General features: G+C 40.4%; 2 protein-coding genes across 2 annotated transcripts; both read right to left on the reverse strand.

The window, feature by feature from the left end:
* Positions 1-428: 428 nt before the first annotated feature.
* Positions 429-2,171, reverse strand: LOC306884683 (uncharacterized protein). Its single transcript, XM_079440783.1, has 3 exons — positions 2,048-2,171; positions 1,096-1,194; positions 429-649 (listed from the first exon to the last, which is right to left on the reverse strand). The coding sequence occupies exons 1-3, from the start codon at positions 2,091-2,093 to the stop codon at positions 564-566; spliced, it is 231 nt and encodes a 76-aa protein (XP_079296909.1). The 5' UTR covers positions 2,094-2,171; the 3' UTR covers positions 429-563.
* An 11,025-nt stretch (positions 2,172-13,196) lies between these two features.
* On the reverse strand, positions 13,197-18,767 carry LOC306884281 (zinc-binding protein A33-like). Its single transcript, XM_079440019.1, has 6 exons — positions 18,198-18,767; positions 16,995-17,090; positions 16,665-16,895; positions 16,509-16,531; positions 15,928-16,049; positions 13,197-15,627 (listed from the first exon to the last, which is right to left on the reverse strand). Exons 1-6 carry the CDS (start codon positions 18,645-18,647, stop codon positions 15,059-15,061), a joined length of 1,491 nt encoding a protein of 496 aa, XP_079296145.1. The 5' UTR covers positions 18,648-18,767; the 3' UTR covers positions 13,197-15,058.
* Between the last annotated feature and the right edge of the window lie 53,322 nt (positions 18,768-72,089).

The raw sequence follows: 72,089 nt of genomic DNA on the forward strand, positions 1-72,089 counted from the left end.
GAATGACTGTCAGTGAAAAAAGAAGAAAGTTGCTTTTTTCTGCCAGATGGTACAGTCATGAACTAGTGCTATGTACTAGCAGGGGCTAATGGAGTCATGCCAGTCAAACCTTGACCCTTCAGACTTGGTGCATCTGTAAACTCTGAAGGTTGCACCAGTAAACAAGCTAAATTGCAGAGCTTGAATGATGTTTATGTTCTTTATTGATTTCAACCGTCTGTGTTAGAAAGGTTATATTGTGGTGAAACCGACAGAGCGACACTGAGAGAGAGAGAGACGCTTCCTGACTCAGCAAAACTGCCTGTTCTCTGCTGTTCAAATAAATAACCGGTCAGACTAAAGATTTTTCTTCTTGGTTTATGTGTGTAACTTGCTATCTGATGAACCTTGGGCAACATGGCCAAGTGAAAGCACAAATCACAGGCTGATTGCTGAAAATTGCTTTTTTTATTTTAAGATATCGGTGTCACAATATAAAATTGCATTGGTGTCAGAGTATAAAATGAAAACAAAGATGACTGAGGCATGAATGAAGCTGGCTGTTAGAAGATTCTGTGTGAGGATCAAGCGTTGCACCGGTTTTCATGACAACATTTCCAGCCTTTCCTTTGACAGAATACCTCGCTGACACAGCCTTTCTCTCCAGTTGCTGTTGAAGAAATATCAGATATCAGATCAGTTATCACCACCTTAATATGTAAGATGTGTTCAAATCTCCTGCAGTATAGGACTTTAGTACATCTTTGTATGTAATTTCATAACCGCTGAATGTACTGACAGTCATTTGTGGTAAACTACAATATACTTTGCTTTTTAAAAATTATTAATAATTACACATTTGTAATGATGAAGTTATAATTTAATACATTAAAAATATAGTATATTTTCAATATCTGTTATTACATTATATAATTTAGTTATGCTACCCATATCAGCTAACAGGATACTAAGGTAAGGTACTTCAAGGTGTTTTTATCTTAGTTCATCCATTACTTTTACCATTCCACCATGACTTTGTGTTAGTACTGCTGGTATGTGTAAGATGACAGGAGTTGATACAAAAATGTTACAATGCCCTGATCGCAATGCCCTTACCTCTGGTGTAGCAGGCCTGAGGAACTTTACTCCTGCACTGCAGAACCATGTTCCTCACCATCAGAAAGTCTTCACCATAGCACTCAATGTAATGATCCGCTGAACACACAAACACACAAAAGGACCTTTAGTTTGTTCAGTTTGGGGTCAAAAGACGTACAATGGTGTTATGAAGGATTTCAGAAAATTGCATGTTAATGCAACAGAATAGCAAAATAAATAGGGTACACAAATTTATCAATTGTTAAACATATAAGTTGCAATACTGTTAAAAGGTTTGGGGTTGGTAAGATTTATTATTTGTGAAGAAATGTATATTTTAATTCAGCTACTTGAATTTAGACATTGCTTTTTTATTACTTTTCATTGTATTATTTTATTGTAGTAACCTCCATCCACTCTTCGCACTGCTTGTCCCTAAGTAGTGTCTAAATTGTCCATAGGAATATTAGGAATATGGGAGTATTCCAGCACATTTCGGACACCCTGGATGGATGGCCAGTCCATCACAGGGGCAACACACACACACACACACACACTTACACTCACACTCATTCACTCACTCCTATGGGCAATTTAGTGTCTCTAATTCACCTGACCTTCATGTCTATGGATTGTGGGGAAAACCGGAGCACCCGGAGGAACCCCACGCCAACAGGGGGAGAGCATGCAAACTCCCAGGTCAGCATGGACCTCAACTGAGACACCGTACTCCCCTGTTGCAGTAGTATTTGATTACAATTTTTTCAAATTTTGTGAATACAATTGCAATTTTTAATTAAAATCGCCGTATAGAAAATTGGCAAAATCCTCTTCTTTGAAAGTAAAAAGAAAAATATGTAAGTATTGTAGAAATTGACAACACTTCAGCTGTTCTCAGCAAGGATTCACCACTTACGATTTTAAAGTAAAAACCTCCAACAGTGATAGCAAACAATGTGAAATGACTTACCCATGCAGAGAGGCAGCAGCAGGAACAGAACGAACCAGGCCTTCATCTCGGATCTGTGTTTTTTTTTTTTTATGTAGTTTCAGTGCTGTCTGGCTGCTCTGAAATGCCTGCTGGAATCTGAGCTTTTGCTCTTTTATAGCGATGTGGTGACGCAGGATCACATGTGTCAAACACACACATAGACGCAGTGTGCAAAGCGTAAACAGTCTAATCTCCACGAACACTTCTAGAAACAAATAATGTAAGAGTGTTCTATGAATGGATGAGGTCAGCATTATAAACAACGATAAATCCTGTTTTACTGGATATTGTAGTGTTTGAATTACACAGTGTACTTTTTAAAAGTGTACTAAAGTGTGCTAAGAAAAGTGTCTCCCTTTATGTATACTTTGTGGCCTTTTATTTCATAATATTCATGTTTTTGCAAGTACAGTCTTTTTTATACTAAATACAGTATATAAAATATACTTAAGATATGAAGTATGATTGGAAATGTAATAGTATATGACATATATTGCTCTTCATAAAGAGAACAATTGCCATAAAAGTTACCTATAAGATGAAATATAATTTAAACATATGTACATTCTCTTAATACATTTAATTTACAGAATCCCCAAATTTCTATACATACACATTTTAATAATATATATATTATTATAAAAAAAAGATATACACCTTTACCTTTTACTTATAACTTTATATAACTTTGATGATTGAATTTAGATAACTGCAAGAGTTAAACTTTTTCACCTTATGTCAGTGGTGTGAAATTCAGTTCCTGGAAAGCCACAGCCCTGCAGAGTTTAGATTTAACCCTGATTAGACGCACATAATCCTGCTAATCAAGTTTTTCAGGCTTACTTGAAAACTACACACTATGTGTTGGACCGGAGATGGAACTGAACTCTGAACTGAGTTTGACACCCCTGATCTATGCTCTCCCACTGCTGACACTTTCCTGATGCGTGAAGCCAAACTGCAGAACGAAGACAGACAGCTGCTGTTCACTGTCTCTGTCACTCTTCATTTGCCACCAGTTCACATTCCTGACATCAACAACACTACATCTGAGAAGATTATGTTTTCTGTGTTTAACCTAAACAGAACTCTTTGATGCTGTGTCATTTGGGAACGTTTCTGATGTGGGACATCCTGTGCCGTAGGTGTTATATCGGAGCATATGTGAATCCAGTACATCATCACCAGATTATGAGCTGGTTGTAACTGAAAGTTAGAAAGGTTATGATGTGGTTGCTGTGCTTGATATACAGACAGGTAACACTTCATAAGAACACCAGTGCTTTATGAATCACATACATTTCCCTGTATGTTCTGTGGACGTTGGTTGTGAAATAATCATTAGAGAACATTCTATATAAGCTATATGTTTAGCTTATTTAAAAATAACCACCATGCAGCATTCTAGGAACGTTATTTTATGTTTGCAAAATGACCTATGCTAACTTTAAGGGAATGTTCAGAGTTTGCTGGGATTAAGGTTTAAGGGGGGGGGGTTTGTGCATTCAGAGTTATTTACACTGTTAAAGAGTTGGACGGTGAGGTGGTAACTCACGCAGTGGCCAGGCTTAAGTTAGACTGGCCACAGAAGCAAGAGAACGGTGTGGTCTCCACTTCCGTGAAACAGGAACAAGCTCATTTGTTGACACAGGCATTCCAAGCTCTGCAGGACAAAGGAGCCATAGAACGTTTTCTGCTGCCAGACAGAGATTCAAGCTATTACAGTTGGTATTTTCTGGTTCGCAAGAAAGATTGGGGGGTTGCATTCAATTTTAGATTTTTGCAGGTTGAACTGCTACCTCAGAAAGTACAAATTCAAAATTCTGGCAATTAATATGATTGTGTCTCAGATCCAATCGGGGGATTGGTTTGTGGCAATCGATCTCAAGGACTCATACTTTCACATAAAAATCATGCCACAACACAGTTCCTGTCAGTCGAAGTTCATGAGGTTTACTTTCAGGGGCGAAGTTCACCAGTATCAAACTAGGCCAGAAAGTTACTGTTCATTACTTTCAAAGCCCTGCAAACAAGCCTGCGGTGGTGCTTTACAGGCCCACTTATGGCTAGCCTAAGGGTCCTCAGCTGGCTGTCAGTGCAGGGCCTCATTGGAATTTGCTCATTGGCAAAACTTGGCCCTTTGGAGCTGGCCCTCCACGGGCAGCCCTCACTTAGCTCCCAGGAAGCCCTCACTATGCCTACACATATTAATCTACACCAATAAATCTGTTTCACTATGAATACTTTTTAGCTACTATAAATTAAGTCTTTGGGGAAATTATTACATATCTGAAACAGTTATTATATATCTGAAATGGATGCAGTCACCACATAACTAATGTCTGTATTGTCAAAAATGTACAGTAGTCAGAGGGATTTCAAAACAATGTATTTATTAAATACAAAATAGAAAACATTCAATTCATGTTAATACAGCTAATTTAACACTCTGAAAGGGACTACATATTTTCTATACAAATATAATAATACTACAAATTAATCTTAAAATAAAAAAATACCAAATTATTACTTTGACCTTTGCTGAGAATATGTTTTAATGTGCTAAAGTGTTCATTGGCAAAGCTCAATCTTCCCCAGAGGTCTCAACTATTCAACAGATGGTGGTAGTGCTCCTTTTGTCCACCCGCTCTGCCTCTTCAATACCGCAACCACACCTTTATTTCTCTCTCAACTTCAGAATCAGGAAGATTTAGCTGAAAGCGGCATTTTCAAACAGACTCTGAAAAGCATATCAGCCTATATCAGGGATCCTCAAATCTGGCTCATTAAACTTACTTTCCTACAGAGTTTAGCTCCAACTTTGATCAATCTCGCCCACCTGTGATTTTATAATGATCCTGACGACTCTGATTAGCATGCTCAGGTGTGTTTAATTAGGGTTAGAGCTAAACTCTGCAGGAAAGTGGATCTTGTAAGCCAGATTTGAGGATCCCTGGCCTATATGAAACAGCAGGTTCTGAAAAGGTGTCTTTTGGTTTGAAAAAAAGCCAGCATGAGCCTCGCAGGAGCATGTTTGCAGCTGCATCCACGGTGATACCTTTGGGCCTCCTGCACATGAGACCGTTTTGGTTGTGGCTCAGAGCCAGGGGATTTCATCCAAGGGCCAATCCCCAGATTCAAATAAGGGTTACACATCACGGGCTTCGTACCCTCTCTATGTGGTTCAGCCCCCGGTTTCTAACTTTGGGTCCCACTCTAGGCACATGTTGTCGTTGCAAGATGCTAATGACAGATGCTTCCCTCTCGGGCTGGGGTGCAGTCTTAGGTGGTCATAGAGCCCAAGGGATCTGGAGAGGCCATCTTCTCGACTGGCACATCAATTGCCTCGAAATGACGAATCTATTTCGGGCCCTGAAAAACTTCCTCCAGCAGTTAAGAGGCTTCCATGTCCTAGTGGTGGTGGACAACACGGTCATTGTCTCTTACCTTAATCGCCAAGGCGGACTGCATTTGTGCCACCTGAACAGCTGAATAGGCTAAAGCAGCAGGTTATTCTTTGGGCACAGGACAAGTTCCTGTACCTTAGGGCGATTTACATCCCACGACATATGAATGTGGAGACTTGCTGTCCAGACAAGCTGTGATACATGGGAAATGGAAACTCCACCCCGAGGTAGTCAGGCCAGAGTATGGTTCTCAGATCAAATATCCCTCCTCTTCGGCTCGCTATGGGCGATACCGGTCAGGAGAAATATCCTATCTCAAGCGCAGGGGACAGTATTTCATCCCCGGCCCGAGCTCTGGAACATTCATGTCTGGCTCCTGAGTGGGACCAACTAAGAGATGCTGAATTTCCAGCCAATGTAGTACAGACCATTCTAAGTGATATGTCTCCCTCCACTAGAAAAAAAGTTATACCCTCAGATAGCATGTTTTCGAACGTTGGTGTATGGCACACCATGCAGACCCAGTTCACTGCCAAGTTGTATCAGTGCTGGAGTTTCTGCAAGAGAAACTGTCCTCAGGCACATGTCCTTGTACGATGTGGCTACCATTTTGGCTTGCCATGCTTTGATTGATGGGGTCTCTGTGGGAAAGCACCCTAGAGTTGCCCACTTCATTCATGGAGCTAAGCGGTTGAGGCCACTCACTACAGTGACAGTACCTTTGTGGGACTTAGCCATAGTGCCTGAGAGTTTAACTGGGACCGCTTTCAAACCACCAGAGTCAGCGCCTGTCAGGTTTCTGACTCTAAATATGTTTTTTTGTCTAATGGTTATTGGGGATTTGCAGGCTCCGTCAGTCTTGCCATCCTGCTTAGACTTTGCCCCTGGGCTGGTCAAAGCTATTTTATATCCTCACACTAATTATCTTTCTAAAGTTCCATTCTCGACTATACATCCAGTCGTTCTTGAAGCCTTCTGCCCTCCGCTGTTCATGACACTGGAGCAAGAAAGATTTCCCTTACTGTGTGCAGTATGTACTCTTCAGATCTACAACCACTGCACTACCCAGTGGCGTAAGTCAGAGCAGCTTTTCATATGCTATGGGGGCTGCAACTGGGGAGCGGCTACCACTAAGCAAACAATGTCACATTGGGTGAGGAATGATATTGCCCTAGCTTACGAGAGTTTAATGGGGCCTCTAGGAGTTAGGCCCCATTAAACCAGGGGGGTTTCAGCCGCTACGGCTTTGGCAAGAGGTGTCCCCTTGCAGCAAGCGTGTGATGCAGCAGGCTTGTCCTCTCCGCACACATTTATCAGATTCTATAGTTTGGATGTCCATGCTACTCCGAGAGTAGCATTTTGAAAGGGAACGTCTTGGGTTACTTGACTGCAAACCTGTTTCCTTAAAAAAACAGGAACGAGATGCTGTGCCTCAATGCCGAACTGTAGGCATGTCTGGGCATCTCTTCAGACAAGGGTTTAACCTGAAGGTCTGTCTGTTTCACGTGTATTTATAACCTTGCAGGTGTACGTAATCAAATGACCCACTGAGGTTATTTAAGCCAATTCTTGGTGTGTTTGGCACACATGCTTCATAACTCGTCGAACAAAGAATGTTCTCACTATTGAAACACAGCATCTCGTTCCCGCTTTTTCAGGGAACAGGGTTACAGTCAAGTAAATCGAGACGTTAGTATCTTTTTTTAATTTTAGGACAGGGGTGTCAAACTCAATTCCTGGAAGGGAACAGCCCTGCAGAGTTTAGATCCAACCCTAATTAAACACACCTGATCCAGCTAATCAATTCTTAGGAGTATTTTAAATTTTTTAGGAGTAACAACTCATTACTTTTGTAAAATGTTTTTACTCTGACAAAAACAGCATAACCATGTGTAACTGGTTATTCATGAAACCAGTTAAAAGATAGGAAGTCACAGTTTTGTGTGGATACTATATTGAATTGGACAGTCAGACTCAGGGCAGCAGGCATTTGCTTATCCAGATCTTTTATTCTGACTCCTGATACAACATATGCAGCGTTCTTGGATAAATTTGACATAATAAATTGCCTTTCTCCCATGGAAAAAGGGCAAAAATAGCCAAGTTGAGCTGAGAAAAATCACATTAAACATCAGAAAACATTCCTGATATAACACAGAAAACAAGCAGCCTCTATGAATAAATGGCCCTAAACTGCCTGTATAAAATAAATATAATGCACACAGATTACCATGTGCTTTCATTATAGAGAGTACCGTGATGCATGTGTGTGTATTCTTCTTCGCATGCATTGTGGTATTCTCGATAATGGCGGAGTATGGTGATGCAGAAGAGAAGAATTGTTATCCTATAATAAAAAAAATCCACCCAGTGTTTGTTTTTTTTAAATCCCTATTTTAAAATCCCCTTTCTCAAATCAGGCTGTTCTGAAATTCCTGTCAGAGTGACGTAGTTCTGCACAGGCCGCTGCCATAATAGTTGACTGACAAGGCCGTCTTACCTTAGACCCACCCTGAGTGAGCGGTCATCCATCCGCCATTGTGTTGACTCCGGTGCAGGGGAAGACAAGAATGTCTCAGATTAAGCGATTGAGGTGTTTTGTTGCTGGATGTAATAATGAACATAGCAGTTGTCATTAACTCCCAACATCTGAGCCGCTGAAGACACAGAGGATTAACATTACTTTCGTTTTGAAGGGAATGCGCCAATCCTGATCTGCCTAAATACGTCTATGTTTGCGTGAATCATTCGTGATCCAGCTTCATCTACAGAAGAAGTGAGTATAAGGGTTTTTTTTATGAATCTTTGTAAATCGCCTGTGCTAATAACATGCTAGTTAGCCAGTTTTACGGCCAAAGTAAACAGTACTGCTCATCACCCACCGGAAGAGAGGGGCAGGGCGAGCAGACCTCATTAGCATTTACAGCAGCATGGACTAGAATAGACTTTGCACTTTTGACTGAATTGCCTAGCAACTTTTATGATGGCTGTTTTTGTTGTTTATTAAACATTATTAGTCAATACATAATCATTTATATACATAATAGTATTTAGTAATGGGAAACAGTGTGTGTGTTCGTGATAGTGATTTTAGTGTTCCACCATTAGATGGAGACGAGTCACAGTTTTACGAGACCAGAACACAATGGTATTCCTGCAAAATCCAAGATGGCCGCACATGTGTAGCAGTGTTTGTTTGTCTAAAAGTTTGATTAATGTTTGCTGAGTTCGACGTTTTTTTTTTAGACTAAATATATTATAACTTGAATCAACCAAGAAGTGGAATTTTTATATTTTTATATTTTAATGCCTCAACTTCCTGGCTAATTGCTGCCCGTTGCCTACACCATCTCACCTGCTAAGTTTTGCTGGATTTGTCTGCTGTTGCTGCCTGCCTGCGCTGACCTGGCTAATTAATTAACCCTCTCTGCATGCTGCTCTTGCTGTTTGGCCTGCATCTCCTTGCTGTGCTGCTGCCCATGTCTCCCCACCGCATGGTCTTCTACAGGCTTCCTGCTTGGCCTTACTGGTAATCTATGGTATGCTTATTGCTGCTTTACCTGGCTTCGACTGGTAAGACTTCTCCTTTGCCTGCACCTGTGCTTGTTTGTTGAGTCACCAAACTCTCCAGTCTTCTCTCTGCCTGCACACGCAGTCATCTGCCAAGCAAATTGCATTTCAATTTAAGCTGCAGCTCTACAGTGCCGAAAATTACATTTCTTCTGCTGAGTTTTGTCTTGCTCTGGGGACACGGGCATATGAATATCTCTGATGAAACCTCTTTAGTGAAGGCTTGGGGTCCCTCATTTGTTCCCAGTATGACTTGCTCCAGGCCAGAGCTACCTGTGCAAAAACTACAGCCTCTCTATAGTGTTCCTTCTGAATCCCTTCTTCGCTCTTTATGCCTTGCTGTTCTGAAAAGCTTCACTGTTTTATCTGATAATGATCTTATGTTGTTTTTTAACACACTACATACTAAAAATGCTGTGAGCCTTGGTGCAACTATGAAACAGAGATGCTTGATTATTATGTTGTTAATTATCTGTGGTGATGTGCAGCCAAATCCTGGCCCAGTTGATATTGACTCTAAGATCTGCAATACTCCGGCTGATTTTAAAAACAGGTCTGGGTTGGGTATTATTCATTTGAATATGCAAAGTATGCTCCCTAAGATTGATTCTTTACGTATTTGGGCAAAATCCACCGATGCAGATATTATAATTCTTTCAGAAACATGGCTCTCTAAATTAGTCACAGACAAAGACATTGCTGTCAGTGGATACAATGTCTTTAGAACTGACCGGCCTAAGGCTGGGGGCGTGGCCATATATGTAAAGAGAAAGTTCATTGCCAATGTAGTTTTGTCCATATCTGTGAGTAAACAACTTGAATTTTTGGCCCTAAATGTTGAGGTGTACAAAGGCATGACTGTCACTGTTGTTGGAAGCTACAGACCACCCTCTGCTGTAGCTGACACCCTTCAGACGCTGTCACAGCTTTTATCACAGCTGCAGTACAGTGAGATTGTCTTGGCAGGCGACATGGGACTGCATTACATCCTGCAACACCTCGACAAACCTGGGAATTATGCAAGGATCTTATTTGTGGACTTCAGCTCGGCCTTCAATACCATCATACCTGACCTTCTCTCAGACAAACTGAGACAGCTCTCTGTGCCCTCCTCCATCTGTCAGTGGATCACCAGCTTCCTGACAGACAGGCAGCAGCTAGTGAGGCTGGGCAAACTCACATCCAGGACTCTCACCATCAGCACTGGCGCCCCTCAGGGTTGCGTTCTCTCCCCACTGCTCTTCTCCCTCTACACGAATGACTGCACATCAAAGGACCCCTCTGTCAAGCTCCTGAAGTTTGCGGACGACACTACAGTCATAGGCCTCATCAAGGACGGTGACGAGTCTGCTTACAGACAGGAGGTTAAGGAGCTGGCTGTCTGGTGCAGTCTTAACAACCTGGAGCTGAACACGCTCAAAACTGTGGAGATGATAGTGGACTTCAGGAGAAACCCCCCTGCTCTCCCCCCACTCACCATCATGAACAGCACTGTGACTTCAGTAGAGTCATTCAGATTCCTGGGCACCACCATCTCCCAGGACCTGAAGTGGGACAATCACATTGACTCTATTGCGAAAAAGGCCCAGCAGAGGCTGTATTTCCTCCGCCAGCTAAGGAAGTTCAACCTGCCTCAGGAGCTGCTGAAACAGTTCTACTCTGCAATCACCGAGTCTGTCCTATGTTCTTCTATAACTGTTTGGTTTGGTTCAGCTACCAAAACAGACATCAGAAGACTACAACGGACAGTTAGGACTGCTGAGAGAATTATCGGTGCCCCTCTGCCCAGCCTCCAAGAACTTTACACCTCCAGAGTGAGGAAAAGGGCTAAGAAAGTCACTCTGGACCCCTCACACCCAGCTCACTCTCTCTTTGTACTGTTGCCCTCTGGCCGGCGCTACAGATCACTGAGCACCAGAACAGCCAGACACAAGAACAGTTTTTTCCCCCAGGCCGTATCCCACCTGAACAACACATAACACACCCCGGTACTGTGCATCTGTAAATAACCCATCAAACCTTCATCTGTACATAGGACACATGCACATTCACAGTTCTGTCTATGGTCATGTCTCTTTTCTGTATATTTTTATTTTTATTACTATTGTTATCCTTAATTATTGTATATTCTCTCATTAGTGTTCTTTATCACCTTAATTATATGTTGTCTGCACTATGTTTGTACTTTCTGTACTGGAAGCTCATAACACCAAGACAAATTCCTTGTGTGTGCAAACACACTTGGCAATAAAGCTCTTTCTTTTCTTTCTGATATGAACTGGGACTGGTTCAAACCTGCTTCAGACGGATTGAAGGGTCTTTGCAGTGAATTAAATCTTACACAATTAATTGAGTCTCCTACTCGCCCAAATCCAAAACACCCAGAGAAATCTACTTTAGTTGATTTGCTATTGACAAATGCTCCCCATAAATTTTCTGAAATTGGTGTGTTTGCTAATGACATTAGTGATCATTGCACGATTGCTGCAGTTAGAAATGCCAAAATTCCAAAATCCAGGCCTCGATGCATTGAAAAACGTGATATGAAACATTTCTCCTTACAAGGTTTTATACATGATTTATTTTATTTTAACTGGGACAGCATTAGGCTTATTGATGATGTTGAAATAGCCTGGAAATACTTTCATGATGGATTTTTGCAACTTATTAATAAACATGCTCCCTTGCGTAAGTTTAGAGTCAAGGGACGAGATAACCCTTGGTTTTCGACGGAGCTTAGCAAACTTCTTCATGAGAGGGATGTGGCTTGGGCAAAGGCTAGAAAATCAGGGGTGGAGGCCGATAGGATTAATTTCAGACGACTACGAAACCAGTTCACAGCAGCTGTCCGACATGCCAAATCTGAATACTATCTAGCGGCTACTACAGACAATTTAAATAACCTAGGACTTTTTGGAAGTCTATCAAGTCAATTTCTTTAACTAAATCTCATAATGAACTGCCTCCCCATATCATCAGGGACAATATTACTATCTCGGACAGATCGGCGATGCTAGAATGTTTTAATGAACATTTTGTTGCATCTGGTTCTTTGTTTGACCAATCTCTTGGTTCAAATGTCCACAATGGCCTGTTTCATTTTTATGCTGATGATACAATCATTTACACCTGTGGAGAAACCCTTCACCAGACCTTTCAGTACCTGCAGGATGCCTTTGACACTGTACAATCTTGGCTGTTTGACTTGAAGCTTGTTGAATGCAAATAAAACCAAGACGGTCCTGTTCTCAAATAATAGGAACTCTACAGCTAGCCCTCCAAACATTGTTACCCTGCAGGGAAATTTAATAGAGCGTGTGGCTGAGTATAAGTACTTAGGGCTTTTACTTGACGACCATTTGACTTTTAAGGCTCATATCCAAAATTTAGCCCGGAAACTTAAGTTAAAGCTAGGGTTCTATTTTAGGAATAGGGCCTGCTTTTCTCTTGCAACAAGGAAGAAACTGGTCGAGGCTACTTTCCTGTCTCTTATGGACTATGGTGATTTTTTTTATATATGCACGCCCCTAATAAATATTTGCACCGACTGGATTCAGTTTACCATGGTGCACTGAGATTTATTACAGGGTGCAAACCTTTTACACATTGTTGCACTTTGTATAAGCTAGTCCAGTGGCCCTCCCTCGCTCAGCGCAGGCTAACCCGTTGGCGATTGTTTATATATAAATCCATCATTGGGACATTGCCCCCTTATTTATGTAGGCTTATGTCCTTCAAGGCCAGCACCCGCTCTCTGCGGTCTAATGATAATCTCCACCTGGTTGTGCCTAGGGCTCGCACAGAGTTAGGGAAGCAAGCATTTAGAATTTCTGCCCCATCAGGGTGGAACCTGTTACTGAATGACTTAAAACTTGATAACTTGGTCTCCTTTGGTCAATTTAAGAGGCTAGTAAAGTACCGGGAAGCAGGCACAATGGGCACTTGTCCCTGCTTCCCAAATTAGGATAAGTCTATGGTGACAATGGGGGATGTCATGATGAATTTTTTCATTGTACTGTGAATTTTTTCATTGTAAACGTATTCTATGTGGAACTTTTATTGCGGCTTTCTTGGCCAGGGCTCCTTCGCAAAAGAGACTTGTTCTCAAAGGATTTCCCTGGTTAAATAAGGGTTAAATAAAAAAAACGAGTCAGCAGAAAAGACTTTTATTTTGGAAAAGAAAAATAAAGGCAATTTTAAACAAAAAGTTATTTTTAACACCTTGTACTCAGCCAACAATACAATGACAATCATCCTTAACAGTATAGTACAACAAAAAGAGAGCATCGCTTTCCTCAGCGGACATTAAAACTAATGTTTTATTGTGAAAATGAGATGAGCTGAAAAATCAACGCTGTATCAGATGCAGGTAATCACACTCGCTCAGTCCATCTCTCTTATAATACTCTACTCCACCTAATACACTTCCTTTAACACAGTAATACAATAAGCTTTCAATGAAGCAACTCAACATTCCTTTTTTACTAGTTCTAAAGTGACGTTTTCAAATTAGTAACCGAGGCTTTGACTCCACTGTTAAACTGCCCACTTTAGATTTGAATCCGTGGCAGAAGGAAGCAGTTCTGCACAAAAGATGGTTTTTAAAGACACTCCATTGTTGTTTCTTATGTATTTACACACTGGTGCCGTCAAACTGTTGTATAAATGCAATATCACACTTGTAACCGTGAAATATCAGCTGTATATCGTCCTGCTGAGATTACCTACGGCATGCGGCCTACGGTCGAATCACAGCCGTGCCGAAATACAGCCATAAATCATGGCTACAAGTGTGATTTTTTTTCATATAAGCAACAAAAATAGTGGTGTAGTATACAAACATATCAAACTTTTTTTTTCTCCATGAAGTTACAAAAAGGTACAAAAGCTCTCACTGAGACAGTAGGCTACCCTTTACAAAAGTGTACCTTTTAAGTACTAAAATGTACCATTTAGGTAATAATAGGCGCTTTCACACCGGAGGAACATTTTCATAGTTCCTAGAACTATTGGTGGAAGTTCCCACTTTTTGTAGTGTTCGCACTGGAGGGATTAGGAACGTATTTAGCTCTAGGAACTCCATTTGGGGGAACTAATTTAGCTCCTCTCACATGGAAAGAACCTATATGAGGATATATGCGCATATATGAAACATATATGCGTATATATGCCACATATAGGCAAAATTTAGGTGCATATATGTGCATATAAAGGCCATATAGGTCTCCTGTATTGCTTCTTTATATCCACATATAAGCCCTATATGTACATGTAAATGTAAATTTCGACATTTTGGGCTTTTATTTATGTTGTCTAGCAGCTATGGATTTTAATAATTTTACTAATATATAGGTAAACATATAGGTGCATATATGCACACATATATATACATGCATATATGTACCTATATAGGTACATGTATGCACGTATATGTGTACATATATGTATGCATATATGTGTACATATGTGTACATATATGTGCATATATGTACATATATTATAGGAAAACGGCCAATTTTATATATGTCACATATATTAAAAACATATATCAAAACCTATATTAAAACATATGTTTATATTGGTTATTTCCGTGTGGGCTACTTCAGAACAGGGTCTAAAAGAGTTCTATGGGAACTACCATTGACGTATGTGTGCACTGACTGGCCAAACGCATATGAAACACATGAAAAAACACATACGAAACCCACAACGCACAACGAAAACAGCTCTGAACACAGCATACTCCATTCACCCATTATCGATGTTTGTAAATGCTGCAAATAAAGACGTTGCTGTCATCTGTTTCAGGGTTCCTGCTACTGGTGCGAATCCAACCAGGAAAAAGGCCCTATGGAGAAATCGGTACTCTAGAAACCGCTGGCTAGTTCCTAAAGCTATGAAGTGCGAAAGCACCTAATGTGTACTAGGGATGAATAAGATAGAAAGCGGTACCGTTTGAAAAGGTACCACCCAGTGACAACTTTTGTACTTTTATCTGAGAGTGTGGCTATGTTCAGTCAGCCAATTCTGGAGTGATGGTTACTGCCACCTTCACTGGCACAATTCTCAATGGCTCAGTATTACTGCCCTTGTCACTCACACATGGAGAGAAGAAAGGAATGATCTTTTTGGTGGGCAGATGTGAAAAGGTGTAGATGTGCGTCATATCAAGTGGGTCGTAAAAGGAGATTTCCTTATCACTGTTGTTAACACAGATGCGGATCCTGTGTGGTTTTCTTTTCACATAGACCCTAGTCCAGGGTTTTGTGCTGGCACTGTATTGGCCACCTTCTCTTAAAGCCAGAGCCCAAAATCCAGATTCGGAGTTGACGTTCAGAATTCCGTGGGGGCTCACAGACTCCCTCACAACACCCAAGTCCCATTTAGTCTTATTCCCCACCTCAACCTCCCAGCAGTGTACACCTGCGCCAAGAGTTTTGTTACCCAGAACGCAAACACAGAGGTCAAAGCGCTCGGGGTTATCTGGGATATCTGACTGTAAGTCTCTGTAATGTACGCTGGTCAAGTCTTCAGACAGCTTTAGCCATTTTGCTGCAGTGTTTGGATCCATTATTATGGGACCTGAAAGAGATATTACAATCAAAAGTGCAACAGTGTAAATCCACGACAAGTTTGAAAAAGCATTTTGTCCTTTTGTGATACCATGTCCTGTTTTTGAATAATTTGTATGTCTTTAGGTCCATGTTGCATTTATATTTCAGTAGAATCGGACCAGACTCCCTGTTTGGTGTGCACAAAGGTTCAAATGGCAGCATTCACACTTTATTCAAATGAACCAAACTAACAAAGGTATCGCACCAGAGCTTGTTTTAATCAAACCTGTCAAGTGTAAAAAACACACCAAGTGATTCTAATACTTACTGTACTGCACTTGTCCCAACATCTTTTCCCACACTTTAAACTTCAGGTTTCCCACGTGTTTAGCAACATCTATAAGAGAATCCGGTGCTAAAACATTGGAGTCTTGAAGACTGTAAGGAACACTGCAACAGCAATTTGATCACATACTTTACATTGATGATATACAATAACATATTCATTACTGAACAGAACATACTGTAAATAACATGGATGAACATATGTGTGAAACTTACAAAGAAAATAGAACATATTGAAACAATGCATATTGTGAAAAGCGCTACGCAAATAAATTCAATCTTACTTGACCTTACTTTATTTTATTTATTTGTATTAATGTTTATAATCAAAATGCAAATGTAAATTTATTGGTAGTGTTTTATCTTTGAGATTATTTCAAAATATGTTGTATACAAAAAAATGAAATGATAACATCTGAACATTACACTCAAAAGGATTTAAATGACATGAAAATAATTTTTGTTTACTGTTTCTTTTTGATTTTGTGCTAAAATATGAAGTTGTTTTTTATGAGATGTTTATTTTTTTTTTAAATTTTTTTTTAAGATTCACCCTCATTTTACCTGTCAGTGTAGCTTTTATAAACCTAAAAGGAATTGAGAAAAAAAAAATAATTACAACAAATATTACAAATTTAGGATAGTATAAATTACAAAATAAGTTTTAGAGGTGTCCACAGAAAGCACTATGGTTTGTTTTCTGCGTTTTTGGTTGGTTACCTTGAGGAACTGGATATGTTCTTTTTCTAGATCTGATTCTTTGTTTTGGATGGTGTTGGAGAGGTTCACTATTTTATTGCTGAGATCTTCTAATTTTTCCTGCATGATTTCATTTTTCATCTCTGCTTCATCTTCCAGCATTGAGATCCGTGTCGCTTCCTCCAGCCGCAGGAAGTGATGCAACTGCTCAAAATCCCTTTTGACCAAATCCATAGTGAGTCTTGTTTGTTCCTGGGGAAAATGCTTCAGTCAGTGTATCTCATTTAATGTGATATATAGATGAAGTTACACTATGGCTCTCGTGATTGTATCCAGTCTGGAGTACAGTACCTTGATAAACTGTGTTGTCCTGAGACACTCATCCTTTTGTGTCTCGAAGGTCATTAGATTCTCCTTAAGTGCACTTAATGAGAGCCTCACCTTTCCCTGAAAGAATTAAGGTTCTAGTGTCAGAATCATCAACCCACAAGGTGGACAATTGTAATGTCAGATCAAAAAGGCTAGGTTTTCTCTCTTTCTCATTTGTGTTTATTTTTGTTTACAGATATCTTTTTATGTTTCTGTTTTGTGGATCACTTGACCTCATTTACTTCACCTGTGTCTCATTTCTCTCTCTATTTACATCCTTCTTCTTCTCCTGTTCTCTACCAGAGTCTGTTACACTATTTGTGGTGTCATTTCTGCTGTATCCTGTTTGTTAAGTCTCATCCAATTTGTTTGGTCTTGGATTACATTGCTTTTCAGTTGGATTGTGAGTTTCTGCCTGCCAATTTATAGTACGTCTGTCTGTGTGATGTTTGCTTTCCTGGTTTATAACCCCTGGTTTCTGGCCCTGCCTGTGATTGTCTGTTAGCTGGAGAAACTGCCTTTTTGACCTTGGTTTGACCTGCCTTTCTGTTTGCAACTTTTATTCCCCCTTTTGAAGCTTTGCGTTACAGTCTTTACAATGAACAACTGAAAAAAAGTAACCCTTTACAATACGGTGCCATTTGTTAACACTAGTTAACTAAATTAGGCAACATGAACTTGCAGTGAAAAATACTTCTAAAGCATTTATTAATTTAAGTTAAATGTTCATTTTAACATTGACTACATTACTAAAACAATGTTGTATTTGTTAATATTATTTGATACTAAATACTAATGAATAGTATTTTTATTATCTAACATAATAAATGTGTATGTGGATGTACATTGTACAATAAATGACAGGTCCGCTCTGTTTTATTGATCACAGATTTATCAGTGCAGAGGAGCAGTGCTAAGGAGCAACCTAAAAAAACCCCCCAAAAACTGCAAGTTTGCGTTTTTATGTTTCAAACAGAGATGGCGATAGAGAGGCAAAAGTTATGTACTGCAGCTTATTGTAAAGTGTTACAAAAAAAGGTTCCTCGTGATTTGACCCGTAAAACAGTTTTGAAGAAGCAAAATACACAAATACACTTGTTTTAATGCAGTACAGTTTCAGCTTGATTTATTGTACTTTCAATAATAAAGTATGAAATATGCATGAAATTACATGTTTTACAAGACCTTAAGTTCCTGGGCAGCTTCCTCCAGTGGAATAATCTGATGGTCCTTGTGCCTCCTAGATCGCTGACAAACCGTACACAAAGCCTCCTGGTCATCCTCACAGAAGAATAAGAATCTCTTTCCATGGCCACTACAGCGCTCCTCTGGAGTCTGTTTTGATTCACTTCCTTGCCTCTCTTCCCTGCATTGCTCTGTCTCTTCTAGACTGGACTTTTGCCTGGCTCGAAAATGATCCACTATGTTCCTCACAACCAAATTGGCTGGAGGCCTTTCACTGAGACACAGCGTCCTACAAACAGGGCATGTTCTTCTGAACTGACCGCTCCAGCAGCTGTTAATGCATGTCTGGCAGAAACTATGGCTGCATTCCAGAATCACAGGGTTGGTGAAGAGCTCAAAGCACACAGGACAGTTCAAATCTTCTTCTGAAAATAAAGCCTGGTTAGCCATTTCTCAGTATCTTTTTTTTTTTTTTTCAAAATTTGTCCAAGTTTGGTCGAGGTCTCTGGTGTAAGTGTCAGAGTAATGCTACTTTCAGTCTCTCCCAAGTAGATGAAACCTCAGTGGTTTAAGAATGCTGTTCAGCAGGTACAACTAAATAAACAGGTAGATCCTATAAAAGAAATAACCTAAATAACAATGACTGTTTTAAACGTTTACTTTTTCTTTTTTTTGTTCTGAACATGGTGTTTTATAAACATAAATGTGCAATTGATTTCAGCCTGGTATGTTCATTTGAAGGTAAACGAAACCTTGAAAAGTAATTGGATGAACCAAGCATTTGAATAGGAGAGGACAATATCCTTGTTTGTTTGTGGTGGTTATATGGCCCTTCCTATATTCTCATATGTGATTATTCTTAACTGGAGTTAGAGTCTGAAAAACCATATACAGACAGCTTAGTGTAAACTGACCACAGATTAGCATTTAGAATCAGTCTGAATCTTTATTATTTTGTCTTCAACGCATGAAGGTCATTTCATTTACTACCACTAGAGAGAGCACATACCACAAAAGTGGACGAGTGAACCCCTTTCACAAAGTGCACTTTTGCCATATATTTGCACCCCTGCAATCACGTTTTTGTCAAGATATTATACTATATTATACTTCTGGAAGAGTGTTTTAGAGATTGCTTTTAAAAAATATCAACGTTTATCATATGCCATAACTGATAAATTTATATCAACATATGTGTTATCAATATATCCCTAAGCAGAATATTTATTTTTACATGCTATTAATCATTTTAATGTTAGTTAGAAACAGAAACTTTTTTTTTTTTTTCAGTTTGGGGGCAGTTTTGTCAATTTTATTCTGAAACATTTTAATGTAACATAAAGATAGATAATACTTTATTCATCCCTTAATTTCATGTAGGGCCTAATATAGATAAATATAAATATAAACACACTATGATGTAAAGTATGTGTTCACAGCAGCCATAATCTGCAGAAAATGTAATATTTGCCATTGGAAAAACTTTTCCTTCCAGAAATTCTATTATACAATAATTTATGTGCCCCCGGATTCATATAACATGTTATTTGTCATTTTCATTGTTTTGTTTTGTTCAAATACTAAAGACGAAAACAAATTCTCAATCTACATACAGTATGTTATAACCAACATATATATATTTAAATATAAATGTATATTTTATGCAATAATATGTATGGGATAATAGTGCTATAAATACTGTTGTATGCTATTAATAATGTTAATGATAATTAGAAAAAAAAAAACTACATTTCTATTTTGGTGCCTTTTTGTCTTTGCCGTAAGCACCTGTTAATTCATTTTCTAGAGAAGCAGTACTGTCCATTTAATAGGTGCTGTTAATCGTGGTGTCAAACATTCAACCCTCAAATTTTTGAAGATACATCTTCAAACACACACACACACACACAAAAATACAAAATTAGTTATGAAAATTAATAGAAATTGGTTAGTCTTTCAATATAATTTGTTTAGTTATTCACTTTAGAAATATCTCTACAATAATCTGCCGTTTTATTAATCATTTTGCAGCCTCAAAATAGTAAACCAGCGGTTTCATAGTTAATACTAGATGATTATCGCCGAGTCTGGCCTGAGAGTATAAAAATAGGCCACGTTCTGACAGTGGAGTTAAGGTCATTCCTGTCATCTGTTCAATTTCATCTGAAAAGCTGAATCCATCCTGCTCTACTTTCCACTGTGTGTGCACCCATGTGTGTGTCAGGATTTCTGATAGCCAGCAAATATTTGAGTGATGATTGTGTACTAGGAGACGTCTGATTATAAGAATGTTGCAATCAGTAAAATGCTGCAGAAGTACTGTAGTCCAGCTCCTTTCACAGAGGGAACCAAACAAGTGTGTGCTTCAGTGTGTAGAGCCGCCTGTCAATCATGTATGAGTGTCGATGCAGTCTTTCACTCCTCAGCAGGATGAAGGACAGATTAAGTGTGCCCAATGCATACTGACACCATGTGCGCACACCTCCATTACCACTATAAAAAAAATATCTGGCACCACGCAATTGCAGCTAGCATTCAACCCAAACAATTTCTGCAAAATACCAATTCAAATATTAATATCAGCTGCTATTCACAAAGAGACGCCATGCCCAGACAGCGCATTAAAAGAAAGCTAGCTCTTTTTTATGAAAGTATATTACAAAAAAATCAAAGAAGCAAATTCTTTTAAATCATTTTTTTTGTGGAATTGCTCTTCAGAGCTGTTTTCTATAGGTTATAATTCATTTAGGCAGTGAGCCTGTTAATGGGATGTTATGCCTCATTGAACAAACTCAAGCTCAGTTCAATCCTTTTGATGATTATGGCTGACACTATGGCTGATTCTTTCAGAAAAACAAGGTATTCTTATTTTGTGATTTAGTCCCATGTTTTCACACTCACTAGGCCCATTACAATGTCTGTAAACAATATGACGCGTCACCCCTGTACCCTTACAAAGAGGGTTTCAATTCAAGCAAAGCAGAACTAGGGAATTTGAAAATAAAGCTAATGGCTTTTCGTCATGCTTTTCCAGTTATATGACTCAGAGAGATTTAATGGCTGGGATTCATTTGAATGAAGCTCTTCTGCTCCCCACAGGGGAGATATTTGCAATACTTTTGAGTCCAGGCAATACAATTATCTTGGAACCGAGAAACCGCCATCCTCCCACAAATCTTAAAGACTGCTTGTCTGATCAAAAGCTATTTTCTTTGAAAGTTGACTCTTTTTGACAAAGGCTCAGAGATTGATTTTTATGAAAACACATTACAACTTTTACCATTTTGCTTACAATAAAACATTACAAAAGAGTAGGTGTTTTACTTTCTTTTATATGTACATTTTATTTTTCTACCAGAGACCCAGAACTTCAATTAAAAAAAAATGTTGTCATGAAATCAAAATTGTAAAAACAGTTATAGCAAGTATGGACCTGCTAATGCCAATAGATACTGTATCTTGCATGCTGCTGTGAGCATGTAAGATACGCTGCTGCTGCATGAATAGAATAAATACAAATCCTGTAGCTGATCTAGACAGGTGGAGCTGGGGGAGGTGGAGGGTTTGAGAGGAACTGATAGCGAAATTCAGGACTGAACTAGACAATTTAAATGTTGAGCAAGAAATCTGATTGACTGCAGAATCAGCAGTGGACAACCATCCTGTAGCAAATTATGTGATTGCTAGCGGACTGCATATAAATGACCTATCAGCCTGTGCCATCCAGAGTTTCATCACTAAACTAGATATAAAATGCTAACTATGAAAATATTCACTTTGATGAAAGAAATGCCATTTCCAATGCACGATGTGATCTAACAAAATATGTTTACGATGTGGTGACAACAATATTGTGGACAATGTTGAGCGAAGTTTCCTGCAATATAATGGACTTGCACAACTAAATAAACTGGTGAAATTGTGAAGCTTTTCATTTCTAAAAATCCAGAAGTGCTCAGAGTAGAAATGGCCAGTTACGCAAAATCTCGATAATGCAGTGTGTGGGCGATATAAAATGTTACCTGTGTGGCATTTCTAAGAGGCCTTGCAGTGAAAATATTGAGATTATAGAGTGTATTATCATAGGAAATGTTGTGTTTCTCTCCCCTTAGCTCAAATAAAATAGAACTGAGTGGTATGAGAAAACATACCACAGAGAAAGAGAGGAGTGAGTCAGTCAGAAAGGCAACAATCTGAGCCAAGCAATACTCTTGATTTCATAAAATCTTGTGAATAACTTCTTATTTCACCTTTCAAAGGAATACATTTTGGACTGGTTCTTGGATTTTATTTTAGGTGCTGCAAAGGTCAGATGTGTAATTTATAAAAGTGAAATGGAAACCTTCTCGAATCTCCAGAGTTCTATTCATGAATGAAGTCTATGATAAGGCCCAGTGAAGAGAGCTATCCCTTCATCTCAATGGCAGTTTCCTGGCCTGATGAATAGCTGAATGGCAATAGCTTCTCTGCAGGAGTTATTGTTATTGTACTAGACTTTAATGGAAAGTCTTTACATTTTCTTTTTGGTAAACCATGGACTGACCCACCGGCGGCCACACCAATCCGAAAACAAAAAAAGTCAATTTAGCCTAACACTTCCAATTTTCAGAGTTTGATATTTTCGACACTGAAACAGGGACATTTTATTTTTTTCGTAATCATGCATCCTGCCAACAAACTGAGTTTGCATGATCATCTGCAAAATGACTGTCTGCATGAGAGATGAAAACATCAAAAGTATGAAAACTCAAAGTGCTTGGCCAAATTAACTTTGCGGTCTTCTTCCCACTTCTTCCCAGGCAGCAGCATTTTACTGGAAAACGAGACAATGATTAGGCAGTGTACCAGTTCTCTCATTCTTTAAATTTCTCTGTCTCTTCCTTAGAGTGGAGTTTGTCAGTTGAATGATTAAGAAAGATTAGTAGAGACAGGCTGCTGCTGGTCACTGGGCAGGTGCACGAGGAAGATCTTGACTCGTCAGCGGAGTGGATTTGCATTTAGATCGAACATTCACAGAGTCCTATAAACACATGCATATGGAGGCCTTTTTTTCCGTGTCAGCTGCTTGTGTTATTGATCAGTTCAGGCTTTGGATCAAAAACTTTCTGTGACAAGGCAAGACAGGTTAAAGCTAGAGGACACAAGAGTAACTTTATCCCTTCATCCGTGAGAATGAAAATGAAAAGAAATGCATTATAAGTGGACAGATTTTTTTTTTTTTTAACTAGAGAAACAACAACAAAAAAAAAAAAAACTGTTGACTGAATAACTGAAATGGAACTGAAAAAAAACAAAAACAATGGCAAATAACTGAAATTTCACAAGTTCCCACTTACATATATTTAGCACGAGTAAGGTAATGCATATTTGGCGAGCATAGTAATGCATAGTTGGCGTGCTGTCCTGGGGAAGGGCTCCGGGCTCAGGAATGGCCCAAACCCAGAGTACCCCCCCATAGTGTGGTGAGAACTCTAGTGATACCTCTTGAGAGGAGAAGGGGTGGTGGAGGGTTGCTGATTATCCGTCAAATGAATAGAGGTATGTCAGCTGTATTTATATCCATGCTTTGATTAACTTGAGTGTGAACGTCCTGTGTTAATTAGGCTAAGTATCCGACATGCTCCTCCCGAACTTTGTTAATAAAACATTATTTCACGAGTTCACCCTTACATATATTTAGCACGAGTAAGGTAATGCGTATTTGGCGAGTATAGTAATGCGTAGTTGGCGTGCTGTCCTGGGGAAGGGCTCTGGGCTCAGGAATGGCCCAAACCCAGAGGACCCCCAAAAAGGCAATTGAGTTGGACAGCCGCCAGACTAAGAACCCCCCAAATACGCACTGAGATCTGGCGGGAGCTGGTTTTGGGAAGTCGCTTGGTAGGCCTAAGCTTGCGTGCTCCGTGGGAGCGGCTTGGCATAGGATGGGTAGGCCCGACCGGCCGCTGGTGGAATGCGTGGTTGGGCGCCCGGTCGGGAGGGCTCGAACCAATGCTCAACAGTGTGCTCACTGCGTTGGAACGAGTGAGCCCTACCGGCCGATGCAGGAGGAGCAGCGTAATTGTGGCCCCGACCAGGGGGGCCCGAGTTGCCTTGAGTGGAGCAGCTCACGGAGTCAGCGTTCGGGCTCTGCTGGCCATTAACCCCTGTTAATCAGAGGACAGAGGGCGGGTAGCTGACCGAGAGGGCCCATGAAGCCTCTGACTGGAGATCAATACTCCAGACGTCGGACGAGTGGGTCCTATCGGCTTGACAGGTAAAAAGAGTTTGGGACGCCCGACAAGGAGGACTCTCGTGACATCCGACGGGAGATCAAGACTCACGCCATCGGATGGATAAGCCTCGCTTGCGGGCGGCAAGTATAGGAGCCCAGCCGGGAGAACTCTCGCCGACATCTGACGTGAGATCAAGACTCATTGCACCAGCCGGGTAAGTCTCACCGGGCGGGTAGGGAGAAAATGAAAACCGGACTGGGAGGGCTCTCGCAGCATCCGATGGGAGATCAAGACTCAGGACATCGAACGGGTAAGCCTCGCCAGGTGGGGGATAAAAAAGATGTGAGGTTTGGCTGAGAGGTTTCAGAGAGCGTTCAGGAGACCCATGGCGTCAAACGGATGGAAGGTAAGGTTGGGTGGCCGGGAGACTCTCGTCGACGTCCGACGGGAGATCAAGACTCGCTGTGTCGGATGGGTAAGTCTCGCCGACCGTAAAATGGATAGGGTAGTTTAGTCTGGCTGGGAGGCTCTCGCCGGCGTCCGATGGGAGATCAAGACTCACGGCATCGGACAGGTAAGACAGAAGGGTAAAGATGAGTGGTCGAGAGGCTCTCGCCGACATCCGACTGGAGATTGATGCTCACAACGCGAGCGGCTAAGAATCACCGGTAGTTGAAAGAGAAACGTATTCTGAAGTCTCTTGTCGCATTCGACGGGAGATCAAGACTCGCGGCGTCGGTCGGGAATGCATCGTCGAGCGAAGGGCAAAGTTATGTGGTTGGGAGGCTCTCGTGGCATCCGATGGGAGATCAATACTTGCTGCATCGGATGGTTAAGCCTCGCCGGTAGGCAGACTGAAAAGACAAGATTGCTTGACCGGATGGCTGTTGAAGCATTCGACAGGGGTTCGATACTCGCGGCGCCGGACAGGTTTGCTCGACCGGGAGGCTCTCGCCAGTATCCGACGGGAGGTCAATACTCACGGTGTCGGACAGGTAAGCCTCGCCGGTCGTTGAAAGAAAACCCTTTTTCGAAAGGTTCTTGACTCGTTCAACAGGAGTTCAATACTTGCGGCATCGGATGGATAAGCTTAGCTGGTGGTCGGCTGGAGAAGCAAGGTTGCTCGACTGGGAGGCTCTCGCCGGCATTCGACGGGAGATCAATACTCGCGGCGTTGGATGGGCAAGCCTCGCCGAACGCAAAACGGAAGGGTAAAGTTTTGTGGTCGGGAGGCTCTCGCCGACGTCCGACTGGAGGTCAGTACTCACAGTACTCACGGCATCGGAGGGGTAAGCCTCGCCGACCGTGGGATGGAAAATGTTGGGGTTGTCTGGCCAGGAGGTTCTTGCGGCATCCGACGGGAGATCAATACTCACTGCGTCGGATGGTTGAGCCTCGCCGGTAGACGGACTGAAAGGCCAAGATTGCTTGACCGGAAGGTTCAGAGCGGTGGGGGTGGGGCAGAGCGGAGTGACTATGAGAAGCCTTCAGAGACACGGGCTGTGTGCGCGGTCTTCTGAATTAGCGAACATGCATTATAAACTTATTTCAAATTAATCTGTTGGGGAGATAAAATGTGTAAGATAACGTTCATGTAATAAAAACATCTAAAAATGTATCTTTTATTCTCCAGTACTGAAAGCAGAACCGATAAGGGAGCTCTTGATATGCTCTTGCAAATGACCTTTTCTGTTCGTTGTCTGTCATTTCGAATCTGAAGTTACATACGCTTTTTCTTTAGTTTTAATTTGCCTAACTTTCGATCTGACCCTTTCGATCTGAGCGTTTACTCAGTTGGCTAGAGCAGTGCTGATTGGGGAGAACAGAGGTGCGCTCACTCTATTGCTTAGTTGGTAAATACTATTTTGGTTAGTAAGACTGTCACTCAAGGCTGGCAGTCGTGCATATGCTCTGGATCAGAGTAATATTGCGTCCACATCGCAGGCTTTGTGATTAGCAAATCGCGATTGTGATTCAATTTCGATTAATCGCACAGCCCTAAGTTTATTCAGTTTGTTCAACGGAACCATAAGTTATTTACTTTTGATACTTCATTTGAAACGATTATTATGGCCTATTGTGGCCTGCAATGCATCTGTTACCCAATTGCACGTTAGTGATGGCCTTGGATGAGGGGTCTTTGCCTGCACCTGCCGGGATCCATGCTCGGATGTTGTAAGCCACTAGCGGTGGCTCCGAGGCAACAGCATTTGGTGGGACGGGCAGTGATGTTGGTGTTATATCAGCCTCTGGGGCTTGAGGTGGGAAACTGATGGAATCAAAAGAGAAAAGGGAGTAAAAGAAAGATGTGTGGGTCTGTTGCGAGCGGAGGCCTCGCGCTTGCTTCGCCTGCCGTAGCTGTAGGCCACAGAAAGAGAGTCCTGAATAATTTGAGAGGCCTGCTCTGCTAGCGGAAGTAGCCTCGCGCTAGTCTCTGCTATGGGAGCTGGAGGCCACTCAAAAAGAAAAAAGGGAGTTATTAGTAGCGGGAGAAAAAAAAGACTGAGATGTGTGGGCTTGTGTTGCAAGCGGAGGCAGCCTCGTGCTTGCTTCTGCTGCTGTAGCTGTAGGCCACAGGAAAATGGTTTGTGACTTAACAGGACGTGCTGAAATGTCCAGGTAGCCTGCAGTGTTGTCGACTTAGCCATTTTGCTGCTACATTAGCCACTTCTCGGACTACCCTAGCAACTTGATTTTCAAGCAACGAATGTACCGGCCTTTTTTTTTTTTTCGAGCAGAGAGCAGCGGCCGCGGCAAAGCACTGGAGCTCGGCGGCCGTGTCTGGCAGAGAAAGACCGATCATGGGGCCGGCAGATTGGCCGGAGGATCCGACAAATCCTCAGTATAGGTCTCGTTGTTTGGACGGGACACGTTGAGTCTGTGATGTAATGGTAAAAGGTGCAAACCGAATGCTGATTATCCGTCAAATGAATAGAGGTATGTCAGCTGTATTTATATCCGTGCATTGATTAACTTGAGTGCGAACCTCCTGTGTTAATTAGGCTAAGTATCTGACACGCTCCTCCCGAACTTTAGTAAAACATCATACGTTTACGCTGAAATACTAAAATTACTGAATGGAAATAAAACTGAAATAAAAACATGCCCCTATAACTAACAAAAAGAAAACAGAACACAAAAATTAAATATAAATTTTAAATATTAACAAATATTATAAAATATAAAAATATATAAATAAATATTATAATAGTATATAAATAACATTTTTACTAAAATAGCAGATGTGTACAATAGTTGGTTGAATATTAAATGATAATGTAACTGACTGGAGTTTGCTATTAATTATGAACTCAAATTTTACTGTAATCAAGAGTACGTCAGAGCCCACTCTGGAGCAGGGAAACGCGGAGGCGAGGAACTTCACACACTTCAGAACTTTATTGATAACACTGGGATCACAGGAGATATGGCGATGACGATTCGAGATGACGATAATACCGGACACAGGGGTAGGGAAACACAGGGCTTAAGAACACAAGGAAGTCACAGAGGAAGAACAGAAACAGGTGCGGAGAAATTAAACAGGGCTAGGGACTAATTAACTACTGATCACAGGAACGAGGAAGGTCAAATAGAGACATGAGAGGAGGGGAAAACAAGACACAGGACTGACAAGTAGAATATTTATTACAAATTAAATATTTATTTATTATAAATATTTACAAACTTTGTGATTATTGCATTCTTGCCTGCTATAATGTTTACAAAAATAATACAAATTAACAGCGATATACTATAGACAGATTCTAAGACACCTTATATATTTGATATATATATTATATATTTGTAATTGAAATATATTTTAATTGATATATATTATATATTTGAAGTGGCATTTGAACATAAATGTAAATGCATTATTTATTAATTTATTTTAATTCTGACAGCTCTGATGAGTAAGACATGTTTCTGTTTGTAAAGTCTAAAATATTTGGGGTCAGAGGCAATAATTTCATTTCTGTCACAACACCTGGTGATTTCCTCTTAGAAATCCCTTTACTTTCTTTTAAATATTCCTAAACTTTCAAAGAAGCTGTCAGTTATTTTCAAAGAAAAGAAAAGCTTTTCATCAAAGGTCCATTTAGACCTTGATCAGGTCACAGACCTTATGCTGAGCATGAAGTGTAAAGTGCAGTACTTGCGACGAAAGTACCTGAGAAATTAATTTTATGACACCTGAAAGCACATGGCAATTATCACCACAGAGCGTAATTGGCGATGCAGTTTTTCACACTTCACAGAGGTACCCTGACTTTGAACTAAGAAAATGACATTTACAGAAAGCTGAGCTACTGTATTTGGCTCATGACTTTACCTTTGGAATGCCCAGTCTGTACTCCTTTTTCATTTTTATTGATCCGCTACAGTTTGGTGACTTCAGATCAATCATATTTGACATCTCCCATACATTAAAGAAGTAGTTCTGTCATTATTTACTTTACTTCATGTGGTTCCAAACCTATACTTTTTTTATTATTTAGTTTTCAAAAGCAGAAAATACCTGTCTTGGTTGACTACTGTTAAGGTTAGGGTTTAGGGTTAAAGCTTATTGACTTTAACTAACTTGTGTAGCAAGATTTTGTTTCAAACTGCTGCTCCGTCATTATGATAGTTAACCTGGAAGAGAAAACTGGTCATGAAGGAAGATTTATGTCAAAGCACTTCTTGCGCAATTAAGAGAATGCAACAAATACAGTTTTGAACAATTTTTGAAGTAGATTGCCTCAATTCAAAATGCAACAACACACCAAATCAGCCTTGTGTAGCAAATGTTTCAGTCCTTATAAGACATACAACAGAGACATTTTAATACATGTGTTCCCTGGGAATCAAACCCATGACTTTGGTGTTTTTACTGGTTGAGCTACAGGAACACACTGTGGGTAATCAATGTTGTTTTGAATGGCAGAGGCCCATGAGAGTACTCACGCTGAGTTGATGTGATGACTGCTGGGCTGCTGGCTCAGCAACATGCACTCAGCATGAAGAAAACTGAGAAATTAAGTCTCAAACCCACTGGAATGAGACAGCTCCAAAAAGCCTATAATCACACATTCATCTGCTTTCTGAAAAAATAGCCTGACTGCTCAAACGCACGCACGCACCCACACACACACACACACACACACACACACACACACACATATATATATATATATATATATACACAGACAGACAGACAGACACAGATAATTACAATTCACAACTGGGCCATGACACTAAGCAAGGTAATCTTAATAGAATTGTCCTAGAGGGAGCTGAATATGTTAGCAGTAAGCAATGGCCCTGTAAAGTAAAGAACCCTGAAAAGAAAAACATGAAATACAACTGTGCAAGTTAATGTGCAACATTAATTACAACAAATATCCCGGATGCAAATGTTATAAATATAATAATAATATAATAAATGTATAGTTTTGTAAACAGTATGCATGTTATGTAAATCTTGGAGTTTTAACTTGTAATGTTTAATTTTGACTATTGCAATGTATACTGTGTATATTTGATTGTTTACAGTGTAGCTTTTCAGTAATGTCCTGTTTTTCTTATAATATCTTATAATTACTTTCATGTAGCTCAAACAGAAGAGAATGTGTTAGCAGTGCCAAGGTGATGGGTTTGATTTCCAGGGATTGCAATGTAAGTTGCTTAGTGTCTGCCAAATGTAAACTTTGAGTGCTGTGCAGTGTTGATGGTCTGGCTCCCAATGCAATACATTTCCCAATGATTTCAACAATAATGATCTCATATGGTCCCATATGCAATAAATAAAATATATGTATTGATAAAGTACATTTAAAATACCATTTAAACTATCAGCACTCTCAGAAAAAAAAGGTACAAAAGCTGGAACTAGAGCTGCACCCTTTCAAAAGGTACCTATATGCTATTTAGGTACTAATATGCACCCTTTAGGGGTAAATAGGGTACCATGATGTACCTTTTAAAACTGCCCCAGTGACAGCTTTTGTACCTTTTTTCCCCCTAAGAGTGCACCGACCCATCTTTTCATGACATATTGCCCTTCTGCGAAAACTGCCCTTAAAACTTTTGGCTCTGCTTGCTCTGAAAGTTTAAAATCTTGAATGCCTCTATATAATATAGTAGGGCAAGCTCCAGAAAACAATAAATGTCAGGCTCATGGCCCATGGCCAAATACAGGTCAATGACGCATTTTATTTGACCTGCCTCTAGACATCTGAAATATGAACCATGGCTGTGAATGACCTATACGTAATGTCACTTTTAATTTAGGGCTGTATAACTTTATATCTTGCATTGAGACTATCTATTCTACAATCTATAAAATAGGCTTATAAAAAAAATATCTTATAAATAAAGAAAAAAAAAAAGTGATCGGGTGAGATAATTATGAGAGATACAGGAGGATGAATACATCTTTAGTGAGATCCAAGTGTGTCTAGGTAGCGAAGAAAACAAATGGAAAAATATATAATTTACACCATCATTATTAGATGAAACCCAAAGCTAACTGTGACTGTGTTAAGCAGGTTGAGAGGTGCTTGAATTAAATTCATTTAGTCTTGAACAAATTAGTTTAGCTTAAAACAGATGGGATGCCTATGCAGCAAGAAGAAAAGGGATTGATTGGACTTGAAAGAGATGAAAGACGCTAGAGGAGAGGACTCCTGTTCTGCTAACATCCTGTCATTGTATTATTCATCAAGGGGAGCTTGGTAACAATTCCAGGGATTTTGAAAGAATTTAAAGTGACAGTGGCTCATGAATAGGTGCCGCACAAAGATTTTGAATTTCATTAGAACCAAGCACAGATCGAGCATTAATTATGAAGCTCCTCATGCTGTTAAATTAGTGGATTTAGCACAACACAGTGACTAGACATCAATGACAACGTTATTTCTGTCTTTTGTTTGGTCTTGTGCCATGTATTATTTAAAAGCAAGAGAGAAAAAATAATATTTAAGTTTATGCTTGAAAATAGACAAAGCGGGTGCAGATCTAATGTGTTGTGGTAAACTATTCCAAAGATTAGGACCGGCTACCTCAAACGCTCTATCACTGTAACGGGGCGAACAAGATGTGAGACGTGCAGATCCAAGTGCAAGCGTTTATTTATAAACATAGTCAATAAACAGGCAGGGTCAAACAACGGCAAACAGGTATGGTACGGGCAAGACACAGAGCAATCCTAGTGCTAGCGAGAGTCGACGATCGGCGAACAATATCCAGCAGGGCAAGGCAGAGAGATAATCCAGGTATACGAGCAGTAGTCCAAGAGAGGTGCAAACAGAATCCAAACGGCAAGGCAAAGGGGCAAATCCAGGAAACACGGGCAAGAATCAAAACACTAGAAAAACACACAAGGCAAGACTATGGCAACAAAGTGGGTTCCGTATCGCAGCTAAAACTAGGAGAGTTATAAATGCAGAACAATACTGGAACTAAAAAGAAAAACACAGAATGGCTCGGTAAGGCAGTTAACACTAGGGGAGTGATAAACGCAATACAATACTCGGCAGAGAGGAAGAGGAAGTCCATGGTTTATGTAGGGTCTGTGATCAGTGCAATCAGCTGTGTGTGTCGTCGGTGCAACGGATGATGGGAATTGTAGTCTGAGGTGGCGTGCAACAGTTAGTGTGGTGCAAGAGTCCATGTGGTGAGCGAGTGACCTCTGGTGGTGAGTTAACGGAAGTTCATAGACCAGATTCATGACAATCACCCCTATGTTTAAGTCTAGATCTAGGCACCTTTAGTTGGATTTGATTCGCTGACCTAAGCGTTCTGGAGGGCTGATGAATTGAAATAAGGTCAGAAAGGTATGTAGGAGCATACTTATGAATAGACTGATAAACAAATATGAGTACTTTAAAATCAATCCTATATCATACAGGCAGCAAATGAAGGGAGGCAAGTTCTGGCATCATGTGCTCCCGCTTACGTGTGCGCACCAATAACCTCGCAGCAGAGTTCTTTACTAACTGCAAATGTGAAAGAACAGAATAACTAATACCAAGATAAAGTGAATTACAATAGTCCAGCCGTGAAACTGTCACGAGTTTGTTCCGTTTTGCCCTTATTTGGTTAGTTCCTGCCCCATTTTGATGATTAGTTTCCAGTTGTGTTTTATTACTCCTCACCTGTTTCTGTTCAACCTCGTTTGATTTCCTTTCCTTTTTAAGTCCTGTGTTTTCCCATGGTGTTTGTCTGCTGTTAAATGTCTTCCTTTAAATGTCTACTCAGTTTTTTTGTATTAAAGATTTGTGTTCCTAAAGAATTCCTACGTCTCCTTGCTCCTTCGATCCCAGCGCAGCCTGACAGATACAATTAAAGCATGAATAATCTTTTTTTTATGTCCATAAAATTAAGAAATGGCTTAATTTTTGAGATTTGATGAAGATGGAAAAAGTAAGACCTAACAATTGAATTAACTTGCTTATCCATTTTAAGGTGACTATCTATAATATAGCCCAGATTTTTAACATGTGGTTTCAAATCAAACTTAAATTGAGAGAACTTTGCTTTTAAAGTGACTGAGGAGGATGCTGGACCAAACACAATCTCAGTTTTCGATTTCGAATTGATTGATTACAACTTTTTCTAGAATTTTCGCAGTAAAAGGCAAATTTGAAATAGGTCTAAAGTTAGAATAAACAGAAGGGTCAAGGTTTGGTTTCTTCAGAAGAGGCCTAACTGTTGCATATTTCATATAATCTGGTACTATACCGGATTCAAGACATTTATTGATAACATGAAGAAAGCTAGGTCCTAGAGTATTAGCAATTTGTTAAAAAAAACGTGAAGGAATCATGTCATACGGAGAAGCAGTAGGTTTTAATTGATCGATTATTTTTTAAAAGAGTGACAAGGGAGATAGGCTCAAACTCCCTCCATGTTGAGGAGTGAATGGATGGGTCATTAATGACTGAACCGGGTGTAGTCACATTAGTAAACTGTTTTGCAGGCAAAAAAGCTCCATTGTCAATCATCAATAGTGTAGTGGTGTTTGAAGCACAACTCACACAGAAGCCATTTTCATAGCAATCATGTTTCTGTTGACCAACTTGAACATGATGCGAGAACTTTTTCAGCTTCTCATGCAAAACTCCATTGAAATGACTGGATTTCACCTTTAAAATGGTATTGCCTTTCAGGAAAGTCATCTGACTTGGCAGCGGTCTTAGTAATGCTTAGTGTTGAGTCCAAGTCCACCTTGTTGAGTCAGAGTCGAGTCCTAGTCCTTAAAGGGTTAATTCACCAAAAATTAAAATTATCATGTTGTTTACTCACCCTCAAGCCATCTTAGGTGTATCTGACTTTCTTCTTTCAGACGAATCCAATCAGAGTTATATAAAAAATTGTCCTGGCTCTTCTAAGCTCTATCATTGCAGTCAGCGGGTGTTTCTGTTACACGGTCCAAAACTTGTCAAATAAAGTGCGCAAATCCATAAAAAAGCATGCCTCACACGGCTGCGGGGGATGAATAAAGGCTTCCTGTTGTGAATCGATGCGATTTTGTAAGAAAAATTTTAATGCGTTTTTTTTATGGATTTACGCACTTTATTTTATGTGTTTTGGACTGTGTAACAGAGACACCCGCTGACTGCAATGATAGAGCTCAGAAGAGCCAGGACAGTTTTGAATATTACTCTTCTTGGATTCATCTGAAAGAATAAAGTCATATACACCTAGGATGCCTTGAGGGTGAGTAAAACAGGGACTAATTTTCATTTTCATTTTTGGGTGAACTAACCCAAGCAATTGAGTTGAGTTAATCTTAATTTTACGTTGTTACTTTTTAAAATCTTTGATGTTGCACATGATGTGTATTTGTCTGTACTCTGAAAAATCTGAGTCCAAAATGACAGCGAGTCCATTTGAGTCCTAGTTCATTCATAATTGCAGTCTGAGTCCAAGTACCCCAACTCTAGTAATAACTCAAGGCAATGGGTCAATTGTTTTTTTGAATGGGCTTTTGGTTTGAATGCCTGAAATAGGGTCTGTGGTTACACAAGCTCAAGATAATTTTACATTTTATTATACAATATAAAATTCAACAAGTAATATACCCCCTTATGATTTTTTTAAAGTTTTTACTGCTAAAAAAAGTGCTTGCTAAATGGGATAAATTAATTGCTTGCTAATTAGTAGCTAAATGAAACTACAGAGGTTGTCGGGGATGTTAAATGTCACACCAAACAGGTAAACTCATCTGCTCACCGGTTCACTTTCACAGCCTTGTTGTGTTTAGAATCACACCCTTGCAAACTATTCTAACTCAACAAAAGAGTTGTTGGAAGTCTAATGGACATTTAAGTCATGCAAGCATGGTGTAGTTCATTTGTAGCCAACCTTAAGCTTATTGCTTCTGGAGATTGTATTTAGGCTTTAAAATTCACTAAACTTGTGTTTATTTTTGAAGATTATCATGTTCAACAAAACATAAAAAAAATCGTAAAATTTTGTTGGTCACAGAGCTTATTTTCTGCAATAATTCAAAAGCCAATGGAAAAATCCTGTTGTGTTTTGCCAAGTGAACCAAGGTGATGCTAACTTCCAGGTTGGCCTACAAAAACACATCATCACTGAAACACTCTATTCCACATATATTCCAAAAATGTATCGTCAAAGATGAACAGTGACTCCAATTTGGCTTTTACTTGATCTAACTCGTTCAGTCTCCACATACTCTCCTCAGCAACCAACATTTCTTCGTACCAATCTCTCCTTCCTCATATCCACAAAGCACTGTCCCAAACCCGCCACCATTCAACTGTGCACTCATTAATATTTCCATATAAATATGCGAACAGGCTTGGAGGAAATAAGGCTCGCTCCCCATCCTGCCATCACGACTAGCTCAATCAGGCATGGGACAAGAACCGGATTAACTTTGCTATGTCCTCATTAGCTTATCCCTCTGTAAATTAGCTCCCACAAGTCAGCGCACAGGCAGTGTCTTGTTAGGGAACATTGCACCTGACTAGTTAACACAGAGACCACAAGAGACAGAGGGAATGGCGTTCACTGAAAGTGTAGTGAAAGACAATGTGATTGGTTGATGAAGCCCCTTAGATTGAGACTGATCTTATGGGCAGTCTGAAAATGAGGGGGGACTGCTGGGGGTAATTGTTTCATTTGCATAACAGGCAATGTGATATTAACCTCATATTTTCGTAGAGAAAGAGGAGGGCATGAGGTCAAGGATGTGAGAGGCATAGAAATGGAGGTGGGGATGGGAGAAGGAGCGATTGCTGGGAGTTTCCCATGGGAAATGTGGGACATCAGAGACTCTGAACACCTGACGGATAAGGTCAGAGGCTTTGAGAAGTTCCTACCATCAATCAATTACCTGAGCCTCAGTGTGTCCACAAACATTCACGTCAGCTTAATTGGATTTCTGCATCATTTATCTTTTATGTAAAACAACATGTGGAAGAGACTCCATTGAAGCGAAGGTGAGCCCTTTATTTTCTTACTATCAGTATGAGTGGTACTCCATCTAAATGCCAACTGGGAAGCAGACACTTAGAGAATGGGGGAAGCTAAATGGCTTCTTAACAAACAATGTGTTCAGTGTAGCACAGTAAATAACCTCTGATGTCTTTGATTAATTGCTTCATTTCTGCCATCAAGAATCCTGTCATTGAAATAGGCTTGCGGTTTACCTCTTGGGACAGAGAGAAGGTCCAAGCACAGATGAATTTGAATAATTATTATAACAGAGGATAAACAAAACACAAGGACCAAGAAACCTCAACAAAAAACTTTGAAGGATAAGAGCAGATAATGAACACTGTGTGTTCAAGTCCTCCTGGAATGTTCGTATTTATGACTTGGCAAGACGTAATTATGACATCAGGTGCGTTCAAGTCACTTTGGTAGGAGCAAGATGGTGATGTACCTTCTCTATGTCAAATTCAACAAGACTTTATATCCACAAAATTATGAATAAAGAATGTGCATCGTTATGTTTTAGTTTTTTCTCTTTTTATTCAATTTATCAAGGTGCTGTAAACTGAATCGTCCTATATTCTATTGTAATTGTTTGATACTATGATATTTTCTTTTAATGTAACTTAGTTAAATCACAAAAATAATCACTTCCTTTATTTCAACAAATTTACTGTCAATACAGACACTGCATATCTGCATAACTGCAACCATTTCATCCAACATGTTTTCTCACTGACACGCCCCCAACTCAGAACCTCTGGGCTTAAAGAAAAATTCCCACTTAAAGAGTTTCCCACTCATAATTTTGACTTTGTGGTGGCATTCATGTGCAATCAGTTCATAAATATGATATATCCGACACGAATGCAAAATACATTCATTAAATACACACAGATTAAACATCATAAAAAGACACAGGTTAGAATAATCAAGTAGCCAGAGAAATTAAAATCATCCGAGACAAGTAGTTTGAAGGAAGCGTGGATGCATATTTTGATCTAAAGACTTCCACTACTGAGTCCTAAACTGCGTGGACAGCTCCTCTTTTACATGCCTAATATGCACCGTTCATGATGTTCTTTATTGTCAAACGCAGTGATTCATCCGTACTTTGGAGCCCTTCTATTACAGGTGGATCTCGAGCAGCTGGGTCATTTGCTTGTGTAGCTGTTAATGCTGATTGCATTTGCTTAAAGAGTGAGCTTTTAGAGTGTCATATCTAAAAGCACTTGTTTCTTTGCATGAATACATATGAATAAAATAATGTTTTCTGTGCCATAGTAAATGATTAAAATGCAAAGGAGATTTAAGGATGTTGTTTCTGAAATCTTAAAAAGTCTCATTATAACACTCTATGCACCTATCAACTCAAGCAAAATGGCTAGCAGGACAAATGACAATAGCTTAATGCCTACATTAAAGTGATAGTTCATCCAAATATGAACATTTTGTCATCATTTACTCACCCTCACGTCATTCCAAACCTATTACACTTAAATTTTTCTTCGAAACACAAATTAAGAAATGTTTAATGAAACCTGAGAGATTTCTGTTCTTTCATTGAAACTTCATTCCACTAAAACTTTGATGCTATAAAAAGATCATAAAGATGTCATAAAAGTAATCCATATGATTGAAGAGGGTTAACCCAAGTCTCTCTAAAATCTTCATTAAAATATACCCATTTGAAAATGAAAAAAGACCTATGGGAAAGACATGTCTCAATTTCTGTTACATGAACAGGTCTATGTTACTTGTCAGCCGATTATTATCAATTAGCATTTATTGTATTCATATTATGGTAATTATTTTTTGTGACACAACTGAACAAAAAAGCATATACCTGGAAATCACCATTTACAGTATTATAACAGATAGAGGGTCTGTAGTGCAGCTGGATGTATTTGGGAAAAGTAGCTACAGCTGTTTCAAGCTAATCAATACCAATGGCTGAAGAATGCACTGATGAGGCTTTCATTTAGTTATTAGATTGAGTGTGGTCCAGATGGCCAGTAAAATAACTCCCTGTGGGATTTCTTTAATGCCGTTCTGCTAAGCATGCTAATGTTGCTGTGCCTGTCATGACATGGAGCTACAGGAAATGCTAAAGTGAACCATTTGCCAGTTCATGCATTAGTGAATTTATTGTATTGTGTGATTCCGGTTTATGATTATTATCTGGATTAAGAGACATTATATTTTAACTAAACTTTGACTAAGCATCATAAAAGTAACTGATATAAAATCAGTGTCATGTTAGCTATAGCAGTTTCATTCTTCATTCATGCTGTTTCCGAAATTGAATTAATTTGCTTTTATTTGTCCGTATTATATGGAGAATATTAGTTTACAGCATTTATTTAAAATTAAATATTATTTTCAAGGAAACTGAAATAAAATTGTTTTTGTTTACTAATTGTTATTGTCAGTTTTACTGTATTATTGTAGTATAATTGGAATCTTGAATTAATTTTTATTCTATTTTGGTTTTTGTGTTTTTATCATTTTATAAGTTACATGTATATGTAGATTCTGCACGACCATATTCTACATCCCTAATCCTACCCAATACCTAAATTCAACAGCTAACAGCTAACAACTAACTATTAATAGTTTATTGAGGCAAAAGTCATACTTAATGGTTTCTTAATAGTGAGAATTGGACCTTAAAATAAAGTGTGACCATTTCAGTTAACTATAATAACTTTGGTTATTGTTAAAATACCTTGTAAAAATATTCTACAGACGAACTGCCTCACTGCCTGTTCTAAAGGCTTTAGAAGTCAAGTTATTTCAGAGTGTTGCAAAAGAAAATAAAGAAAATGACTGTAAGTCTGGAGTGGGATCTCACTGGCTGTGTTTCTGTGGTGTCGTGTGATCAGACACACCAGAATCTGAGGGACAGAAGTCTCACACCCCAGTCTCCCGCTGATTCACTCCTCTCAGCGCAGTCAGGCAGGCTCTCTAACATTCACACTGATGCTCCAGCTAGGCTCTGGAAATAGCCTTGTGTGAGGAGGATACATGTTCATACACAATCAACCTCTCTGCCACACAGTGACTAAAATTCAATTGCCCTACATCTGTTGTGTTGGTTGAAAAGACAAGCGGTTGTTGTGTTTTGAATGCTGCTTTTTCTGTTTTACCAGCTATGTTTTGCATGTGAACAGTAGGACCTAGATCAGTTACATCAGCATCAGACCAGAACGATGGAACAGCATATATTCACACAGGGCTCTGCTAGTTTTTCAAGAGGAAATTATATTTACATTTACATTTAGTCATTTAGCAGATGCTTCTATTCAAAGCGACTTACAAATGAGGACAATGAAAGCAATCAAAATAAACAAAAGATTATAATATCAAGTCAAGTCATCTTTATTTATATGGCACTTTTAACAATACAGATTGTGTCAAAGCACTTAACAGTATCAAATCGGAGGATAGAGTGTCAGTAATGTATAATCATAAGATTAAACACTCAATTTTCAGTTAAAGGCATTTCATTATTGAATTCAGAGATGTCATTGTCTAGCACAGTTTAATTTAAATAGTATCTGTGAAATCAAACTGACGATAATCGCTAGAAATTAAGTGTCTCATTAATGCACATTTTAGAGTGGCCTTTTATTGTGGCCAGCCTAAGTCACACCTGTGCAATATCATGCTGTCTAATCAGCATCTTGATATGCTGTGAAATTAAATTGACGCTAATCGCTAGAAATTAAGTGAAATTAAGTCCCCAACTGAGCAAGCCAGAGGCGACAGTGGCAAGGAACCAAAACTCCCTCTGTGACAGAATGGAGAAAAAAAAACCTTGGGAGAAACCAGGCTCAGTTGGGGGGCCAGTTCTCCTCTGGCCAGGAGATTCTTGTTTATTTATTGGTTACTTATTGTTTTAATTAAAATTTTAAATGTATAAATGTATTATATTTCTATTGTTATATTGTTGCAATTTCTAACAATAATAGTATTATGTAGTTAGGTATCTTATTATATTTTTAGTTATTTTGTTTTATTTTTATTTTTATTGTATTTTTAGTTGAGGTCTTCACTGAGAATATGTCCCCAGGGCTCATCCAGGTGTCCGGCCTCCGCCGACGATCAGGGACATCATCTCCCGGTGCCAATCCACCATCTGATCTGGATACGGACTGAGAAACAGAATAAGAAAGAAACAGACAAATATTAGCGTAGATGCCATTCTTCTTAAGATGTAACGAGTACATCGTGTGTTATGGGGAGTGTTCCTGGTTCCGGTTGATCTAATTAATGTCACGGTACGCCCCGGGTAAAGGCGTGAACAGACGTAGACAGGGTCCAAATGCAGGTAAGGTATTTATTAATATAAATAAAGGCCAACACGGCACAACAAACACTTCAAAACAATGGTAGACGACATGGCAAGACAAATAATGAACCCAGGCAGAGTAGTGGGAGAGGGGATACTAAATAGTCAGAGACAAATGGGAAACAGCTGTGGGTGTCCTGAGTGTCATGATGATGCGGCAGGTGTGTGTTATGTGGCAGGTGTAAGTGATATGGGCGATGAGTCCGAGAGAATGGGAGATGGCGGCCTCCTGTGGCGCCAGGGAGGAGTGCAGGACCCGGACTCGTGACACTACCCCTCCCTAAAGGAACGGCTTCCAGACGTTCCATCAACCGCAAAAGTCTGGAGGGAGGTGGAACAGGGGGATGGTGAAACAGGGGGAGGGATGGCGGGCCAGGTCCGTGTAGAGGTAGAGGGCCTGGAGACAGAGGCCGAGCAGGAGACCGGGGCGGATTCGGAGGGTTGGACCAGGGAGACTCCAGCCAGACAGGAACTCCAGCGAACGGCCAGGGTAGGACCGGAGGAACAAACCAGGCAGGCACCGCCGCCTCGGGAGCGCTGAGAGCGAGACCAGCTGTCTCGGGAGCTTCGTGAGCGAACGCCGCGCTCTCGAGAGGAACGGGAGCGATCACAGCTGTCTCGGGAGTTTCGTGAGCGAACGCCGCACTCTCGGGAGGTACGGAAGCGAGCACAGCTGTCTCGGGAGGAACGTGAGCGAGCACAGCTGTCTCGGGAGGAACGTGAGCGAGCACAGCTGTCTCGGGAGCTTCGTAAGCGAACGCCGCGCTCTCGGGAGGAACGGGAGCGAGCACAGCTGTCTCGGGAGCTTCGTGAGCGAACGCCGCGCTCTCGGGAGGGTCTGAAGTGAGCTCCGCTGCCTCGGGGATAACATCAGCGGGCGCCGCCGCTTTGAAGAAGCCTGAAGTGAGCTCCGCTGCCTCGGGGACAACATCAGCGGGCGCCGCCGCTTTGAAGAAGCCTGAAGTGAGCTCCGCTGCCTCGGGGACAACATCAGCGGGCGCCGCCGCTTTGAAGAAGCCTGAAGTGAGCTCCGCTGCCTCGGGGACAACATCAGCGGGCGTCGCCGCTTTGAAGAGGCCTGAAGTGAGCTCCGCTGCCTCGGGGACAACATCCGCGGGCGCCGCCGCTAACTCTACCCTGAGGCCCGAGCCGCTCATCCACAGAGCCAAGTTAATGTAACTCTCCAGCGACTCCTCGGGGTCCCAGTAGGGCATCAGGGTCTTGAAGGGCTCGGCCAGGCCTCCGTGAAAGAAGACCATGAGGCAGGTCTTCTCCAACGCCGTCTGCCGAGCCAATCCTCTGAAGTCCCTGACGTAATCCTCAATGCTCCGGTCTCCCTGGCGGATGCCAAGCAACCTTCCTGCTGGACCCATGACAGCTGGGTTCATTCTGTCACGGTACGCCCCGGGTAAAGGCGTGAACAGACGTAGACAGGGTCCAAATGCAGGTAAGGTATTTATTAATATAAATAAAGGCCAACACGGCACAACAAACACTTCAAAACAATGGTAGACGACATGGCAAGACAAATAATGAACCCAGGCAGAGTAGTGGGAGAGGGGATACTAAATAGTCAGAGACAAATGGGAAACAGCTGTGGGTGTCCTGAGTGTCATGATGATGCGGCAGGTGTGTGTTATGTGGCAGGTGTAAGTGATATGGGCGATGAGTCCGAGAGAATGGGAGATGGCGGCCTCCTGTGGCGCCAGGGAGGAGTGCAGGACCCGGACTCGTGACAATTAATGCAGCCTAACAATCATTTAATGGATTTGAATAATAGAAGAGTATTAGTGTGTTATGTGTAAGCCAGGTTAAAGAAATGTGTCTTTAATCTAGATTTAAACTGACAGAGTGTGTGTACCTCCCAAACAGTCTTAGGTAGGAAATGTAAGAAAAGGATCTGCCACCCGCAGTCGATTTTGACATTCTAGGTTTTATCAAACGGCCAGAGTTTTGAGAACGCAGCGGACGTGGAGGACTATAATGTGATAAGAGCTCTCTCAAGTACTGAGGAGCTAAGCCAATCAGGGCTTTATAAGTAATTAACAAGATTTTGAAATCTATACTGTACGTAATTTGATAGGGAGCCAGTGCAGTATTGACAGAACCGGGCTGATATGGTCGTACTTCCTGGTTCTAGTAAGAACTCTAGCTGCTGCATTTTGGACCAGCTGTAGTTTGTTGATCAAGCGTGCAGAACAACCACCCAATAAAGCATTACAATAGTCTAACACTGAGGTTATAAACGCATGAATTAGCATTTACGCATTTGAAGTTGAGAGCATAGGTCGCAAATTTAGATATGTTTTTGAGATGGAAAAATGCAGTTTTACAGATGCTAGAAACATGGCTTACAAATGAAAGATTGCTATCAAACATCACACCTAGGTTCCTAACTGATGAAGAAGAATTGACAGAGCAGACGTCAAGTGTTAGATGGTGTTCTAGGTTATTACATGTGGGGTTTTTAGGTTCGATAATTAACTTTTAATTTTTTTTCAGAATTTAGCAGTAAGAAGTTACTCGTAATCCGGTTTTTATATCGAATATGCATTCCATTAGTTTCTCAATTTGGTGTGTTTCACCGGGCCGCGAAGAAATATAGAGCTGAGTATTATCAGCATAAGAGTGAAAGCTAACACCATGTCTCCTGATAATATCTCCTAAGGGTAACATGTAAAGCGTGAAAAGTAATGGCCCTAGTACTGAACCTTGAGGTACTCCATACTGCACTTGTGATCGATATGATACCTCTTCATTCACTGCTATGAACTGATGGCAGTCAGATAAGTAGGATTTGAACCATGCTAAGGCACTTCCACTAATGCCAACAAAGTGTTCTAGTCTATTTAAAAGAATGTTGTGGTCGATAGTGTCGAACACAGCACTAAGATCCAGTAGAACTAATAAAGAGATACAACCATGATCAGATGATAGAAGCAGGTCATTTGTAACTCTAATGAGAGCAGTCTCAGTACTATGATATGGTCTAAATCCTGACTGGAATTCCTCACAGATACCATTTTGCTTTAAGAAGGAATATAATTGTGATGATACTACCTTTCCCAGTATCTTTGACAGAAAAGGGAGATTTGAGATCGGTCTGTAATTAAATAGATCTTTGGGGTCAAGTTGTGTTTTTTTAATGAGAGGCTTAATAACAGCCAATTTGAAGGTTTTGGGGACATATCCTAATGACAATGATGAATTAATAAAAGCCAAAATACTTCTGGAAGCAGCTCTTTTAGTAGTTTAGATGGAATAGGTTCTAACATACATGTTGGTTTAGATCAGTGGGTTTCAAACCTGTCCTGCAAGCACCCCTGCCCTGCACATTTTGTATGTCTCCCTTATCAGACACACCTGATTCAACTCATCAGCTCATTAGTAGAGACTGCAAGACCTGAACTGGGTGTGTCTGACAAGGGAGACATACAAAATGTGCAGGGCAGGGGTGCTTGCAGGACAGGTTTGAAAACCACTGGTTGTCACGTGTTGGTTTCTGTTTAGTTCCAGTTGCCCTTATTTGGTTTTCCTGTCCTGTAGTTAATCATCGTTTATTATATCCACCTGTTTTGTATTAATCATCTTGTTTGCTCCTTTGGTCCCATCCCTTTATAAGTCTTCAGTTCTCCCCTTTTCGTTGTCTCTGCTGGATGTTAATTAATGGAAGGTGTGTTTATGCAGATTAAAGTTTCTTTGTTTGTTTACTCCTTCGTCGTGGAATTTATTCTAAAACCACAGTACCGTAACACTGGTTTAGATGATTTAACAAATTTATAAAATTTTTCCTCTCCTGTAGTAGAGAATGAGTGGAATAGTTCCTCAGGGGATCTATAGTGCACTATCTGATGCGATACTGTAGCTGACAGCTGCATGGTTACAATTTTATCTCTGATAGTATCGATCCTGGATGTAAAGTAGTTCATAAAGTCATTACTGCTGTGCTCTTGGGAAATGCCAACACCTGCTGATGCTTAATCTTTTGTTTATTTAGTGACTGTATTGAATAAATACCGTGGATTATGTTTGTTTTCTTCTTGAAGAGACGAAAAGTAATCAGATCTAGCAGTTTTTAAGGATTTTCTGTAGGATAGGGTACTTTCCCGCCAAGCTATACGAAATACCTCTAGTTTTGTTTTCCTTCAGCTGCGTTCCATTTTCCGGGCTGCACTTTAGGGTGCAAGTGTGCTCATTATACTACGGAGTCAGACTGTTTTCTTTTATCTTCCTTAAGCGTAAAGGAGCAACTGTATCTAAAGTGCTAGAAAAGAGAGAGTCCATAGTTTCTGTTACATCATCAAGTTTTTCTACACTGTTGGATATGCTGAGGAATTGAGATGAATCAGGAAGATTACTCACAAAGCAATATTTTTTGGATTGGATTCAATTTATTGTCATTGCACATGTAGGTACAAGGCAACGAAATGCAATAAAGAAGAAGAAATACAGCATAACATGAGGAAAGAGAGGAGAAAAAAATTGTCCTCACACTACGCTCCTGAACGAGAGTGAAGTGTGAGTTCGTGTGAGTTCGTATGCCTTGAAATCCGTTTCGCCAGCACTCCAAACCAGTCGACTCAGTTCGCAGGTTGTGATGCGACATAGCAATTGCCATGGAAACGACCTTGGACAGAGCACAAGCGCCCGACAATAACAAGGTGTTTGATGGGGGGAGGGAATGGAAGAAAGAGCGTCTCCCTGCAGTATTCACAGGAGAGTTGATACCAGAGCGGCCTTGCCAAGCCGTTCTGTTGTGGGAAGCCGGAAAGAGATAAGATTGTTTTGTCTTTGGGCGAACAGCTGTCTTCCAGTTTCACAGCTATTCTCATTGTCCATTCTGATCTCCTTGTCCATCAATTTTCCTTTCCAAAGCCGAGAGCTTAGCCGTGATCGAATCCATATTGCGGTTAATCGCCTCTGTTTCAGAGGCGACCGCTCTGCCTACAGCCTCCATCATGACGGGCAGCCTTGAGAGGTTTTGGATAGCCAGTCCCGTCTCCTTAATTTTCTGATAATTTAGGGCAACGCCTAATCCAAATAGCAGAAACCCAGTTATCATTGTTCCGAATAAGAAGATGTCTTCAATGTCCTCCACGGAGAGAGCCGCCAGACACACGACCCGCCATCTCTCCCATGCGTCCATCGTGTAGCCAGCAGCAAACGTCCCAGCGGGACATTCCGGTTCTCCAGATCCCGCTTTCCTAGTCGAGAAGATGGTGTCAATTGCGGTAAGAGACCAGTTGATCTAAGATATCATCGCTTTGCTGCAGAATTTCAACACCACTAACATCAATTCCATGTGACAGTATTAAATCTAGAGTATGATTTTGACAATGAGTAGGTCCTGAAATGTGTTGTCTAACCCCAACAGAGTTCAGAATGTCTATGAATGCTGATCCTAATGCATCTTTTTCATTATCGACATGGATATTAATATCGCCAACAATTAAGACTTTATCTGCAGCCAGTACTAACTCAGAAAATCAGCAAATTCTTTAATAAAGTCTGTAAGGTACCCTGTATACACTAGCCAGTACAAATATCACAGGGGATTTATCACTAACACGTGTTTCTCTAGATAATGTTATACGCAGCACCATAACTTCAAAGGAGTTATACTTAAAGCCTGCCCTCTGAGAAATACTGAGAATATTGCTATAAATTGTAGCAACACTTCCCCCTTTACCTTTTGGTCGTGGCTCATTTTTATAGCAGTAATCTTGGGGGGTAGACTGATTTAAAGTAATGTATTAATCTGGTTTTAGCCATGTTTCTGTCAAACAGAGCAAATCTAGGTTTCATTGATCATTGGTCATTGATCAAATCATTTACAAAAAGTGCTTTTGTAGAAAGGGACCTGATATTCAATAAGCCAAGCTTTATCATTTGTTTCTCTGTGTTATATATTTTCATTTGTTGAAAATAAATTAAGTTGTAAATTGTTTTTTTTTTTTTTATGTTACCCTTAGTTTGGGAACAGACACAGTTTCTATAGTGTGATATCTAGGTGACGGAGTCTCTATGTGCTGAGAATTAACTGACTTCTGTGACGTCAGGCAGCTAGCAGATGGTCGGCTTAGTCTGTCTGCTTCCTGACCTGGGCCCCAGTTAGTCAAGTAGTCGTGGGGAAGTCGTGGCGAAGTCGTGGCCTAATGGTTAGAGAGACGGACTCGTAATCCAAAGGTTGCGGGTTCGAGTCCCCGGCCGGCAGGGATTGTAGGTGGGGAGAGTGAATGTCCAGCGCTCTCTCCACCCTCAATACCATGACTGAGGTGCCCTTGAGCAAGGCACCGAACCCCCAACTGCTCCCCGGGCGCCGCAGCATAAATGGCTGCCCACTGCTCCGGGTGTGTGTTCACGGTGTGTGTGTGTTCACTGCTGTGTGTGTGTGCACGTTGGATGGGTTAAATGCAGAGCACGAATTCCGAGTATGGGTCACCATACTTGGCATTATGTCACTTCACTTCAAGTACGAACTCTAAGACTATTACCCCTTTTCCACCTAAGCAGTTCCAGTGCTGGTTCGGAGCCAGAGCCTAGTTTCAAACCGGTTCTTTGTTTTTAGACATCCAAAGAACCAGCTCCGAACCAGTAAAAGCGGTTCGTAAGTAGCACCAAAACATTGCTGGGCTAGAAGGAAGAACCGCTTGCGTCAGGAGCTGGGGGTGGGGTTACCGTGACCAACAAGACGAACAGAAACTTGGACCGCCATATTTGAAATAGCAGCTAAACGCTAACACGTTTGATTCGCCGTGTTTGGATGCCGTTCGCAAAGCCATGAACATCAAATAGCACCGCAACGTCCGCCATTGCTGATAGTTTATTTAGGCTTGTTCGGGATAGATCGGCGCTGCGCGGACCGTTCGGTGCGAGGCATATCGGGGTGCTGCGGGAGCGACTGGAAAGCATACGGCTCTTTATGCTTTTGGATCGCTCTCACCGTGCTTTAGTGTGTTGTGTGCCAATCGATCAATCTGCGTGGCGCTGATGTACATCGAACAAGCCTGTTGTGCTGCGCTAGTGAACCGAAACATGAAACGTATTCAGTGACGTAAGAGCTGGCTCTGTATTGGCTCTCTAGCATGTGGAAAAGCAAACGGTTCTTAAAGGGTTCGCCAGTCGAACTAACTAAGAACTAGCTATAGCACTGGCTCTGAACTAGCACCTAGAACTGCTTAGGTGGAAAAGGGGTATATGTGCCATATTTCTAGAGAGATGTGCGGCACCACCCCAGGAGGGATGCACACCATCTATTTTCAACAGGTAAGGTCTATTATTATAATATTATTTTATTATAATATTATAAAAAAAGCAAAAAAAAAATATATATGAATCTTTCCCACTCAGTCTCTTTTCTCTCTTTCTTTAATTATTGTCTGAATGATTAATTTGTGTGGAGACATAAGAGTGAACACCCTTGTAAAAAATCATTGCACTAATTGTATTGAATTTCCACTTGGTTAGGGTTAGGGTAAGTGTATTTTTAAAAAAAGTACTTGTACATAATAAAATATTAATGAAATAAAAAGTGTACCGAAAGACACACTTTAATTTGACATTATTAAAAAGTGCACTTTTTTTAAAGATTTTACTTTAAAGAGCATTTTAATTTACTATTTTTTTAGTAATCTTTTTATATGCTTTATATACTCTCATTTTGATGTGTTGACTAATGTACTGAAGCACATGTAAATTTTTGATTATAACTTAACTGTAGGGTCTTATTTAATATTGCAATAAAAGTGAATATATTTTAACTTAATGTATAGTTAATGCATTTTTAAAATAGAAGTTTAATTCAATTTTAGTTTACCATAAATGCTTGTCAGTACATTCAGCCGTACACTTTAACCATATTTCAAAGGCAATCTAAGTAGTTATGAAAGCCCATATAAAATGTACTTAAGCCCTGCTTAAGTATGTAAAAAAACACTCATAAGTTTAACTGATTGCATTTCATTTAAATTAATACATTTTCATTTAATTGCAAACGACATGCAATTAAGTGTCTGAGAACATTACATTCAGTTTGCAATTAAGTACCTGTATAATATTTTAAAGTACATAATTTCTATTATAAGTACTCATTTTAGAAGTATGCTAAAGTGTACTTGTTTTTCACAAGGGTGTATATCTGCACTTAATGGATGTGTCAATAGAAGTGTTGTGTGTGTGTGTGTGATCATACAACCATATGTTGTAAGTCAACTCGCTATTGGCACCCTGAAACCAAACCCAAGCCAAAAGGAAAGCTCCTCCAGAAATGGTGTAAGATAGAAAGAGCATTCTGTAACACTGGCTGGCAGATTCATTCAGACTCCAGAATGCTGATTCTTGTGGCTTTGGTCATGCTCTGTTGTGATTTTGTATTTGGCTTAGTACATGTTGATTTATTTGACCATGATCTTCAGGGATTAAGTCTTTTAGCCACTGAAGAGGATGTGGTTTTGGTCAGTGCAGGTGGGTGAGAGTGCATGAGATTTCATCTGCTCCTTTAAATCAAATGAAACAGATGTTGCATATGTTTTCCTTAGCATATATGTTGGTTTATTTGGTCATGTGCTGAGAAAAAATAATATGGCTGTAACAGTAAAATAATTTTGCAACCTTGCTAAAACATAACCTACTGTTCTTTTAATTGTCACAAAGTATTTACTTATTAAAAAGAAGCCAATCCTTTGTGAAGAAGTATAATTAGCTGTATAAATGTGCATTTGTAGTGTGCTTCACATCTTAAAAGGACATTTAAAAATGATTGTATTTCTGAAATAAAACTCCACTTAAGTGTACTTATTATAGTTATGAAAGTGTGCTCTCTTAACTATCACTATTAAAAATACACCTTTGCAATAATGTCTATTTAAAGGTTTTACTTTAAAATACATTTTACTTTTGCTTTAAAGAAGTAAACTTATTTTGGTGTATTGACACATACTAAAGCACATGTAAAGTGTTTGTAATAGTTAATATATTTTAAATTTAATAAATTGCAACTTTATCATTACAAATGTGTAATTACAAACATATTTAAAGCATGGCATACAAGTTTCAGTAGAAATTTAATTAAAGTACAGTATAGGTCCCACTTTATATTAAGTGGCCCTAATACCTGTGTACTTTGTATGTGTATGTAGTATGTAACCACACTATAAGTACACATTGGTAGTATCTACACCTCTAATGTTTGTGTAACTACACATGTGTAACAACACACTGAATGGTATGTGTAAGTACAAATGTGTAACAGGATATTGGTAACAACACTTTTTGGTAATGAAAGTACAAATGTGTAACAGGACTACCAGCACTTTTTGGTAAAGAATGTGTTACACTTTATATTAAGTAAACTATTCCTATGGATTTACCATGTAATTACTCTGATATTACACAGCAGCGGCCAGAAAGTTAGGCTTTACATACAAATTGTGGTTGGTGTCCATAATGTTACACTTTATATAAAGTGCACTTTATATTAAGACAGTTCCTGAGTAGTTGCCATGTAAGTACACTGGTATTACAGTGGTGCACCAACTCGAGATCCAACTCCTCCCACTTTACATATACTTAAACCTTTCCATTTCCACCCCCTGGATCCCATTTCCACCCCTAAACCTACCCATCTCCACCCCCTGGATCAAATAGTTTCAATTACTCTTATACATGTTGTTACAATATGTAGTTATATAATTCCTGTTACAAAAGTACTTAGTGAAGTGAAAAAAAGTGTTGTTACCAATGTCCTGTTACATATTTGTACTTACACATACCATTCTGAGGGTTGTTGCGAGAGTAGTTACAGAAATATTATAGCTGTAGATAGTATGTACCAATGTGTACTTACACTGTGGTTACATACTACGTGCACATCTAATTACTATGTAAGTACACAGGTATTAGGGCCACAATATAAAGTGGGACAATATAAAAATTTCATTTAAAGATGTATTTAATCCTACTTTTAAAAACACTCTTAAGTTCAACTAATTGCATTTAATACAAATTTGAATTACGATGCATTTTAATTTAATTGTAAAGTGCCTGAAAACAGTGCAATCAGTTCACAAATATTATTTCCGCAATAAGTTCTCATTTTAAAAGTATCCTAAAATATACTTCTTTTTCACAAGGCAAGAGCTCTGACTCATCTGCAATTCATTCTATTTTGAGGATTTTTTATAAATACTTCTCAGCTCCCAAATCGTTGTGTTAATTGCAAATTTTGATTGACTGAAGTGCAAGAGCTCACTTTTAGTACTCAAAACATCTAAAAAGAGGATTTATTGAAGATGAGTATATCATCAGATGATCATCTACATTTATCAGTGACGTCTGTTGAGCAATCAAAAACTTGGTCCATTCAGTAACAATGGGGTTTTAAGGAAAAGGCATATAGATCAGGGGTTGGGAACGTTGATCCTGGAGGGCTGGTGTCCCTGCAGAGTTTAGCTCCAACCCTAATCAAACACACCAGAAGCAGCTAATCAAGGTCTTCAGGATGCAGTTAGGGATTTTTTTCCCAGGGTTTTTCAGGGTTGGAGCTAAACTCTGCAGGAGAGTGGCCCTCTAGGATCCTGTTATTCTTCAGGAAAGGCTTAGAAACTAGATATTTCCTTTGCTTTCTCCCCAAACTAAACAAAGCACTGTATGAATCTTGCTTTGTGCACAAGGGGCATGTTTCTACCAAGCTGGGCACTCAATTCCAGAGCCTTGCCAGAACCTTTGATAATCTTAGACTGCTATTCCCTTCTCACCAAACAGTTGGGACTATGCATGTGGACGGGCACTTTCTTGGCAACTGCTAAAACTAAATTTGTCCTTTGACTGCCAGATGGTGAGGCGTGATCATCAGTGCACCAATTGCATTTCTAGGTTTTGTAGTCCAATCGAAGTGAGTTTTACACCACTCCAGCTGATGCTCGGCCTCATGCGTGGTGATTCTAAGTTTGCATGCAGCTGCACGGCCATGGAAACCCTTTTCCCTGGAGGGAAAATCGAATTTGTTCAGGAATTAGGGACGGCTACAAACAAAGCCAATCCCTTACAAATGTCACTGATTGAGTTACTTACTAGCGACTGAGAGCATTTCCCCTGAAATAAATCGCTTTCTACATCGATGTCTTGGTGATTGTTCATGTCTGAACGACTGATTGAATATTAGCATGGCCTGGCGTTATGCTTCCACTTGTTCAGGTGCTTTACAAACTGAGTGCACTTGTGCTTTGACAGGGTGTTAAAAGTATCTGTCTGAATATAGTAATCACCTCACACAGACTGATAGACATAGAAGTCTGTCTTTTTCTTTCTCTTCCCACTCCTCTCCCTTTCTCCTACTCTGTTTTTAGGCCATATCAATATATTGACCTAAAAAGTGGAAGTAGTGCTTTTCTCCACCCATTCTATTGAATAAAATATTTGGGTTGAAATGTGAGGAGGAGAATACCAGAAAAGAGAGAGCGAGAGACACTTTCAAGCATATAGTTCGTGCTAAAATAGCGCTGGGAATTGTACGACTCCTCAAAGCCTTGACCCAGATCTTTTCAGAGAGAAGTTGCAAAACATGTACAGCAACATTCAATATTCTCCCAAAATGTTTCTTTTCATGCTGAAAAACATGGATTATTTGGAGAGTAAAGAAGTGATGGACATGTCATTACACTGACACAGTTTCCTGAGAATGCTGGCAAATGTAACATTCATCTGGCATCAATTCAGTTACTAAATTCCATCTTAAAATGGTTGATGTGGGTTTTATGTTGTCTGCAGTGGATCCAAGAATGAAGAGCAGATGGGAGCCGCTACTGCTGTCCTCACTTTGCAATGAACCTTTGGCTCCAGTGAAGCACATAATGAACTTTGTTTTAACCCTGTGATGCACAAAATATTAAATTGGAAATTATATATGAGAGTATAAAAAAATGGCTATAAACATTTTTGGTAATAGGAGGAGGATTTATTTATTTATTTGATTCATTCTTAAAATTGCCTTAAACACCTTTGACATATTAACAGTGAGCAAATGTTTAATGTTTTTGAAAGAAATCTCTTATGCTTTCTTGAGCAGCAAATCAGCATAAATATAATATATATATATTTAATCATATTTCATAATATTACAGTTTTTACTGCTTTTTTGATCCTTGCCTTGGTTAGCATAAGATACTTCTTTCAAAAACTTTTCCAAACTTTTTAGTAATGTGTGTATGCATGTACGTGTGTGTGTATCACCACTAATATATTAATATTTACCTCAACTCATGGAAAAGCTCTTTACCAGTGTTTTATAAGGTACTGTACAGATTTTAGTACTTCAGTATGTCGATATCTTAACATTATATCAGTTAATGAAGTATTCTTTGTAAATATAAATGTAAATTTAAAATTCTGGCAACCACAACTGCCATTTTTAACCATAAATTTAATTTTATTAGTGTATATTACTGGTGTCAACCGATACTTGCATAATTACTTAATTAAAGTAAAGTAAAAAAGTAAAGTCGTGACGTATTGTCAAGTATGGTGACCCATACTCGAAATTGGTGCTCTGCGTTTAACCCATCCAAGTGCACACACACAGCAGTGAGTAGTGAACAAATCCACACACACACACACCGTGAACACACACCCGGAGCAGTGGGCAGCCATGCTGCAGCGCCCGGGGAGCAATTGGGGGTTCGGTGCCTTGCTCAAGGGCACCTCAGTCGTGGTATTGAGGGTGGAGAGAGCGCTGGACATTCCCTCCCCCCACCTACAATTCCTGCCGGCCGGGGGCTCGAACTCGCAACCTTTCGATTACTAGTCCGACTCTCTAACCATTAGGCCACGACTTCCCCAATTATGCAAGTAATTACTAATTACTTGCATAATTACTTAATTTCTGATTGACTCTCATATTGTTATTTGGTGTCCTTTTATCTTACACCCTTAACCCTATGATTATTCAGGTAGGGTAAGAATAGTCAAGTCTAGCCTAAACCATGAAGTACTCACCCGCGCGCAGATGTAGAAGACTCCCTTGAGGTTGTTCTTGTTTGAGGCTCAGTTTGTTGTTTTAAGTAAACGTAACAATAAAATCTCTTATTTTATTAGTTACAATAAAACAATAAAGCAAAATCAGCTAAGCTACAAGTTCTATAATCAAACTCTTAACAGAAATATTGGAGATGCTGTTACGCACCCTCGATAGGGTATCAGGTGTCCTTCATGCTTAATGCAGGCAACATCTGAAGAGTGGTTTACTACTTCTTGGTACTACTACTACTTCTTACTATGTAAGAATCCCAATTACATATCAATGTCTGTGATTCATATCTAATAAGACGGATATCCTTCCTCAGTCACTTATGCTGTTGTCCGCGTCTAGCAGTATAGAAAACGTATAGATGGTATATTTTAAAATGTATTTAATGGCATATTTTTACTAATTAGCCTATTACTAAGGAAGGCCAGTATCATTGATACCAATACTGCTGATTAGATGCATTTTCCCTCAAACTTAACCATTCCATTAACCATTGATTCAATGTTACATAATTTAACGCTATTGTTTTAACATTTAATAGTCTTTAAAATGTATAACAACTTTTAATTTGTGATCTTAAAACAATCTTCACATAAACTATAAACCAGGGATAGGCAACTTCGGTCCTGGAGGGCTGGTGTCCTGCAGAGTTTAGCTCCAACCCTAGTCAAACACGCCTGAAGACGCTAATCAATGTCTTCAAGATCACTAGAAAGTTACAGGCAGGTGTGATTGATTAGGGTTTGAGCTAAACTCTGCAGGACACCGGCCCTCCAGGACCAAAGTTGCCTATCACTGCTATAAACTATATATGTGTGAACTATAAATTGAATACAGATTGATCTTTACTCAAGCTACAAAAGTTAATCAGTGAAGTGCAGTGATTTCTCTTTTCCTGTTGTTCTTTGAATTACACTGCATTTACATTTTTACATTTATTCATTTAGCTGACGCTTTTATCCAAAGCAACTTGCAATTGCTATATATGTCAGAGGTTGCACGCCTCTGGAGCAACTAGGGGTTAAGTGTCTTGCTCAGGGACACATTGGTGTCTCACAGTGGATTCGAACCCGGGTCTCTCACACCAAAGGCATGTGTCTTATCCACTGCGCCACCACCACCCACTGAACAAAATTATAAACGCAACACTTTTGTTTTTGCCCCCATTTCTCATGAGCTGAACTCAAAGATCTAAGACTTTTTCTATGTACACAAAAGGCCTATTTCTTTCAAATATTGTTCACAAATCTGTCTAAATCTGTGTTAGTGAGCACTTCTCCGTTGCCGAGATAATCCATCCACCTCACAGGTGTGGCATATCAAGATGCTGATTAGACAGCATGATATTGCACAGGTGAGACTTAGGCTGGTCACAATAAAAGGCCACTGTAAAATGTGCATTAATGAGACACTTAATTTCTAGCGATTATCGTCAGTTTGATTTCACTGATACTATTTAAACTAAACTGTGCTAGACAATGACATCTCTGAATTCAATAATGAAATGCCTTTAACTGAAAATTGAGTGTTTAATCTTATGGTTATACATTACTTACACTCTATCCTCCGATTTGATACTGTTAAGTGCTTTGACACAATCTGTATTGTTAAAAGAGCTATATAAATAAAGATGAGTTGACAAACAGCAGCAGGTTTCACTTTAAAAGTTTCACTTTAAAACCTGATGCACATGGTGTGGATCTGACACACATACGATTTGCTCCAAACTCTTGATGGTCATTTAGGAGTTTTTAACTAATTTAGGACTGGTTGATGAAGTCACACGCCAAAAACAGGCATTTTGACATAACTGTGTGTTTTTGTCTGAAAAAGCAAACGCTACTACAGCACCAAATTAACTTCTCCTTTGTGTCTTATTGTGCTTGATGGCGTGTTCATTTAGTCTACTGTAATGCTAGCCAAAAGAAGGCCTGGAAAAAATGCATGCTGGGTTAATTGCTATAAATATTTTTAACGAATAAAAATGTACAAATAAGCTTAGACTAGAGGAGCAATTAGAAGCCAGACTAGATTCCAGTCTACAAAGAAAGCCTTGTTATAATGGAAGAACTAGACTGGCCCACACTTGAAAGCCCAGACTTGAACCTCTTCGAACACCTGAAATGAATTGACCCCCATGATACTTGTGTTTAAATGAGAGAAAATCCCCACAGCTTAGATCCAATATCAAGTGGAAAGCCTTTCCCAGATGAGTGGAAGCTGTCAGGGAGAACCGGTTCTCTATCAACGCATAGTTTTGAAATGATATCCTCAACAAACACAAATGGGTGTGATTTTCTGCAGTCCATGTTATTTGCTCCTCTAGTATATGTCCACTCTTATGAGCGTCAAGCACTGAAGGGTTAAACAGTAGGATGAATGATAAGGAAGCACACATCTGAACAAGCTTCAAAACATCATGTGGGTGTGTGTGCGTGTCTTACAGAGAGAGACAAAGCTAAATCGGCTGGGAGATGCTTCACTCAAAGCAAAGCATGCTGATGAAATCCCTTTTCTCTGCTCTTCAGCCCCCTCATAGTTTCATCCACATACCAGAGTGATCCGCCTCTGGTTTTCCAGCCCAAGACAGTGTTGTTGTTGTGCCGCGATGCAGGTCTTTCATCTGTTGCTCCAGGGTTTTCAGAGAAGACAATTAAGCGTTATACGGTATACAGAACGTTATTGTACTGAATGAGATGAGAGGCAGATTTGCTGCATTTTGTACATCTGGTCAAAGTTGATTATCTTTCTTGTTACTTAACAGCATCTGCGCTTATCTAATTATTGGAACAATGCTAATTTTCTAATTAAAAAGAGCTCATAAGGTTGAAATGCTTCTCCTCTAACACGAGACTCATGCTTCTACTACTTAATGAGCGCCAATGATTATGAGTACATGCTTGAAGTAATTCATTAATTCACCACATTATCACACGACTGAGCTGCTGTGTAAAAATATCTGTGTAATTGGAGACTACCTCTTTGTGTATACATGATAAATTCCAATTGAATGTAAGATAATTAAAAAGGGGTCATTCAGATGAGCATGTCATGTAAATGACATTTTAATGAGTGTCAATCATAGGCTGGTTCACCTGAAAGAGGCACTTCACTAAACCATAATCATGTGCTTCTGTGAAATCCATGACAATGAAAATGATAGAAAAGCGGTAAAAAAAATAATGTCTACTTTTTATGTTTCTAGAGGCTGTAAAGCCCTGTTCACACCAAGAACGATAACTATAAAGATAGCCATAAAGATATAGTTGTAAAAATTGTTCTCAGTATTAAAGAATAGCCGAGTCCACACCAGAACTATAACGATAAAGGTATGGAGAACCGATAACGTTTTTTATCCAGCTTATGAATGATAAAAAGATTGACAGCCAATCAGAATCAATCCTGCTCTAACGATCTGGAGAATTTAAAGCAGCAAACAAGCATACACTTAAGATGATCGCTTCCGCTGGTGTGGACACTAATATCGTTATCTTTATAGTTATTGTTCTTGATGTGAACGGGGCTTAACTCTGCTTTACAAATCAGCAAAACATTTTCACTTATTAGATTTAAAATGGGGATCCAAAAGTCTGAGACCACTAGTTTAATACAAAACGTTTAATTAATCTGATCTGTGATTTATATAGGGCTGTTGATTTAATATGTTGATTTAATTAATTAGTTATGAAAACTTTTTTTTTATATAATTTAAAAATAAAATTTTAATGAATTGGGTTAACCAATGGTTCAATGGCCCATTCGTAAAGAGAGCCAAACTGTTTTGGTTAAGATTGACTTCCATTGTATGTAAAAAGAAAGAAAGCTTAGCCATTTCTCAAATTATCTTGTTAGGCTGTTGTAGCCTAAAAGTGTATGTGAAATATATTCTATGTCTAAAGTATGTCTATTTGATGTGTTTCTCATGTAACACAACAATAGCTTTTTCATTCAGTTTCTCAGCCAAATTTGATGTGTGATCAAATTTAATTTGTGATATACTAGGATCTGAACATGGTTTATATTCATATACAAACCATGCTTACTTACTGTTGCATCATGAACATCTGTCCATGTATGTACTTCTAGTTAAAACAACAGCAGTGCTTCATTATTAATCAATCTATTGGGCTGCTCTGATTGCATCCACCTCTGCAACATTAATACACGGTCTCATCACTTTTCAACTATTGACAATTTAATTTGTTATTTAACACTTGAAAGCATTACTTCAGATATGAATTTGATATGCTGTCTACTTTGTTTCGAGGGGCCAGTCTGTCCAAAAAAAAAACAACAACCCAAAAACCAACATATTGCAGAGTATTTAGCGATTTTTAGCACTTCCATGTAAACGTAAACCAAAAAATGTCTAAACCTCCTCACTACTGTGGGTATTGCTATCATATTGTAACATTTTAGCCCAAATGTTACGAATACAAACATTACTAATGTTATACATAAAGCAGCTCAAATAAGACAACATACTGTTCATTTTTCTTTGAAGGTTTTTTTTATATATATATATATATATATATATATATATATATATATATATATATATATATAAATAAGCTAGTGTGTCATCACACATAAACTGACACACCGTCTCAGCTGTCTCAACTCATCTTTTTATGTCTGAAGAGAGGCCAAGATATTTGCATAAATACATTTGATAGGGCAAGACACAATCGCATTCATGCGTGCACGGTTCACATTTGGAAAGCTGAACTATGGACAGAAAACACAGGCACCAGTCCAAATATAGTCTGCATACTGCAATTTGCACAGAAAGCGCTCTGATGTATAATGCAGCACAACGATTTCATCTAAATCAATCGGAGGGTTTCATAAAAATTATTGACGGCATAGATTCGGCCGGCAGGCCACTAGTTGACGAGCCCTGCTGTATAGTATACATAGCCCACTATAGACTTTTGTGTGGAAATGCACATAACTGACTGAGAGGAATTTTTAATCAGTAAAGTTTCTCCTTCGCTGTCACGTCCCATAAGTCAGTGGGTGAGCCCTGCCACCAAATACAGGCTTCAGAGATTCTGATGGACAGATATGGCCCACCCGAGCGCAAACAAACTCAAAGAAACTAACTGCATCTGACCCTTTGATTGTCAGCCGGGCTCGGGTAGCCAACACACTGGCTTTGTTTATGGAGTTGATGGGGTGAGACAGAGGCACTCACAGTCCCCATGGACCTACTTTTTGATTACCTATCAGATGGCGAAAATTAATCCTGCTCTTGCTGCTTAACTTCATCTGAGCCATCGATCCACCTGTCAGAGAAGATGTAGTGTGTGCTATTAACAAACACCAGAAGACATCGGACTATTCAAAAAGTTGGAGACCCGAATCTGAGACTGTGGCGCTGAGCCCAATGGAAACAAAATGACACCTCAATAGGGACAAAGCTGGGTGGCAATGTGAAATCTAAACGCACAGCTAATGGAAAAGTGAAAGCCATTGAGAGTTACAATCTGAAACTATTCCAATCGCTTCTTTTTCCCTGCAAGAGTGATTTTTATGACTGGTGAATAAGGCTGATGATGGCAGCTGCATCAGTGGGAGACAATGCAAGTGACTCATCACTGTTAGTGTCCATGGAATGTAAACTGTAGAAGGGAGCCAATGAAAGAGAGATGTCAGTGGGTTAAATTATGAAACCGTCTTCGTTTTAAACTCATAATTCTAATGACCCGTTCCATAGCAACCGGGATCGGAACTGTTGAAAAGAATCAGAGATGATGTTTTTCATTCAGACATGGAATGCTCAGAGTTCTATACATTTCTGTTAAATTCCCGGAGGAGTGTGGAAGGGTGAAAAGCTGAAAAGTTATTCCAGCTAAAGAAAGTGGCTTAAGAAAGAACAATGATAAAATAATTAATTCAAGGCTTAGATGGGGAAGAACATGTTGAATAGATATGTCGTTTGCAAATGGGTCTTTCAAATAAATAAGTTCTTTGTATGTGCTTTTAGAATTAGAATTTTAATGATTTTACTCACAGTAATTTGAATCACAGAAATGCAGTCCAAATGATCATATTATTCTCTTCTCTTAATGTGTTTATCTTCATAAAAGCATCCACACCCTTATGGCTATCCGTATATATATATATATATATATTGCAATATCAAGCAGCATAATGAGTATTAATAACATATTTGCTGTTTATTGGTATTTATAAAGCGCATACCTGCATGACCATATTCTACATCCTTAATTCTACCCAATACCTAAACTTAACAACTACTTTGTTAGCTATTAATAAAGCAGCAAATTAGGAGTTTATTGAGGCAAAAGTCATATGGTTTGTTAACAGCGAGAATTGGACCATAAGTCCACCTTAAGTTACTTTTCACAACATATTTTTGCAGTGTCAAGCAATGTAGAAAATCACAGACATATCTGTTTAATTCTTTAACGCAATGGCCAATCAGAAATGTTGTAGTTGGTCAGAATTCACTCACTGCTGAAAATGCGAGGTGTGAATTTAAATTGTATTTATTTACAGTGGTATTTATGTCACACTTCTCTAGTAAGTTTGGTCTCTGTGTGAAGATCCTGCAGGCAGTGGGATAACAGAAATCCGTCAAAGTGAAGTAAACTTCAGCGGATTTCCCCTGCTCAGGGAATAGGGAGCAAAGAACATTATTTAGGGATCCTGTCAATTCAGATCATCAAACAGATTTTATTATTACACAAAGATAACCCGAGTTAATACAAAATGCAGTTTTGAAATAATGATTTCATTTCTTAAAGGAAAAAAGCTGTCCAAACCTGCCTGGCCCTACATGAAAAAGTAATTGCCCCTAAATCTAAAAACTGGTTGTGCCACCCTTGGCAGCAACAACTGCAATCAAACATTTGTGATAACTGGCAATGAGTCTTTCACATCACTGTGGATGAATTTTGGCCCACTCTTCTTTGAACAATTCTTTTAATTCAGCTACATTGGAGGGTTTTCGAGCATGAATGGAGTGTTTAAGGTCATGCCACAGCTTCTCAATCGGATTTAAGTCTGGCCTTTTACTTGGCCACTCTAAAACCTTAATTTTTTTTTTTTTTTTTTTGCTATTCAGAAGTGGATTTGGTGTGTTTGGGATCATTGTACTGCTGCATAACCCAAGTGCGCTTAAGCTTGAGGTCACAAACTGATGGCCGGACATTCCCCTTCAGGATTTTCTGATAGAGTGCAGAATTCATGGTTCCATCAATTATGTCCATCAATTATTATGTTCCAATACTAATATCCATCACGTCATCCAGGTCCTGAAGCTGCAAAGTAGCCCCAGATCATCACACTACCACCACCATGTTTGACTGTTGGTATGATGTTACTAACTTGATGTATACTTGAATCTGCTCATGCCTTTTAAAAAATATATCAACTGTTCTTCCCTGACAACATTTGAAAAGCAGCATATTTTAATTCAATCATCGCTTTGAGGCTGCAATCCAGAAAATTTAGTTTAGCACCCACATAACCATATGTTTGTCCTGCGTTACACCTCCAAATAAAGGAAAGAGCTGAAAAAACCCAAAGAGAAAACATGTTGTGGTCTTTATTATGTTTGCTTACCAACACATGGGGAATACAGTTTTTTGGCCCTGAACCTGTCACGGTTCACTAATCCATTGCCTTCTCCTCGTCTCGTGTCAGTGTTGTCATGTTTGTGTGTAGGTGCGTGTGGGCGTGACCTGCCCATCACTGCTGATTTGTCACGGCTGTGTCTCGTTTGCAGCACCTGCTGCAGCTCATTATCTCAGCTACATATACTCACCAGTTCTTCTATCCGTTGCCAGATCGTTGTTGATGTTGCTGTTGATGTTGATGTTGCTGTTGCTGTTGCCGTTGATGTCCTCCCGTGTGGTCACCTGTTCCCGTTCCTGTTGGCGTTCTATGTTCCGGATCACTCAGCTCTCGCGGATTCCCTCTTCACTTCGATCATCTGTGTGTCCATCAAGGTTCCTGCGTCACTCACCATCATCCTGTGTTTCCACCTGTATTTCTGTCTGGCTTTTAATAAAGCACTCGTTTCCCTCGCTACTGCTTCCTGATCTTTTGATTGTCGTGACAGAACGATCTGGCCTTCGCTATGGAAGCAGCGAGGGCGTCATCCAACTCCGGGGAGGAGTTTATCAGAGTAAGCACCCACAGGATGGAAGCACAGGAGGCGAGTTTGAATAACACGGGCCGTGCTATTCAGGCTCTAGTGGCGCAGGTGTCCGAGCTCACCCAGCAATTCCAACATCTGCGAGCTCCCACTGTGCCACCCACGCCGCCGGCTCCTCCTACCCCACCTGAGACCCTTTTCCAGTCAGAGCCGCGTCTACCTGTTCCCGAGCTCTATTCAGGAGAGTCTAGGTATTGTAGAGCCTTTCTGACTCGGTGCTCCATGCACTTTGCTCTGCAACCGCGGAGATTCGGGGCAGAGCAGAACAAGGTGGCGTTTGTACTGACGCTACTGACTGGAAGAGCGGCATTATGGGGGACTGCGGTGTGGGAGAACCAGGATCCATGCTGCGCCTCGTTCCAGGCACTATCTGAAGAAATGAAGCGAGTATTCGATCGTGCCGTCGCTGGGAGGGAGGCGGCCAGGATGCTCGCCGATCTCCGTCAGGGTGAGACATCAGTTTCGGATTATTCCATCGAGTTCCGGACCCTGGCGGCAGAGTGTCGCTGGAATGAGGAGGCACAGTGGGACGTGTTCCTGCATGGGCTGGCTGACCGCATCCAAAGGGAGATCTACGTCCTGGACCTCCCCACTACACTCAATGGGCTCGTTGAGCTGGCAATTAGGGTTGACGCACGGCTCAATAGAGTGGAGCAACGTGTCCCTGCCAGCCGAGCCCCTGGAAGAGCGGCGAGTCCGCGGTTCAGCGACGGGGATGTGGTCAGTCCCACCTACGATCACGAACCCATGCAGGTAGGGCGGGCTCGGCTTTCCCGGGAGGAGAGAGAAAGGCGGAGATCCCAGAGCCTTTGCCTACACTGTGGAGGAGGCGGGCTACTATCGGGTGGAATCTCCGCCGAGATGACCTCATCACCTTCATCGACCCTCCTTCCGGTGAAACTGAGATGGACTACACATTCACAGGACTGTTGGGCACTACTGGACTCTGGGGCGGAGGGTAATTTCTTGGACCATACTTTTGCACTTGAACTCCAGATCCCCATCAAACCACTCACTCACAAGATTTCTGTTCACGCCCTCAACGGCCATGCATTAACCACCATTTCATTTACCTCTGGACCCGTCACCCTCATCACGTCAGGCAATCACACCGAAACCATCTCATTTTTGATCATGGACTCCCCCCTCGCACCTGTTGTCCTCGGTCACCCCTGGCTCATCCATCACAATCCGAGAATAGACTGGCAGCAGAGATCCATTATAGCTTGGAGCACTAATTGTTATGAGTCTTGTCTTATGTCTGCCTGTCCGTCTGTTTCTGTTTCTGTTTTTCAGGAGGAGACAGTGGATTTGTCTAACGTGCCCGCAGAGTACCAGGACCTGAGGGAAGTGTTCAGTAAGTCTCGAGCAGCTTCTCTTCCTCCGCATCGTCCTTACGACTGTGCTATAGATTTACTGCCAGGTACGTCTCCGCCGAAAGGCAAGTTATATTCGCTTTCTGTACCAGAGAGGGAGGCTATGGAGAAATATATTTCTGATTCTCTAGCATCCAAGTTCATCCGCCCTTCCTCTTCTCCAGCGGGGGCGGGATTCTTTTTTGTGGGGAAGAAGGACGGGTCTCTGCGTCCTTGTATTGACTACCGGGGGTTGAATAACATCACGGTAAAGAATACTTATCCTCTGCCGTTGATGTCTTCAGCCTTCGAGAGGTTGCAGGGAGCGTCTATTTTCACAAAACTGGATTTACGTAATGCCTATCATTTGGTTCGCATAAGGAAGGGGGATGAGTGGAAGACTGCCTTTAACACCCCCAGGGGGCACTTTGAATATTTGGTCATGCCCTTCGGGCTTTCCAACTCCCCGGCGGTCTTCCAAGCACTCGTCAATGACGTGCTGCGAGATATGGTCGATCAATTCATATATGTCTACCTGGATGACATATTGATTTTTTCTTCTTCTCTCCAGGAACATGTGCAGCACGTCCGCCGAGTGCTTCAGAGGTTGCTAGAGAATGGGCTTTTTGTCAAGGCGGAGAAATGCGCTTTTCATGCACAGTCCGTTCCTTTTCTAGGGTACATTGTCTCGTCTGAGGGAGTGCGCATGGATCCTGAAAAGGTTAAGGCTGTGGTGGATTGGCCAAGTCCAGATTCCCGTAAGGCCCTACAGAGGTTTCTGGGGTTCGCCAATTTCTACCGGCGTTTTATTCGCAATTTCAGCCAACTAGCCACGCCTCTGACTGCCTTGACCTCCCCCAGAACTACGTTCAGGTGGTCTAACACAGCCGAGGCTGTGTTTACCAAACTAAAGGGCCGCTTTGTTTCAGCCCCTATCCTCATAGCCCCTGATTCATCACGTCAGTTTGTGGTGGAGGTCGACGCATCAGAGGTGGGGGTAGGCGCAGTGCTTTCCCAGCGTTCTTCCGCAGACGACAAGATGCATCCCTGCGCGTTTTTTTCCCATCGCTTATCACCTGCCGAACGTAATTACGACATTGGTAACAGGGAGTTGTTGGCAGTCAAGTTAGCGTTGGAGGAATGGCGTCACTGGTTAGAAGGGTCAGGGGTACCTTTTATCGTCTGGACCGATCACAAGAATCTGGAATATATCAGAACTGCCAAAAGATTGAACTTCAGGCAGGCTCGGTGGGCACTTTTTTTCGGTCGTTTTGATTTTTCCCTCTCGTACCGCCCGGGTTCTAAGAACATCAAACCCGACTCTTTATCGCGTATTTTTGATCGCTCCGAACGCCCGTCCACTCCCGAGTGCATTTTACCCGAGAACCTTTTTGTCTCCACACTCACATGGGAGATCGAATCGAAGGTCAGAACGGCCTTAGAAGGGGTAACGCCTCCGTCCGGGTGTCCACCGAATCGGTTATTCGTGCCGGAGGGATTACGGTCCAGCGTTATTCAGTGGGGACATTGTTCCAACGTGGCTTGTCATCCAGGAGTCAATCGCACCAATTTTTTGGTCAAGCAACGATTCTGGTGGCCACTTATGGCTCGCGACATTCGCAGTTTTGTTTTGGCTTGCTCGGTTTGTGCCACTGGTAAGACTTCCAATCGACCCCCAGATGGGCTACTTCAACCGCTGCCTGTCCCTTCGAGACCCTGGTCCCATATTGCGCTAGATTTTATTACCGCCCTCCCGCCCTCCCAGGGCAACACGGTCGTTTTGACTGTGGTGGACCGATTCTCGAAGGCGGCCCATTTCATTCCCTTGCCCAAATTACCCTCAGCCAAGGAGACAGCGTTGACAGTCGTAAACCACGTCTTTCGCTTACATGGCCTCCCGATAGACGTGGTTTCCGACAGGGGACCCCAGTTTGTGTCCAAATTTTGGCGAGAATTCTGTAAGTTGCTGGGAGCGACTGTCAGTCTGTCCTCAGGGTTTCATCCCCAGAGCAATGGCCAAACCGAGAGAGCCAAGCAAGATTTGGAGAGGGTGTTGCAATGTTTGGTCTCCAAGAATCCTTCCTCCTGGAGCCGACAACTGTCAATGGTGGAGTACGCCCACAATGCGTTACCAGTGTCGTCCACGGGCCTATCTCCGTTTGAATGTAGCTTAGGGTACCAGCCACCCATTTTTCCAGTACGGAATCCGAAGTCGCGGTCCCCTCCGCTCACGCCTTTGTCCAGAGGTGTCACCGCACTTGGACTAGAGCCCGTGAGACTCTACTCCAGGTCAGGGCGCGCACCAAGGCTAAAGCCGATCGCCACCGGTCTAAGCCTCCCGTTTACGTCGTTGGTCAAAAAGTGTGGCTTTCTACCAAGAACATTCCTCTCCGCTCCGTCTCTAATAAACTTGCTCCCAAATTCATTGGCCCGTTCACTGTCACCAAGATCATTAGTCCGGTGGCAGTCCGCCTAAACCTCCCCCCGGTGTACAGGAGGATTCATTCCGTCTTTCACGTATCCAAAATTAAACCCGTGTTTCACTCCCTCATTAATCCGCCAGCCCCGGTTCCTCCCCCGCCGCGACTCGTAGACGGGGAACCCACATTTTCGGTCAATCGTATTCTGGACTCTAGACGGAGGGGACGCGGATTTCAGTACTTGGTGGACTGGGAGGGTTACGGTCCGGAGGAGAGAAGTTGGGTGCCTGCGAGAGACATACTGGATCACTCTCTCATCAATGATTACAATCGACAGGTAAGCGAACCTGGGAACGCCAGGAGGCGTTCCTAGGGGGAGGGGTACTGTCACGGTTCACTAATCCATTGCCTTCTCCTCGTCTCGTGTCAGTGTTGTCATGTTTGTGTGTAGGTGCGTGTGGGCGTGACCTGCCCATCACTGCTGATTTGTCACGGCTGTGTCTCGTTTGCAGCACCTGCTGCAGCTCATTATCTCAGCTACATATACTCACCAGTTCTTCTATCCGTTGCCAGATCGTTGTTGATGTTGCTGTTGATGTTGCTGTTGCTGTTGCCGTTGATGTCCTCCCGTGTGGTCACCTGTTCCCGTTCCTGTTGGCGTTCTATGTTCCGGATCACTCAGCTCTCATGGATTCCCTCTTCACTTCGATCATCTGTGTGTCCATCAAGGTTCCTGCGTCACTCACCATCATCCTGTGTTTCCACCTGTATTTCTGTCTGGCTTTTAATAAAGCACTCGTTTCCCTCGCTACTGCTTCCTGATCTTTTGATTGTCGTGACAGAACCTGGTGAAGTTTTAAAAGCCTGGTGATGAGGTAATGCTCAATCTGAGGAAAACCCATCACCATGTAGCCGTTACTGAGGATTCAGCTTCAAAGGTGATAAAGCTTTACAGTGCATTTATTTTTAAAAACCTTGCAGATGCCTTTGACTGAGCTGTATCTTGGTACAGTCCATTTTAATGAGTTTGTGGGTCGAACAGCTTGAAGGTATAAGCTTTTATAGAAATTTATCTACCTCTATGGGCTGATGTAACAGCCAAATCACTTTATTTTTATAAAGATGAAGTGCTGTTGCAATTCCCACATAACCGAGGGAATTGGTTCTGAGTCAGATCCTCTCATAGTTCAGGATGAGTCTGTTTTAGAATAGCAAGCTGCTGATCAGCAGGTGTTGAATACACTCACATCCAGGTGCTTATTCGGTCTCATCAAGAGCTTGACTGTCTTGGACTGTACACAGGAGCAACTGTGCATGATTAGCGTGCTCATTATTTCAAAGAAAAATCACATCCAATTAGGATGGAAATTAGAGCTCCGTTAATTGGAACTTTATCCCACTGATTTTCATCATTGATTGCTCTATTGTTTCAGCAGTATTGGGAAGTTAACTGTATTTATTTCATTACAATGCATGTAAAATAAAGCTCTTATCTTAGCTAGTTCTGTTATGCTTTGCTATTTTGACTGACAAAGACCAAACAGGAACAGGAAATCATGGAGAGAGAAAACAGGAGTTAAGTTAGAAAGTTGATTATTAGAAACCATTGCTATGCTGCTATGTTATGGCTTGATTCTGCTGTGTTGTTAATTCATGTTTGCTTTTTAAAATTGTGGGTCCCATTTTATATTAGGTGGCCTTAACTACTGTACTATGTACAATATACTTTGTTCATATTGTATTGCAAAACACTTTTGTTGCTAATGCGGTGGGACCCAGTTTTGGTATATGGGTAGGTTTAAGGGGGGTTACATGCAGGTTTTTTATTTATTTATTTTAATACAAGTCCAATGTAAAATAAATAAATAAATAAATGTACGCACACAATATGTGTATTGTATCAAATTATTTAAATGCAAGTAATAACTGAGGACACCTATTATAAACACCTGGTGTTGTGCACTACTGGGCCTCCATACAACAGTCAAAGAAGACAGCAAAATCATCATTTGAGAGAACAAGAAACTGCATTCTAACCTGTTTAAAATATATTAACTTTAAATGTAATATTGAATTACACACACTAAAAGCAAAATCAAGTACTTTAGTCAGTCAACACATCAAAATAAGTGTACTTCTTTAAAGAATATTAAAACAATAAAACAATTAAAATATACTTAAAAGCAAATGTTTAATTTGACATTATTGAGAAACATAGTCGTGAAAGTATAGCCTTTTTAAATGCACTTTAGTGTCTTTTTACATCATTAATATTACATTATCTGTTGTTTGAGGATACTTTTAAGATTTGACGTACGAGTGCACATACAATTAAGCAAGGTTACACAAAAAAATTTAATTAGAGGAAAACGTGTTACATTTTGTTGACTAGTCCATAGCAAATGAACAACTGAACAAACAAACAAACAAACAGATAAACTCGGAATGCATTTATATAAAAATATATTATAATTCAGTTGCATTAATAATTATATAATTTGCTATCATTTTCACAAAATAAATCCCTCCAGGTTTCTCACCATGGTCTTGATCACGCTGTCTGGGAATTATTTTGGGATTTTGGCCAGCTGACTGTACATTAGGGATGTGAATAGTTATGATAGTGAGTTCATGCTTTTCCATTCATTATAGATTATCAAACTTGAATCGGTATTCAGTAGCACTTGGTGGTGATTCACATAATTGCATCCCACCAAATATACAACTCAGTGTCCAGTTTTACACTTTGAACCACCCAGTGACAATTGTTTCTGTATTTTAACTTTGTTTTTGTACGATTTGAGAGCGGTTTCCTTCATGCTGAAAGCATTGCATACATCAAAACACACAAATTCTTTTTATTTAGATTTCTATTGAACAGAAAGCTTTGGATGCTTGGCATTCAATGCTTGTCTGCTTAACTACCACAACGTGACCGGTATATCTGAATTATGTATTTTTTATTTATTTTTTACTACCAGATTGTGTAGTTGTGACATTTACCAGCAGGATTTATCAGCACCATGGCAGAAAGTTGAGTAACCTAGAGCTGCGTTCAGATGCTTCTTGTCACCGACTTTTATTAGAACACATAATGGGAGAAATAAATGCATAAAAAGTCCTGGATGAAGGCCAGGCAGTTGTTATAGAGCAGAAAGAGAAGAGGTCCCATAAGGTTAAACCTCAGTCCACGCTAATCACAAACATGTCAATTCTCTTTGGTGCTGCCCTTTGCGACCTTGCTCACTTTGATGTGTTACTGAGGGAGAAGAAGAGAGGAAGCGGGAGGAGGAGAGGAGAGATTGAAAGGCAGAACGACAGGTGCGCCCGATCGCATCCATCTGTCTTTCCTACACCTCTCCTCAACACACAGTGTTTCTCACTCTCTGTTTGTTCCTGTGCTAAAGATGTGCAGCGCTCGTTTGTGTTGCTTTGGTGAATAATTTACACCACATGAGGCGTGAGAGGTGGTGGGTAGTATGGCTTGTATGTGTGAGGGTATGTGTGTGGTTGTGGAACAAGCATTTGTCACTGCATACGTCTGTTTTCAATTCTGATTTGACTTCATACCGATTCACTTGGGAATATTTCAGTTAAAATGTTAATTTGTTAATGCATTTCACAAGCATCTGAATTCAGCTCTAAGTTCCTAGATGTTTGGGCTCAGAATGTTTATTTTTTAAACAAATTAATACTTTGACAATGTAATTTTATAAATGTAATGACATTTATAATGTTTCTAAAAATTTATATTTCAAATAAACACTGTACTTTTATCTTTATATTCATCAAAGACTCCTGGGGACAGTCGTGGCCTAATGGATAGAGAGTTGGACTTGTAACCCGAAGATCGTGGGCTTGAGTCTCTGGGTCCGGCAGGGATTGTAGGTGGGGGAGTGAATAACCAACACTGAGGTGAGACCCTTGAGCAAGGCACCGAACCCCCAACTACTCCCTGGGCGCCGCAGCATTGGCTGCCCACTGCTCCGGGTATATGTTCACTACTGGCTTCATGGCTCATGATCATTACTTAATATCCTAATGATTTTTGGCATAAAAGAAAAATAGATAATTTTGACCCATACAATGTATTGTTGGCTATTTCTACAAATATACCCTTGCTACTTATGACTGGTTTTGTGCTACAGGGTCACATATATCACTATATTACTGTTTTACTGTATTTAGATAAAATAAATGTAATCTTAACAGTTAGTGTCCAGTTGTTTTCTGCCCAACTTAAATTTACATGTTCCTGCTCCACTTGGTGTTTACACAGTTTTTGGTTACTTATATTTATAACTTATATGAAAGGATTATTTATTAATATTGTTTATAACCAAGAGGCATATTTTTTTTGTAGACTTTTAAAAAATGTTTCGTAAAATATTTGTTACTACAGGCTGCCGTTCACCTATTATTTATATTTACATTCTGTTTAGGCCATTTGTCAACAAATATTTAGTACACAGTGCATGAAGGTTGCAGGCAACCGAGCTGACCTGAGTGGCCATTAAAAACCGTCTCCGTCACAGATTATCATTGCATTCATTTCATCGGTTCATTTCCAGTCGGATGTGACCTAATGTGGTGATGTCCGAGCGGAGAAACACAATTGCGCAGTGGGACTCAACGCTGAAGACTGACCTTTTCAGGTTTCTCTCCTCTTCAAGATACTGTAACAAATGACTTTAATCTTGAAGAAAGTGTCAGACCTCCCTGATGTGACATTTCATTGATAATGATGAAGTTTTGGAGAGAAGATGGGCTTCATCAGTTTATATGGCAGTGATCCCTTGCTGCAGTGACTAGACATTCACGAATTTCTATATTGGTCTTGAGAGAGGATTATGCTGGTTAGTTCTGGTTTGGTGCTGCAAAGCAAGCATAGTTAAAATGGTCACAAACAGATCTTCTAAAGTGGTTGACCATCATTAGCATTGTCCTTCCGGTTGACTATTGATGTTTTGATGGTAAAGCTAATTAAGTGCAAGTTAAGTACAGTATGTTCTACTGGTCTTGGTTCGATTCCCAAGGAAGCTGCATTCTGATTTAAAACATTTTAAAAGTTTGAATGTACTGGGAGTTGCTTTGGATAAAAGTGCCTGCCAAGATGCATAAGTGTAAAATGCTTTGTAAACATTGTGATAGAAAGTGGGTGATGTAAGAAATACATTATAGATTCTAGTCTCAGCTGCTTTGGATAGCTTGCAATTTACTTGACTGCTGTTTATTACTTGAAGTATTGCGAGAGAAAATGTCACGCTGATGTTTTGAGAGGTATGAGTCGAGATGAACATACTGATGTTATGTACAGTATTTGATTGAGTTGTGTTGAGACTCACAGATTTTTAGGTCGGTGCTCCTCATACATTTTAGGGACCTGAGCTAACAATCCATGTCCTTGCATAATGTAGGCGTCAAGGTTTTGTAAATGTCATGCCCTTTAGTCACAGCGAATGGCTCTTTTATGAGAATCGGCCCTCTTGGGCCTCCATTAACTGCTCTTTATTAGGTTGTTGCAGCATCAGCCTTTGATATTACAGAGGTGAAAACCAACTGTGGTCTGAACTTTTGACCTTTGAATTTCTCTTCCTTCGCTCTATTGCTCTCCTTATCACACACACAAAACATGCATGTTTGGAAGCATACACTCATCTGTTCCCATTAACGCTTGTTTGATTAGTAAAATGCCAGCAATGAGCACTAAGGTTATTAGGCAGCAGGAGATGCCTCGAAGCATGAGTGAACTAAGGCAATGTGAATGCCATTAAAATATGCCATTATACCAGAATTAACCGGATTTAACACCAATATTGCACTCCCATTATGCTTTACATAACTATCATCATATGACAGCATGGGGTTGTGCTTTAAAAGGGGTCAAAATCAAATTGTTTTTTAATTGCAAGCAACAATCACCTTTTTGTACATAGTTGAAGTATATAGTTGCAAACATATGATTTTCTTAGTTATAATGTAATTAGAAGTCACATCGCATTTACAGTTCACATGACATAAGGTTGCATTCTCCCAGTTAAATCTCAAGATGGCGCAGCTGAGTTTGGACGCCGTCCAGGTCGCTCCGCTAAGATTGTGTTTTTATTTACTTTTTTACTTACTTTAACTTTCTCTTTTTACACATTTCACGTCAGCACTGATCACCTATAACAAAGAAACACCTTTGGACATTGGAAACCGCTACACTAACCTGTTCCAGGACACTTTAGCCACGAATCCAGAGTGGTCACTGGACATTCTTTGGAACGCAGAGATGAACAATAACCCCCCGAGGCGAAGGATCAAGAAACGCAGCGGGAAATGCGCTGGAATTCGAGATAGACTCCGGAAAAGGGCTCATAGTCCTTCTCTTCCGAGCATTCTGCTCGCAAATGTCCAATCCTTGGAGAATAAGATGGACGATCTTAGAGACAGGATTAGTTTCCAATGGGACATTAGGGACTGTAACATCCTTTGTTTGTCCAAAACGTTGCTTTCGTCCATGGTCCCAGACACTGCTGTTATGCCAAGTGATAACTTCTCTGTTTTTTGGACGGACAGAACAGCAGAGGCCGGTAAATCCAGGGGTGGAGGAGTGTGTTTCATGATTAACAAGAAATGGTGGTATCCCAGGAATAACTCCATTCTGCCGCGTTACTGCTCGCCTCATCTGGAACATCTTTCCTTCATTTGCCACCCATTTTATCTGCCCCAGGAGTTTTCATCGATCATTGTCACTGTTGTGTACATTCCACCACAGGCGGACACCAGCTTGGCTTTGTCTAAGCTTCACGATGTGCTCATTAACAAACATCCTGACGCTGCCTTTATCATCGCGGGGGACTTTAACAAAGTCAACTTCAAGCAGGTCATGCCGAACTTTCATCA

This window comes from Barbus barbus, assembly GCF_936440315.1.
Source record: "Barbus barbus genome assembly, chromosome: 18".
In the NCBI taxonomy this organism is placed as follows: domain Eukaryota; kingdom Metazoa; phylum Chordata; class Actinopteri; order Cypriniformes; family Cyprinidae; genus Barbus; species Barbus barbus.

Coding starts and splice junctions, on each gene's coding strand:
- LOC306884281 (XM_079440019.1), bottom strand. CDS start 18,647: ATGGCTAACCAGGCTTTATTTTCAGAAGAAGATTTGAACTGTCCTGTG. Junction 16,532..16,664: donor AACATATCCAGTTCCTCAAG/GTAACCAACCAA, acceptor AATTCCTTTTAG/GTTTATAAAAGCTACACTGA. Junction 15,628..15,927: donor GTTGGGACAAGTGCAGTACA/GTAAGTATTAGA, acceptor TATCTCTTTCAG/GTCCCATAATAATGGATCCA.
- LOC306884683 (XM_079440783.1), bottom strand. CDS start 2,093: ATGAAGGCCTGGTTCGTTCTGTTCCTGCTGCTGCCTCTCTGCATGG. Junction 1,195..2,047: donor GCTGCTGCCTCTCTGCATGG/GTAAGTCATTTC, acceptor TTGTGTGTTCAG/CGGATCATTACATTGAGTGC. Junction 650..1,095: donor TCAGGCCTGCTACACCAGAG/GTAAGGGCATTG, acceptor TTTCTTCAACAG/CAACTGGAGAGAAAGGCTGT.